Source organism: Leucoraja erinacea, chromosome 1 (assembly GCF_028641065.1).
Source record: "Leucoraja erinacea ecotype New England chromosome 1, Leri_hhj_1, whole genome shotgun sequence".
NCBI classification, from domain to species: Eukaryota; Metazoa; Chordata; class Chondrichthyes; order Rajiformes; family Rajidae; genus Leucoraja; species Leucoraja erinaceus.
The window spans coordinates 145,412,257-145,484,345 of record NC_073377.1 but is presented as its reverse complement, the minus strand read 5'-3'; positions in this window follow the sequence as shown (position 1 = coordinate 145,484,345).

The following is a 72,089-nucleotide window of genomic DNA, read 5'->3' as shown; positions in this document are numbered from 1 at the left end:
CCAGGGCCCGCTTAAGCGCCCTGGAAGCTTTGGGATTTTAGATGCTCTCTGGTGTATTCAACCTGATTTTCGAGCATTTTTGCACCAAATTTATGACCAATATTTCAGAAATAATTTTGGTTGAGTCAAGAGTAATGAGTGGTTGGAATGGGACGATTGGAGTCATTGTTATATACATTTTTTTAAATCAAGAATTTAAGCTGTCCTTGTTTTAATAATCAAGTTGTACTGTAAAATGTTATGATCATGGTACTAACACCATCATCATGTATGCAGATGATACAATGGTGATTGGCCTCATCAGCAACAACGATGAGCTGGCCTACAGGGAGGAGGTCCAGCACTTAGCAGCATGGTGCGCTGACAACAACCTGGCCCTTAACTCCAAGAAGACCAAGGAGCTCATTGTAGACTTCAGGAAGTCCAGAGGCGGCACGCACACCCCCATCCACATTAACGGGACGGAGGTGGAACGTGTTTCTAGCTTCAGGTTCCTGGGAGTCAACATCTCCGATGACCTCTCTTGGACCCACAATACCTCTACTCTGATCAAGAAGGCTCATCAGCGTCTCTTCTTCCTGAGGAGACTGAAGAAGGTCCATCTGTCTCCTCAGATCCTGGTGAACTTCTACCGCTGCACCATTGAGAGCATCCTTACCAACTGCATCACAGTATGGTATGGCAACTGCTCTGTCTCCGACCGGAAAGGCACTGCAGAGGGTTGTGAAAATTGCCCAACGCATCACCGGTTCCTCGCTCCCCTCCATTGAGTCTGTCCAAAGTCTGTCTGCGGAGGGCGCTCAGCATCGCCAAGGACTGCTCTCACCCCAACCATGGACTGTTTACCCTCCTACCATCCGGGAGGCGCTACAGGTCTCTCCGTTGCCGAACCAGCAGGTCGAGGAACAGCTTCTTTCCGGCGGCTGTCACTCTACTCAACAACGTACCTCGGTGACTGCCCATCACCACCCCCCACCCCCCCCACCCCCCCCCCCCCCCCCCCCCCCCCCCCCCCCCCCCCCCCCCCCCTCCCCCCCCCGGACACTTATTATTTTATTATTTTTTTATTCAAATCGTTTGCTATGTCGCTCTTCAAGGGAGATGCTAAATGCATTTCGTTGTCTCTGTACTGTACACTGACAATGACAATTAAAATTGAATCTGAATCTGAATAAAGGAGCATGCAAACACTGCAAAAATAAAATACTGTAAGTTTTTACAGTAAATAAAACCTTTTTTTGAGAAAATGTTTTGTGTGTTGATTTGATTGCCTGCTACTGTTCGACTGTGTTAGTGTGTGCACGTTAAAAATATGATGCAAAATAAAAGTTGCAAACTATGGAATACATATTTTTCAGTGTTGTTATCAAGGAAAAGAAAGCAGTTCCAATTGTTTGATATTATTCATATGGAGGAGAAGAAAATATAATTGCTCTAAAACCTACCTTAATTTTGCAATCTCACTAAAGATAATCTCCCCTTTCTCTCCTCCTCTCTCCCTCCTCTCTCTCTCCCCCTCCCTCTCCCTCCACCTCTCTCCCCCTCCCCTCCCTCTCTCTCCCTCCTCTGTTTCAATCCCCCCTTCCCCCTCTCACATCCCCCTTTATCTCCCTCCCTCCCCCCTCTCTCCCTCCCACGCAGCGAGGCTCCGACTCCGCGCCACAGACACCGCAATCCCCCCCGCCCCGGAGCAACGGGAACGCCCTCAATGCAATATTCTACTACTTAGCTGGAGTAGACACCTAGGATCTATGGTAGACACGAGGCATCGAGGTGATTGTGTGGAGTGCAAATGGAGATCTGAACCCACCCTGGCCCACTACGCACGTGCGGAGAGACAGCATCACTTTGCGTCGCTACTGCATCACCGGCTTCTCCTAACTGCGCAGGCGCATGATGGTCCCAATTTTTCCCCCCAAAACCTCCAGCGGGCCGGAACCAGAATTTTGGGTAATTTCCATCAAAGTGGAAACGCTGATAGTGCTCCAATTTTCTTTTTCTCGGGATTTTTTTCACTCTGGGAAAAAAACAACTTGGCCAGAGGCCCCTACATTTTACAGCTTTAGAAAGACACAAAATGCTGGACTAGAGGGCCTGTCCCACCAGCATGCGACTCCATGCGGCAAGCGCGACCTAAGCGACTCCATGCGACAAGCGCGACCTAACCAGAAGCGGGGGCCGCGCGGAGGTCGAGTGAGTGACATGAAGTGCGAGCGAAGCCTGCGGAAAGTTCACGAGTGAAGTACGGCGTCGAGGCGGCTGCGGGCCGGCAGGCCGTTGCCGCGTGGAATTTTTGAACGCGGTCAGTTTTTTGGAGCCCAGCACGATGTCGCTACCAGCTCCGCACAACTCCATATGGCTCCGGCGATCGAAGTGGTACTGGCCCCGCGAGGCTGTACAGCTCAAGCGACCATGTTAAGTAGCACTTGCCGCATGGAGTCGCTTAGGTCGCGCTTGCCGCATGGAGTCGCATGCTCGTGGACAGGCCCTTAACGCAGCATCTCTGGTGAACACGGATACTGTAGGTGATGTTTCTGGTCAGGACCCTTCTTCAAACCGATTACTGGGGGTGGAGCGGAAATGAAAGCTAGGAGAGAGAAGGGGTCAGAAAAATGGTTGCTGGCACCGGATGACCTCAGGTGTGGGGGTTCCCTCACAGGTAGTTAGCTGAGAAAAGGCTAGAGATAGAAACAGGTGTGAGCCCAAACACGATACATACAGTATTTACAAAGTGTGAACTTAGATGCAGGACTTTTGGTGGAAGGGGCGGGGATGGAGGGAAACTGATACTGGGTCAGCAAGGTTGCAGGGAAACAGAGTTGGGGGGGGTGAGGGTAGAAGTAAGGGTGGAATTTTTAGGGTGTAGAATGGGCAGAGGGAAGGGACATGTTTGCAGAAGTTACCTAATGTTCATACCGTTGCGTTGTAAGCTAGCCTAGTGACATATGAGGAAATATCAGGTTGCATGTGGTGTTGCTCTGGCAATGGAGGAGGCCTAGGATAGAAAGGTCAGTATGGGAATGGGAAGGCGAGTTAAACTGGTTAACAACTGGAAGATCTCGAAGGCCTTGGTGGAATGAGTTTGAGTGCAAGTGGTTGCCGAACTTACACTACGTTCAGTCTCGCCAATGTACAAGAGGCCACAACTGGAACGAAGGATGCAGTAGATGAGGTTGGAGGAGGTGGACGTGAAACGTTGTCTCAGCTAGAAGGACTGCTGGAGTCCTTGAATGGTGGCGAGTTGTTACGAATCCTTGTTACTGCAACTTTGGAACATTATCTTGTAAGAAATGTTTTATCTTTTATTGAATCCTGAATGATTTTGAACTTACCTTTCAATCTTATGCACTCAAGTGAGTGCAACCACATTTATGCCAGTTATTCTCATATCTGAGATATTATTCTCATATCTAAACTGTTTGATCCTTGCCATCATTTGGCAAAATGGCCACTCATGTTCCGTTGTGTTTTATGTAATTTAAAAAATTGTATACATTTGGACTTCCGGTGGTGCCATGCTGGACTAGCAGTCGCATCTTTTAGCACCGCTGCTGTAAAATCGCCATTTTTCGCGTTTAAAATTGGGTCTGGAGGTCGGGACCAATTAAAAAAAACTCACCGGAGCCCCGGGACATCGCTCTGATTACGTCATCAGTAAGTGCTGTGATTTAAACGGAGGATAAAGGATTTTAAATGAAAAAAAACGTCTTCAGCTCAGAGCCCTCAGAGAACACTCAAAACTGCTGAAAACCCAGAAAACTGAAGAACAGACCTCTGAAGTGGATTCTGGAATGGCTACAAGGGCCAAGACTGAGATGGCTACTAAGGAGAAAAATGAAATGGAGGAGATAAAGAACTCGGTAAGAGAACTGAGAAAGGATATTGAGGCTGGAAACTCAAAAATTATGGAAAATATGAATGTTAAATTGATGGAAAATATGTCGAACATCAATGCTGGTAATCAAAAGGTTATTGACTGCATTGGCATTATACAAAAACGAATTGAGGATGTGCATGAAGAGCTAATGGGGAGAATTAATAAAGGAGAAGACGAATCTAAGAAGAAGTTTGAGGCTGTGCATGAAATTGTTTCTTCACATGTAACTGAAATGAAAGACATGGAAACAATTGTTGATCAAATGGCTGAAGATATGTAGGGAATGAAGCTAGAACTAGACAGCCTCAAGAGTCAACTGGCAAAAGTCTCAGATAAATGCCTTGATCTAGAAACTTGCTCACGACGCCAAAATTTGCGAATACTGGGAGTAACAGAAGGGGCAGAGGGGAACAACACACATGAGTTCACTGCCAACTTAATCAAACATGTACTCAATTTACCTGTGGAACCGGAAATTGAAGTGGCACATCGAATACCTAGATGTAAGCCAAGATCACAAGCAGATCCAGCCCACCCACGACAGATCATAGTCAAACTTCGGGACATTTCAGCACTTGAAGAGTTGATGAAAAAAAATCAAATACGGAGTGAAGATGACGTTTGGAAACGACTCTATCAAACTCCTCCGGGATTATCCCTATGAGATCGTGCAAAAGAGAAGAAAGTTCTCACAGACAAGACAGATTCTCCATGGAGTTAAAGATGTCAGATATGGCGTTTTTTATCCGGCCAGGATGCGCATTACTTTCAAGGGAAAAGAGAAAACTTTCACTAATTCGGACGCATCTTATAAATATGCCTAAGAGATTGTGGCAGAAACAGAAGATTAATCAAGGCAGCGGGATGATATGGACAATTTCTTTCCTTTTATTACTTCACAGACAACACCTGAAGATAAGGGAAGAAACACCATTTTCTAAAAGTTTACAATGGAAGAGAATTTCCAGGTGCGCTGGTCTAGACACCTTATCTCCTTTGGACGCTTTGGAATTCAACTCAAGGACATTCTTTGTTCAAAATGAAGGAAAGACTGATAAGCAACGCAGAAACGAACAGCAGAGCCGAATGTGGAAAACATCACAAGGACAAAGGGCGGTTTAAGATCTTAAAACAGCTTTACAAAATATGGAGAATTAACAATAATTAACAATACTAATATAGAAAGATTAATGGAAACTAACCTGAACTATATAATGGGCAAAATGTAATAATGTGCTAAAAAGACTGACTAACTCGTATATAGAGATAACACATTTTAGAATTAAAGTAGATAATACTGAAAGCTTAAGTGTTATGTAGTTCGTGTGGGGAAGGGAGGAGACTCAGGCACCTGGCATGATTCCAGGAGCCTGTTTCTGGTTAACCCTTACAGCTAACAGCTTACTATTATCAAAGGTATAACTAATTATAAATAATTTTACTTCGGAGTCACGTGAGTGACTACGTGAAGAACCCACCCAGCGCGCAGGCACGGCATTACGTCAGCAGTGCAACAGCGGCAGCAGCTGGAGCCAGGCTCTCCAGCTGCAGCATAAAGACAAGACCTCAGGTAAGTGCCTTTTTTGTGTTACAGAGTCGCTCAAGGGAGAATTATGGCCTCTCGAAAGCGACCAGCCAGAAGGACTGCCTGCCCAACTCCACCCGAGGAGGGGTCCATAGCTGGGCGGCAGCCACTCGTAGCGGAGGAGCCATTTCAACGCTCCCGCTCACCCGACACCGAGCCGCCCCCTGTGCTGCCGATATCGACGCCCCGCACAGGGAGGAAGGCTACTCACAAAACCGACCGGCCGGTGTCCTCCGATTCGTCGGAGGAACGGGAACGCTCTCCACCACCGAAACGGGGAGACGCCCGCATCAGCTGCATGAGGCAGCTCCTAGAACAAATGATCGATGAGGAGATGCAGGCTAGGCATCTCCCAGGAGGACGGGCTTTGGCCTCCTCCTCACCACACCCTTCTGTACCCTCTCTGTTCGAGGGCAGTAAGGGAGGCCAGGACTGGGCTGGCCTATCTCAAGGGCAGGCGGAGGACAACATCAGTATGCCGGGCGTGCTAGAAGAAGAGCTACTGGGTGTAGTGGGCCGGTACGCAGCGCCCCCAACGACTGGGATGGTACTACCACCCAGAATGGCGGCCAGCATTAATAGGCTGTCCAACAAGCCGCTGCAGGACAAGGTCGTCCAGCAGGCCCTTGATACGTACACAGCGCCAGAGAATTGCGAGGCGCTGCGGGTAAAAACGGTCAACGAGCAGATATGGAACCAGCTGGGGCAGCAGATCAGGGCTCAGGAAGTAAAGATGCAGCGGGTCCTGAAACTCCACTCAGCAGCCATCACCGCCTTTGCTCGGTCCGTCGGGAATGAAGAGCTAACCATACCTCAGCAGGATGCACTCGCATTGATGTGCAACACCACTTATGAGCTCAACAGCCTACGGCGGGACAACATCAGGCCTGCCCTCAATCCGAAATACGCAGGCCTCTGCAAAGCTCCAGCGCCGGAACGAGAGGCGCTGCTATTTGGTGCAGATTTGGCCAAAAAACTGAAGGAGTTGGAAGAGGCGGCCAAACCAGTAGGCCTCATGAGGGCAGGGCCAGGACCGAGCAGGGTGAAGACACCCAGTTGGCAGCACGCCTCGGCATCCACCAGCAGGTACCGAGCTGGTGAAAGCCTGGTGACCGCCTCCCACTACCCCCAGAGCTCTTTTTTAGAGCGGGGCCCAGGGCGGAGCCGTGGGAAGATGCGCCGCCCCACCGCAGCACCAACACGGACAACCTTGGGCCAAACCTACCGAAAACGGCCCCACAAATAAACATGGAGGTAGGTGGGTCTGGTTCCTGCCAACATACACAGACAACGGGTGCTGTATTAACAGGAGGACGTTTGAGGTTCTTCAAGCATGTTTGGTGCTCCTTAACTAACAATAAGTTTATACTCAACAGTATCAGTGGATACAAAATTGAATTCAAACCAGGCTTAGAACCTCCAGTTCAGCACATGCCCCAAAGGGTATTCCTTCCCTCAGCATTTGAGAAGGTAGAAGGACAAGCTGAACTAGATAGGCTCGTGTCTAAAGGCATCATAGAAATGACCACACACGAGCCGCACGAATTTGTATCAAATATTTTTCTTAAATCCAAGAAAGATGGTGGGTGTCGCATTATTATTGATTTGACGTCACTTAATCAGTCTGTTGAGTATCAACATTTCAAAATGGAGACATTTGTCACTGCCAGACAACTGATCTCCAAGGGATACTACATGGCAAGCATAGATATCAAGGATGCTTACTATTTAGTACCCATTCATAAGGATTATTACAAATATCTGAAATTTATCTGGATGGGCCAGCTATGGCAGTACCGAGCCTTGCCCAATGGGTTAACGACAGCTCCCAGATTATTTACAAAAATTCTCAAAGTGGCCATGAAAAAATTGAGAGAACAAAAACATTTAGTCGTGGCCTATCTGGACGATGTTCTCATATTAGGGAGAACAAGGGAACTAGCTGTCGCAGGAGTTTTAGCCACTAAACAACTCCTTGAAACTTTGGGATTCATCCTACACCCAGATAAATCAATATTGGAGCCTACTACTAACATGGATTACCTAGGCTTCACTATTGACACTATCCATATGACTGTCACTCTGCCCAGAGACAAAAAAGTTTCACTCATCGAAGCTTGTAACAATTTAATTGCTACACCGCAACCAAGGATACGGCACGTAGCCAGAGTTATTGGCTCTATAGTAGCAGCATTCCCGGCTGCCCAACATGGGCCCTTGCATTATCAAAATTTGCAAAGAGCAAGGACTCATGCATTACGTCTTAATAGAGGGCATTATGACCGCAAAATGGAGTTACCCACTGAAGCCACATCAGAACTTCAGTGGTGGGTCGATAATATTTGGCACAGTCACAGTCCTATTGCCGTCACCAATCCTAACATAACCATTACAACGGATGCCAGTGCTTTAGGCTGGGGAGCTACTAACTCCATAGACAGCACAGGTGGCAGATGGACTAACTCAGAGGCATCGCTACTACAATCACTGGGCATTAACTTCTTGGAAATGCTCGCCGCCTTTTATGGGCTAAAAGCATATACATCTGATATGCGGCATGTGCATGTTAGGATTATGATTGACAACACTACGGCGGTATCTTATATCCAGCACATGGGTGGCATAAAATCAGTATCATGCGACAAATTAACTACTATAATCTGGCAATGGTGTGTCGAGAGACATATTTGGCTATCAGCTGCCTATTTACCAGGCAAGCTAAATTTAGTGGCGGACACCAGGTCACGAAAATTCAATGACAACATCGAATGGATGTTGGACCCAAAACTATTTGCTAGAATTGTCAAGCAATATGGTACGCCAGATATAGATTTGTTTGCGTCTAGACTAAATCACCAACTACCCATGTATGTGGCTTGGGAACCAGACCCAGAGGCAGCAGCGGTAGATGCCTTCACGCTGGATTGGGGAAATTTCTTTTTCTATGCTTTCCCTCCCTTCTGCCTCATCAGTCGGGTACTCCAGAAAATTCAGGCAGACTCAGCCTCCGGCATTCTGGTCGTGCCCGACTGGCCTACCCAACCATGGTTCCCAATGTTCCACGACATGGTGGTAGAGACACCTATGGTCCTTCACAACCACCCCCAATTATTGACTCACCCGGTAACTGGCATTAGTCATCCATGCCACCAAAAATTGAACCTCCTGGTTTCCAGATTCTGAACAGACCTTACCGGGGATTGGGGTTATCAGAGAGAACAATCACCACCATGTCGGCATCCCTGCGAGTTTCCACCAAGAAACAGTACCTGACCTACATCAGGAAATGGGAACAGTACTGTCTGGAAGCAGGGACATCCTACAAGACGGCTTCGATCTCGGATGTGCTGGAGTTCCTGGCCCACCTGCACCATGAACTAAAGATGAGCTACAGTGCCATCAATACAGCTCGGAGCGCCCTGTCCGCATACCTCATGCCCATAGGACAGCATAGTGTTGGATCCCACCCTCTGGTTATCAAACTCCTTAAAGGGATTTATAACACCAAACCCCCTACACCTAGATACACCCAAGTGTGGGATGTTAGTGTAGTATTGACACACCTTCGAGGTTGGCCTCCGGTGGGATCCCTGAGCCTGGAACAGTCCACTCACAAAACACTTATGCTCATGGCGCTTGTCTCTGCTCAGAGGGTTCAGTCGCTGCATCAGTTAAGTCTGGACCACATGCTGACCACCCCAGATACCATTACTTTCACCATGCCGGGGTTGGTAAAACAGAGCAGACCAGGCACATCCAACTCCCCGTTGATCTTCCGGGCATACCCTCCAGAACCTAGGCTGTGTGTGGTGACCCACCTTCATCATTATTTAGACACAACCCAAACTCTTAGAGGGAGAGAAAAAGCCTTATGGGTCAGCCATAAAAAGCCTTTTGGACGGGTTACCAGCCAGACAATATCCAGATGGTTGAAACAGGTCCTTAACATGGCAGGGATTAACACAGATGTTTTTAAATCCCATTCAACCAGGGCAGCGTCCACCTCAGCGGCAGATCGGATGCAGGTTCCCCTAGACCACATCCTCAGAGCAGCGGGATGGTCAAGGGAATCGACATTCCAAAAATTCTACAGGAAACCGCTGATGGAAAAGGACGTCTTTGCGGAAAGAATTTTAGAAACCGCAAATTTATAATTTAAAGCCCAGGGGAGCTATTTTTTGTTGTAGTTAATAAACATTTGTTTTTAAAACTAACAAACTTGTTGGTCTTTAGATAGCACTTCCTCCCTCAATGATCTTTCGGCAGTGAGTGATATAACTGTTACACGGTTTGAAATCACAGACCTTTGAAGTCTTCACGTAGTCACTCACGTGACTCCGAAGTAAAATAGTAAGATTAAACGAGTACTTACCAGTGCGAAGTTTGATCTGTATTTTATGAGGAGTTACGATGAGGGATTACGTGCCCTCCGCTCCCACCCTCATTGTATAGATCAAACTCGGACTGATGTCTCATTGGTCTTTACTATCTTTACTTCAATTTGTGTCTATCTGTGATTCCACACCGCTGCTTGGAAGTATGCCGCGCCTGCGCGCTGGGTGGGTTCTTCACGTAATCCCTCATCGTAACTCCTCATAAAATACAGATCAAACTTCGCACTGGTAAGTACTCGTTTAATCTTACTATTATAAATAATTAGTAGATGAAAGTGTTAGGTAAATACATTTCACAGTAGCTGAACACAGATCTGATAAGTCTGAATAAAATATATATATAGTGTAATTGGGTGAAATATAATTGATTTTGAAATGGTACGGCCCTCCTAGGTTTAGAGTAATAAAAGGAGCGGAGCTAATTGTACAACATCAACTTCGGAAGTCGAATAGATGTCGAATCCCACAGACGCGTCGGACACGCACTACAGTGTCGAATACGTCAGACACTGTAATTTTACTTGTTCCATTTTTTTTTTATCACAATATGTCACTACTATGTGTTTTTTTTTCAAGGAAAATCGCAAAAGGGATCTACCAAGGAAGTTAGTAATATGAACGCCCCCCAAATATCCAGAGTCCTGAGGTATGGATGCACCGTAATGAATAAGGGTATTAAAATCAGAGAAAATGCAAGATGATAAACAAAAGAAAATGGGAGGAATCACACTGTGTAGCTGGAATATAAGGGATATTAATGAACCAATTAAAAGGGGCAAAATACTAGCTCAGTTGAAATCATATAACACGGACATTACTTTTCTACAAGAAACGCACCTTAAACATCAAGATCAGATGGCGAATTGGATAGGCCAAACATTTCACTCCTCATATACTTCGAAATCCAGAGGCACCGCAATTATTATTCGCAAAGGAATACCATTCAAATCAAAGAACATTATATCAGATAAGGAAGGGAGATATCTTATAGTTACAGGAGAGATCCATGCTACGCCAATCACTTTGGTAAACATATATGCGCCCAATTTTGATAATCCTCAATTTTTTAATAAAATCCTGAATACAATCGCAGAATTTAACTACCAAAATGTTATAATTGGAGGAGACTTCAACTGTGTTTTAGATCCGTACTTAGATAAATCAATGCAAAAACAAAGAGGTAATATGAAATCTAAAATTAGTGAACTCTTAAATACATATATAAAAAATACAAATATAGCAGACGTCTGGAGGATCGCGAATCCGACTGGAAGGGAATACTCGTTTTATTCAATGGTACACAAAACATACTCATGTATAGACTACTTCCTAGTGGATACAAAACTAATCCCTTATACTATGAAACTAAAATATCACACCAATACGATTTCAGATTACTCCCCCACTTACTTTAGAAGGAATGTCTGCGAACAAATCGTTCTGGAGGTTTAACTCGCAAATTCTGAAAGACCCACAAGGGAGTATATATCTAAAAAAACAGATGGACCTATTTTTTGAGACAAACGATACACCAGATATATCGCCCACTTTATTATGGGAATCCTTCAAAGCATTTATTAAAGGAGTCATTATCTCGTATCAAGCTTTTCAAAACAAAAAGAATAAGAATGAACAAAAACAATTAGAAGAACAAATCAGACATCTAGATATAGATAATGCTAAAGATCCAACTATGGATAAACATAATAAAATTTTAATACTGAAATTTAAGCTAAATAAATTATTATCAGAGAAGGTTATAAGATTATTCCAAATTACAAAACAAGAACATTTAGAATTTGGGGATAAACCCCACAAACTTCTGGCACGCCAACTGAAAAAATGGGAAAATGATTATGCAATTTTAAAGATTAAATCAGATAGAGGGGAATTATTAACACTACCTAATGATATCAATAAAAGATTTGCTCAATTTTACAAGAATTTATACACATCGAAACGCTAATAGACAATAATAAAGTTTCAGAATTTTTGGACAATTGTAACCTCCCAAAACCAGAACTGAAGGAACAAGAGGAACTGGGAGCACAAATTACATCTAAGGAAATAGAAGACACAATAAACACACTTAAGAATGGAAAAACACCAGGACCAGACGGATTCAGTGATGTATTTTATAAATGTTTTTACGACATAGTTACACCATGTCTACAGAAAATGTACACATACGCTTTTAAAGAACAAATCTTACCTGAAACACTAGCAGAATCAATGGTCACATTAATACTTTAAAAAGATAAAGATATAGAAGAACCAGGCTCATATAGAGCTATAGCTTTGTTAAATATGGATTAAAAAATATTAGCGAAAACACTAGCTAGAAGACTGTCAATATGTTAGTAAATTAATAAATGAGGATCAAACGGGATTTATATCTAATAGACATTCATTTAATAACCTGAGACGTCTGCTTAACATAATGCACTCTCACAAACCTAGAACAAGAGTTATCTATCATTTCATTGGACGCAGAAAAAGTGTTTGATCAAGTAGAATGGGATTATATGATTAAAGTATTGCAAAAATTTCAAATGGGAGTGAACTTCATCACATGGATAAAATTATTATATAACAAACCCATGGCTAGAATATTAACTAATAATATACTATCTACGAAATTCCAATTAACAAGGGGCAATAGACAAGGATGTTAATTATCACCACTGTTATTTGCTCTGGTAATTGAACCTTCAGCTGAAAAAATTAGAACAAACTCGGATATTTACGGTTATAATACAAAATATTCAAATAACAAAATATCCTTATACGCAGACGACGTATTACTGTATATCACAAAACCCCAAATCAGTATACCAAACATATTAAATCTAATTGAGGACTTTGGATCTTTCTCAGGATACAGAATAAACTGGAACAAAAGTGAAATTATGTCGATAAAACCGAAAGACTCAACACATCTCTTGAAATTCCCCTTTAAAATAGCCACAGAAAATTTTAAATATTTAGGAATTGAAATCACTAGAAACTATCACGCTATGTTTAATGCCAATTAGAGTCCCTTACTTAAGAAACTAAATAATCTAATCAAATTCTGGAAAACGCTCCCGATGTCTTTAATAGGTCGAATAAATGCTATAAAAATAATCTTTTTACCACAAATCCTATATTTATTTCAATCAATTCCAATATATCTTCCAAAAAAGTTTTTCAAAAAACTAGACTCAGACAAATTTTATATGGGATTATAAATCCCACAGAATACAAAGAGCACACCTTAGTAAACTAAAAGAGATGGGTGGTCTAGCGCTCCCTAACTTTATGTACTATAATTGGGCAGTAAATATTTAAAAATATGATTCACCTGCTGGACAACTCTGCCCAGCAGGTGGACTGGATTGTAATGGAGAGAGAGGACTGCTCTCCGTGTAATACAGGAGCGACTCTCCTCTCACCAATGAATCTGAATAAGAAAAATTATAATAAAAATCCAATGATTCATAGCACAATTAGAACATGGAAACAAATAAAACAGAATCTAAAATTAAGAAATCTATCTCTTTTAATGCCAATAGTCAATAACCCGTCGTTAACCTTCAATTATAGATAAATCATTTACACAATGGGAAAGAATGGGAATCAAAACACTCGGAGACTTGTATGAATTAGGAAAATTATTATCATTTCAACAATTACAACTGAAATATAATTTTAAATATAATCAATATTTTAAATATCTTCAAATCCGTGACTATCTGAAAAAATACACAAAAGACTATCATAACAAGACTTATTGGATGAAGCCATGAAGACAAAGGCTGAATCAACAAATCTAATATCATACTTATACAACATTATTTTAAATATAGAAATACCTACAACCGATGGTATTAGAAGAGACTGGGAACAAGAACTAGCTATAAAAATTTCAAAAGAGAGCTGGGATAAACACTTACTATATGTGCATAAATGCCCGATCAACGTACGACATACTCTAATTCAATATAAAACATTACATAGACTATATTATTCAAAAACTAAAATAAATAAACTTTTCTCCAATGTCTCACCCATTTGTGATAAATGTCAGTCACAAGAAGCTACCATAGCGCACACTTTTGTTTTTTGTATAAAAATCTAAAAATTCTGGAACAAAATATTTGAAATCTTCACAAAATTATTTAAAATAAAACTTCTACCAAAAGCAGAATGGATCATTTTTGGAATATCGGAAGGTAACCCCGAATTAAATGTGTTTCAAAAGAACTTACTTAATTACGAGCTAATAATGGGAAAAAAGCTTATACTCAAATTTTGGAAAAATGCTTCAATACCAACAATTAAAATGTGGATTTCAAACATGTTTGAAACACTACACTTGGAAGAGATAAGACTCCTCCCAGCAGGCAAAGCAGACCACTTCCAAAAGATGTGGTCTGCATTTATGGCACTATTACAAGCATAAGGTGCAATAGTAATTTAAAATATAAATGGTACCAGGATCTGGTAACGGGGGGTATAAAATAAATTAAAAAAAAACACGGTTGTTATATCCTTTTTTGCGGAGTATTGTGTTACAATAGAGCGATTGTTTTTCCTTTTTTTTCTTCTTTTCTTTCTAGGGTCTTATTTCCTTTCTTTACTTCCTTCTCTAACTTCTTCCCTAAGGGGCTTTCTTTTCCCAACACTTTCCTGCGTCTTCACGATTCTTGCTCACTTTCCTTACTTCTTTTATTTGTACCTTTTTTAAAGCTCGAAAAACGAAATGGTACAACAAATGTAATAAGATATATGTGATGTGTATTACTGTAATTTACTGTACTTCTAATAAAAACAAATTAAAAAAAAAAAAAAAAAATTGTATACATTTAGTGGCGACATGGTGGCACAGCAGTAGAGTTGCTGCCTTACAGCACCAGATCCGGGTTCGATCCTGACCATGGGTTCTGTCTGTATGGAGTTTGTACTTTCTCCCTGTGGCCTGCATGGGTTTTCTCCGGGAGCTCAAATTTTCACTCACACTCCAAAGACATACAGGTTTGTAGGTTAATTGGCCTGATAAAATTGTAAATTGTCCCTAGTACGTGTAGGATAGTGTTAGTGTGCGGGGAACGTTGGTCGGCGCAGACCCAGTGGGCTGAAGGGCCTGTTTCTGTGTTGTATCTCTAAACTAAACTAAACTAGCCTAATTTGTATCATTTTTGACACATTTCAGAGTCCAATAGGGGAAAGTAATAATTGACTTGTCACCCCAATAAACTTTGTTAAACCATTTAAAATATACAATTGTAATCATTTCAAGCCTATGGAGTATTGGTTTAAATTATTTTTGGAGAACCCATTTATTGTCCTTGATTGATACATGGACATCCATTCTTTGAATATTGATGTCGAACTCTCATCCAGTCACCTTCCTCAGCTGAATTAACAGTAGCAATTAAATAGTTAATTTTGCATGATCTCCTTCTTGTGTATGGTGACAAAGGAGGAGGACTGGCTGAACTTTGTTGCCTTCCACCACAGTGAAGAATGCTGTGATGGATGTTTGTGTTAAATCTTATTGTGTATTATGTATTCTTTTTAAGTGTATTGCTGCTGGCAAATTCATTTCACTGCACCTTCGGGTGCATGTGACGAATAAAAATGATTTTGACTTTGGCTTTGACTTTGGCATGCACAGCCTAAAGTTGTGGATCAAGGGTAGAAATCCAGGCCAGGACTGCATCAGTTATTGGGTGCATGACTTTGATGCCACCAGGGAAAAGCCTCAGTGAGTAGTCATTCACGATATGTGGGATGGTCTGGACTGGATGTCCGCAGTCACAAGCAGGGCTGTCTGTCATCCCCCACTTATGCAGGTGATGGGCTGTACTTGCATGGAGGGTGCAGATTCTGGGAGATTGAAACCTTCACGTGGTCCACTCTGTTTCGACTAATGCAATCAGCCCGACGTGCACAGACAAAAAAAATTTGCATGCTTAAATCCTTAACATTTGCCAAAAAGTTTGTCCAAAAAAATCTGCTTTTGGTCTCTGCAGCTTCTGCCTGATATACTGAATATTTTCAGAAATCCTTTTTTCTTCATATCCACGGATTAAATTGTTCAGTAAATTAAGTTTTCTCTTCTTTTTTTTTCACTTACATTTTTATTGATTTTTAAGAGATATATACAAAACAGTGCAACACCGTCACCATAAATAAAGCAAAGTAAGAAAAAAAGCAAACTAAAAAAAATAAGTAGATAGGGGAGAAAAAAAGAAGTAAATAAAACAAAAAAATTGGAATAAGACCGTGTGGCTCACTTACCAAAAGAAAAAACATTACATTGATTAGTTATTTGGAAATAATTCAATATTCATACAAACATACCATCTAGTTCTATATAACACAATCTTAGCATATCTGGCTCGGCATTTATCTAATTGGTGTCATGGCTCAAATAAACGGTCCATTCTTCCCAGATCTTCTCACATGAATTCTCCTTGACTCGCAAGAAATATGTCAATTTCTCCATATTAAAGATGTCTCGCACAATTTCTAACCACTGTTCCTGTTTTGGACTTTTTTTCATTAAGCCACTGCCTGGTAATGGCCTTCTTACTTGCTGCAAGCAAAACTTTCATCAAATATGTATCTTCTATTTTTACAATATCTTTAATATGCCCCAGATACATCACAGGGCAGGTATTTGGGATTTTATAACCCAAGATATTTTTTACAGCTGCATTAACATTTTACCAGTATGGCCTTATCTTTACACATCTTCAGGAGATTGCAACCTTCATGTGGTCCACTCTGTTTCGACTACTGCAATCAGCCCAACGTGCACACACAAAAAAAAATTGGATGATTAAATCCTTAACATTTGCCAAAAAGTTTGTCCAAAAAAATCTGCTTTTGGTCTCTGCAGCTTCTGCCTGATATACTGAATATTTTCAGAAATACTTTTTTCTTCATATCCACAGATTAAATTGTTCAGTAAATTAAGTTTTCTCTTCTAAACAAATACTGGAAAAGGTCCGAAGGTAGACACAAAAAGTTGGAGTAACTCGACCCGAAACACCACTTATTCCTTTATTTCCAGTGACGCTGCCTGACCCGTTGAATTATTTCGGATTTTTGTGTCTATCGGGTTTAAACACAGACTGGACAAACACTTCATATTCTGTTGGTGTTGCTTACAACTCAACAGCATTGACCTTGAATTCTCCAATTTTAGGTAACTACATATTCCTCCCCATCTCCATAAAACACCCCTGTCCCATCTTTTTCCCCCTTCCCCCTCTTCCCTGTACCCCACCTGGACTCTCACCTATTTCTCCCCCCCCCCCCCCCCCCCCCCCCCCCCCCCCCCCTCAGCTTCCACGCCATTCCTTCCTCTAGCTTAACGATTCGCAACTTCTCAATTCTTTTTGTCTCACATCTTCTGTCTTTTCATCTCTGGACGTTGTTCAACCATCTGCCTGTCAAACAACCCCCCCCCCCCCCCCCCCCCCCCCCCCTGTGTCGGCCTATTAGTTCCCAGGATTTGTCCTGTTCCAGCTCATCCAGCTTTCTTTCCTCCCCTAAAATCGGTGTGAAGAAGGGTCCCGACCCACAGGACTACCCTAGCGCTCTGTGTCTTCTTTAGTAAACTTGCGTTCCTTCCGTGAGCTCCACAATTCGCAACTCTTCAATTCTTTTGTCTCACACCTCCTGTCTTTTCATCTCTGGCCATTGTCTAACCATCTGCATTTCAAAAATCCTTAATTACCTTCTTCTTCTTGCGTATGACGTGCACAGCCTAAAGTTGTAGGACAACTTGTTCTATTTGATCTTATTTGATTGTCTACGCCGGGTTGATTGCATTCGTCGAAATAGGGCGGACCACGTGAAGGTTGCAATCTTCCACACCCTTAATTACCTGTAACAACCCATTACTGCTAGGCCTTGTCCTGCCCTTCCCCTCTTCCATGGACCTCTCCCTCCCTCCAATGCCCAATCTGAAGAAGGGTCCCGACCCAAAACATTACTTATCCATGTTCTCCAAAGATGCTGCCTGACCTGCTGAGTTACTCCAAAACTTTGTATCTTCTTTTGCAAACCAGCATCTGCAGTTCCTTGTTTCGACTGAAACGACACAGCTGATTAAACACCGTCAACAGGAAGATCAAACAATTAAACATGTTGATACGCAAATCTCTTACCAGACGTTTGTTTGAAAACCTACTTGCTTTCTCTGCAGATATTTCCTCACTTACTGAATATTTTCTGCATTTCCTATTACTACCTTCCTGATGGGTTTGGCTCAATGGCAAATGCTTTTTGGATGGAATGAGTTCCTTTAAAAACATGAAGACAGACACATAATGCTGGAGTAACTCATAGCATCTCTGGAGAGAAGGAATAAGAGAGGTTTTGGGTCGAGACCCTTCTTCAGACCACCCCTGGACCATGACCCCACAGATGAGTTTTGTCTACTCCTTTAAAAACATATTTGATTCTGGCAGAAGTCCCTTCCACCTTCACTTGGCATTGCTTCTGATGAAATGATAACACCAGCTAATCACACAGTAAAGCATGATAACTAGTTCACTTATTAGTATAAGGTCACTGAGCTTGCACACATGCCTGGATACAGGCTGAGTAATGGAAGGCGTGATTTTCACTGGATGTGACATACACAATTGTTTCCTCAAGGCATCCCTCTGTGGCCGGTATTTATCTGGGTATGTCTGCACTACGTTACACAAAACCACAAAAAAAAAGGAAGCAAGCCAAAATGACTGAAAGCTATTATCTATTTTGTATTTTGCAGAATTAAACACAAATAATTAAATGGGCAATCCTATCTCAGTAAATATTTGGAAGAGAAATGCAATTTGCAGGATAATGGGAGCAGTTGGCTTCTTCCAACGTTTATTATTAAGCAGGAAGCGACAATCCCAGACACTATGATTCTTTGCTTATTGATTCATATGTCCATGCAAAGCCCTTATAAGATGTCAATATGATAACAGCTTGAATTGTAAGTCAGGCTTTATGTGTGATTCTGATGCTGTGAAGGCGGACAATAATAAATATTAAACAGAGCCGCAAGATGTAACTTTTTCACACAAAGGCTGGTGGTTGTACGGAACAAGCTGCTAGTGGAGGCAGTTGAGGCAGGGACTATCCCAACGTTTAAGAAAATGTTTGACAGGAACATGGATAGGACAGGTATGGAGGGATATGGACCAAACGCGGGCAGGTGGGACTAGTGTAGCTGGGACATGTTGGTCGATGTAGCGAAGTTGGACCAAAAGGCGCCTTCTCCCGTCACGCAGCGACCCTCTGTGGCTCTGGTTTCAACACACTAGTAGCATGGAGAACCAGCTGGGAACAGACTTTGCAAACTCCACAATTCACTTTTGCACCGAACGCCACAGGCCCACCCAGCTCGGACCTGCCCTGCAAAGAGTGGGTCGCCCGGAACCGGCTCCATACAGGTGTCGGCTGGTTCAACGCCAACACGCATCGCTGGGGGCTGCGTTCATTAGCAGCCTGCTTGTGTGGAGCAGACCAACAAACAGCGCAGCATGTCATTTTTGACTGTGCTGTCCTCCTCTCCCCTAGTGGAGGGGTAGACCTCATGGCCCTCGACAACAGCACATTGAACTGGCTACAGCGCCTGGAGGGCGTTACATAGCTGCTGCTGCCTGAATCGCAAGAAGATGACATAATACCCAGTCTAGGATGCCTGCCCTCTCGTTGGTTCCTCTACATATTGGTTTAAATATTGGGACGAGGGTAGCTAGGACATGTCGGCTGGTGTGGGCAAGTTGTGCTGAAGATCCCATTTCCACATTGTACTATGACTCACTCTATGGCTTTATGACATCTTGCTATAGCCAATGGGTAAAGATCCTCCTGGCTTTTTCTTTCAAATGGAACACGTTTGTCATGTTAAGTGAAGTGGTGGTCTTGCTAGAAACATTTATTATGTCCGCATTCCCAATGAGCTGGGAAGAATTGACAGAAATAAATCAGTCTATAATAGGCCTTTTTCACGGGGCGACTTGACGCAAGATGGAGCCAGAGTGAATTGGTCGTGGTCTAGCACGACATCACACGATATAACGGGGGGGTAGACAAAGAGTTCCCATGGTACTCGGCATTTCTGTTATTTGTGCGAGTGACTTGTCCATCTCCCGAGCTTTCCCATTAAATCTTGAATGACATTGTAAACTGTCAAGTGTAATTAAATCATCACGTGGCACAAATGATGTCACTTTTTTTTCACACACTATAAATATCCTCCCTTGGTTGAATTGGTATATACACACACAAAGCAGAGTTTTACTGTGTATGTGGGAGACACAGATGGAGTGAACACAATTACTGAGGCAGAGTCTCTCAGCCTGTGTGAGAGGGAGGGAGGAAGAGAGAGAGAGGCACATACAAGGTGGATGTGAAACCTCACCTGCCTGTTTCAGTGACAGACACCCGCCGCCAGTAAATGAAGCCACCCCCATCTGTCTCCCCCTCCTCTCCCTCGACTCCCCCACCTTTCCCTCCCAACTCCAGTCCCGTCCCGACCCCCTGGGAAACTGAAGGGAGCAACAATTAACTGCTGCCTGCCCGCTGAGTTAAAGAGTTCCCACGGTAGTAAGACAATGTTAATTGCACCCAAGTTTAAATTTCCAACGTGTGTTTCAGAGTAAATCAAAAACTGTCTGAATCAGCAAGTTAAACACAAAACGCTGGAGTAACTCAGCGGGCCAAGCAGCATCTCTGGAGAAAAGGAATAGATTCCATTTTTGGTCAGGACACTTCTTCGGGATGATTGTAGGGGGGAACTGGAATCAAGAAAAGACCGGGACAAATCAGGGCCAACAACAGATGACCTCAGCAGGGTATTTTGAAGAAGGGTCCCGACCCGAAAAGTCGCCTAACCCTTTCCTCCAGAGATGCTGCCTGACCCACTGAATCACTCCAGCACTTTATGTCTATATTTGGTTCCCTGATAGGCCAATTGTTGGCTAGGGATAGTGTGAACCCAAGAGGGAACCAGCGTTGCAAACCTTGGCCTGGTTAACCGACATTTACTGCAGGGGGGGGGGGGGGGACAGGAGGGGGTGGGGGGGGGGGAGAGAGAGAGAGTGTAAGTTATCTAAAATTAAATAATTCAATGTTCATAGTGAACAAGGACACAAAATGTTGGTGTAACTCAGCAGGTAAGTCAGATCTGGGAAGAAAAACATAAAAAGCTGGAGTAAGTCAGCGTGTCAGGCAGCATCTCTGGAGAAAAAGAATAGGTGGCGATTCGAATCGGAACCCTTCTTCAGACATCCTAATCGGAATTGAGTCTGAAGATGTGTCTCGTCCCGAAACATCACCTATTTTTCTCCAGAGATGCTGCTTGACTCGCTGAGTTACTCCAGCTTTTTGTGTCTGTCTTCGTTTTAAACCAGCATGTGCAGTTCACTCCTTTACACGGGTCTCTGGAGAACATTGATTGGTAGCGTTCCGGACCCTGCTTCGGAAAGGCATCGATCGCTGGTCGGCGAGGACTCCGAGCTGTATCTCTCAAAGAAGTACATGTGAAAAATTTCTCACGGACCATAAAAATGCGGGACCTTTCAGTAAAGTCCCTTTTAAAGATTATAGTTATTTTCTTGAATCTCATTAACATAACTCATGAATAAGTTGATGTCCATATGCGGATGCAAATCTTTATTTTTTAAATTAAATCCCACAGAAGACAATTTTTACTCACCTTCTGTCCCCTCTGTCCAGCTTCCGGGTTCACCGTTCGCAGGAGTTCCCACGGTACACGCAAGAGTCAGTACTGATATCGCACTGGCCACTACGTGCATATAATGTTGCAATGTTCAACCACAAGTGTACAAGTCACTCTTGGAGAAATTCAAGCTTGGTTGAATTTTCTCCCGAGTTACCAAGTTACACGAATACCTGCCGCTAGCGCCACGGTGGTCCACGAATGCCGTACGGTTATCGCAAGAGGTTCCCACTGGTTAACTCTGGTTAACTCTTGCGTCAAATCGCCCCGTGAAAAAGGGGTTTAAGAAATATGCAAAGAATTTTTGCATATTTCGAATTTTTTACCAAAGGGCTTGAGACAAGAGCATTGAAGAGTTGCGAATTGTGAAGCTAGAGGAAGGAAGGTCGGTGGAAGGGGAAGGGGAGAGGAGAACTGAGGTCTACCCTCACCCTTCTAAATTCCAGCAAGTTCAGACACAGTGTTCATATGTTAACCCAATCATTCCTAGGATTATGCTCGTAAACCTCCTCTGGACCCTCTCCAATGCCAGCACATCCCGCCTCAGATATGGGACCCAAAACTGCTCACAATACTCCAAATGTGGTCTGGCCAGTGCCTTACGAAGCTTCAGCATTATATCCTTGTTTTAATATTCCATTCCTCGCAAAATAAATGCTATTTCTAATTCTGCGGAGTGCTTTGGCAGTATTCTGACAACTGGGGAAAATGTCTCAGTTTGTGCCATGAGAAGGATCCATTCCGCCCTTTTTCATGTCTGCAGAAATTCCCACAGGAGAGGAAACATGGGATGCTTATCAACAATTTATTCATATTTCAGTAATTCAGAATATCTGGGTCAGAGCACCAAGCACGGTAGCTTCACGTGTGATGTCTCTCTAGTGCTCCACAGTGACTAGGATTCTGGTTCGTGCAATCAGGTGGCATGACTTACAATGAACAATTACTCAGGATTATTCGATATCCTTACAGGGTCAAGAGCAGTGAGTCTGAATCTGAAGACTACATGCTCCAACCCCCTGGGGAAGATGAATTCAAGTGTTGTTGAACTGTTTATAATTCAAACTTCGGTCTCTCCTCACTTACTTTGTGCAAATGTGCTACCAGATCATCATAAGATCATAAGGTCATAAGTGATAGGAGTAGTAGTATGCCATTCGGCCCATCAAGCATACTCCGCCATTCAATCATGGCTGATCTATCTCTCCCTCCTAACCCAATTCTCCTGCCTTCTCCCCATAACCTCTGACACGTGTACTAATCAAGAATCTATCTATCTCTGCCATAAAAATATCCACTGACTTTGTCTCCATAACCTTCTGCGGCAAAGAATCCACAGCTCCACCACCCTCTGACTCAATAAATTCCTCCTCTTTCCTAAAAGAACGTCCTTTAATTCGGAGGCTACTAGTGGGAGGTACTAGACTCTCCCACTAGTGGAAACATCCTCTCCACATCCACTCTATCCAAGTCTTTCACTATTTGGTAAGTTTCAATGAGGTCCTCCCTCATTCTTCTAAACTCCAGCAAGTACAGGCCCAGTGCCGTCAAACACTCATCATAGGTTAACCTGCTCATTCCTGGGATCATTCGCATAAACCTCCTCTGGACCCTCTCCAGAGCCAGCACATCCTTCCTCAGATATGGTGCCCACAATTGCTCAAATATTCCAAATGCGGCCTGACCAGCGCCTTATAGAACATTGTTTGGAGCTGGGTGATGACATTTGAGGGGATGGGTGTCAGAAATGCAGATTTGGGAATGTTGCTGGGAATGTTCTCAGACCATTCCCGAAATGTTGACAGATAATCAATAATAGCTTGTCAAAGCTAATGCAGACAGTGCTTCAAACAGCAATTTATCACAGAAGGATTTTTTACTTTTAGAAACGTTGCTTTAGAAAACATTAGGCTTGTTTTGGCTGAAGAAGCAGATCAATTTCTCAAAACATGGTCTCCTTTCACTGCATTTCTGCAACAACAGAATGGTTGAACACAATTTTAAAACCAATGCTTGGTATGGGTGGAGTGGGGGGGGGTGGAAGGGGGGGGGGAGGTATATCTCCATCTTCCTTTTTCTTATTCCTTTTCTTTCCCATTGCACTTCTTTGGTCGTTCAGGGGTCATTTCTTTCCTTTATTTTATTTTATTTTATTTATTTTCATTCTCTCCTTGTTTCTCTTTTTTTTTAATTCAGGTTTCAGTGTTAAAAATGAAACTGCACAAAAATTGTATAAGTGTCATGTCAATTGCCTTATTCTTGCACAATTGCTTCTAATAAAATAAATTTTAAAAAAAGATAAAAAAGAGTTGTTACACATCACACTTGAAGGGTGAAGCATATGATTTAGCCGATCTTTTGATCCTGGTGATTGTTTTCTCGATTTCAGAGCAAGAGTCAAGAAGAGCCAAGAGTGTTTTATTGTCATATGCCCAAATGGACAATGAAATCCTTAAGAATTTCAATCAAATTCTGAAGAAGGGTCTCGAACCAAAATATCACCCATTCCTTCTTTCCAGAGATGCTGCCTGTCCTGCTTAGTTGTGTCTTGTGTCTATCTTTGGTGTAAAACAGCATCTACAGTTCCTTCCTACAGAATTCTTACATCTATGTGCGCGTAGAAACATAGAAACATAGAAACATAGAAATTAGGTGCAGGAGTAGGCCATTCGGCCCTTCGAGCCTGCACCGCCATTCAATATGATCATGGCTGATCATCCAACTCAGTATCCCTTACCTGCTTTCTCTCCATACCCTCTGATCCCCTTGGCCACAAGGGCCACATCTAACTCCCTCTTAAATATAGCCAATGAACTGGCCTCAACTACCCTCTGTGGCAGAGAGATCCAGAGATTCACCACTCTCTGTGTGAAAAAAGTTCTTCTCATCTCGGTTTTAAAGGATTTCCCCCTTATCCTTAAGTTGTGACCTCTTGTCCTGGACTTCCCCAACATCGGGAACAATCTTCCTGCATCTAGCCTGTCCAACCCCTTAAGAATTGTGTAAGTTTCTATAAGATCCCCTCTCAATCTTCTAAATTCTAGAGAGTATACTGCAATAGTGAGCCTCTGAAAGAATATGGACACATGTCTTTGCCCACGTACAAATATGGATCAACCACATGAGTTATCCAAATGGCTCTAAATCTGTAACCCAGAATTAAGCCAAATTGGCTCCAGAAATCCTGTTGCGTTGCACTTGTGACCTCTGTTAGATCACTTTGGGATATTGAAATCCACAAAATATTAAAATATCTCTTGCCCATAAACTTTAGTGGGGACCGATTTTACAATCTGTTTCCTGCTGGACTGGAAATTAATTGGTGTGGGAAGCATGGGTGGGCATCCCGGGGTGGACAGGCGTGCCGAGTCCCCTCCATGCTTTGAGAGGTGGGGGCCAATCTCCCCCATGTTTTGCCACCAGATTTTGAAATTGGGTGAAAGAAATCTATTAAAAATCACTGCTTTCCGTGAGACAGTGGCGGGTGGGACTGATGATTGAGGGCACCGATTGGACGAGAGAGACGTTGGTCAGTAGGCAGTGGGGAGGGGGGGGTACATGATGATTCAGCGCGATGGTTGGAGGAGGGAGGTGTCGGTCACAGGAGGAAGTAGGGGGATGGGACTGAGGATAGAGCGCGGTGATTGGAGGAGGGAGACGTCCTGGTGGAGCAAAGATCATAGAGCAGAGCATGAATCGGCCTGTTTGCAGGGCCTTTCATTGCCCGGCGCGGCTTAAAATTGGCCACGGGATCTTCCATCGCTCCGTGGTCAAATTGCTGCATCAAGGCGATTGAGGTTCCCGATGTTGAAGCCCTGACGGGCGTTGGAAGTTCCCGCAGCCGATTTTAAGCCGCGCCGGGCGATGAAAGGCCCCGTGAACGGGCCGATTGAAGCCCCACAATTCGGGGCAGACGAAGCTGCTATTGCTGGAGTTCAGATTCGGTCACCAACCAGGTCATCTCCCGATGTTATCGTCCACAAGGCCCACGGCCGAAGCCTCACGTGTGTGTGTGCGCGTGCAGCCACCAAGAAATTGTGTCCCCTCCATGTTTTGATAGTGATTTCCACCCCGGTAGGAAGAGTGCCTCTCCCACCTTCAATGTACTGAGACTTTGCGCATTACTCAAGTAATGACCCGGACATTTCATGTCAAGACTCTTCTTCAGACTTCTTGTTCTGAGGTACTCAGAGTAACCTGTTGAATTACTCCAGTGGATCAAAATAGGGTCCCAATCAGAAACCTCACCTATTTATGCCACCTGACCTACTGAGTTACTCCGGCACCAAATGTCTCTTTTGTAGACTGGCATCTGCAGTTCTTTGAATCCTTTTGATGACACTGGTTTAGTTCTCAGATGATTAAGGTGAGTAGAAAATCAAGGTAAGCAGACATTTAAACAGACCTAACTGGACAACTGGGATGGGTGTTTTCCTTCAAAATCTATTGAGAATAAAATGGGGAAAATCTTAAAACAATGTTTGTTTTATCAATTACCAATTGTAAATAAGATGTAGGAAGGAACTGCAGGTGCTGGTTTTCCACCGCAGATAGACACGAAATGCTGGAGTAATTCAACGGGACAGGCAGAATCGATGGAGAGAAGGAATGGGTGACTTTTTGGGTCGAGACCCTTCTTCAAACTCTAAGAGTTATCAATTACACAATCACCTCCCAGTTGGATGTAACTGTCAGGGAAATTCTTCTGCTTCACTGTGCATTGACATACACACCAGTATTGTTCCATCTCCTCCTCCAAATGAAAACAAATATTCAAATGAAGACATTTAGAACAATGACAAAATGTATGTTAAACTCAAGTTGCATTTCCCTTTGTCCCTCTCAAAAAGACCTTTGATATAAATCGTGTTGGAAGGAACTGCAGATGCTGGTTGAAACCAAAGATAGGCACAAAATGCTGGAGTAATTCAGCGGGACAGGCAGCATCTCTGGCGAGAGGGAATGGGTGACGTTTCAGGTCGAGACGTCTGAAGAAGGGTCTCGACCTGAAACGTTACCCATTCATTCTCTCCAGAGATGCTGTCTGTCCCGCTGAGTAAATCCAGCTTTTTGTGTCTATCATTGTTATAAATCAGTGAGTGCCAGACCTTCAATTCTTTGAAAAGCTGTCTGATGCTCAGTTTGCCTCAGCACTGAAATGGGGAAATAGAATATTTCATATCTTCTCCTGAGTAAGCTGAGATTGAGTGGAGCATTCAAACTCTTCATGGTGAGCTAAGCCTCTGAGAAGCAGTTGGAACAAAGGTTTCTGTAACTCTGATGGAAAAAATAAGTTTAAATATTTTTGTTTCATTTCAGAAATCATCTCTGTCAGGAGTTTCACAATTCTGCATTGAACATCTGATCTTGACAGCTTCTGTGCCTCAGGCAAATATATTCAATTTATGTCATGAGCACTAGCAAGGGAAATCCAGGGCAAATTCACATCTACAACACCATTCACTTCATGGCCCCATAGCAGAAGCGCCCACATCGCGGGGCTGGAAATTAGAAGTATCCTGAGCTAATTCTGCTACCACCATCATCTATTACGACAAGTGATGCCTTCCACTGATTGTCGCCGGAAGCTTGCGTCCTTTTCAGGACAGACGATGACAGCGTGGCCAACATTCGTAACAAGATGGACACGAAAAGAAGAAGATTCACTTCATAGCGGATACATGTTATAGAGTCATAGAGTGATACAACATGGAAACAGTCCCTTTGGCCCAACTTGCTCACACTGGCCAACATGTCCCAGCTACACCCGTCCCACCTGCCTGTGTTTGGTCCATATCCCTCCAAATTTGTCCTATCCATGTACCTGTCTGACTGTTACTTAAAAGTTGGGATAGTCCCAGCCTCAACTACCTCCCCTGGCAGCTTGTTCCATACACACACCACCCTTTGTGTGAAAAAGCTATCCCTCAGGTTCTTGTAAATGTAAATGAGATCAATGGTGACCTAATAAGTGCAATTCAACATGTCCCGTGAAGAGAGAGGGAAGAGAGGTGGAAGATATATGAATGGGCGCAAGGAGTTGAAAATAGTTCCCGGTTAATTTTTCTTTGCTGGAGGAATTGTTGATATTGTTTGATTGAAAAAGTATCCGAAAGTGCCACCATGTTCAGATAATACATGGTGGTTATTTTGTTTTGAATAAGGTAAACTGGAGATAAGATTAAATTTACATGATTAGAACAGAGAGCAAAAATGATTTTTTTTAAATAACAGAGCATGTTAGGAGGCCCTGGAGTACTAGTATTAATGACTAAATATGCCATGCTATCATTTAAGAAATGTTTGATATGTGTTTGATAGATAAGAGAATAGATGAATAGTGGCAACAGAGCAAGCACAAGGGATTAGGACCACAGTTTGTGAACATGAATAGTGTGGCCAGGCTTGCAGCAAGTGCACATTTATCATTATTAAAGGGGCCCAGTAATAGTGAAGATAGACACAAAATGCTGGAGAAACTCAGTGGGACAGGGAGCATCTCTGGACAGATGGAATGGGTGACGTTATGAGTCAAGACGCTTCTTCAGACTTCCTAAACCCAGGTCCCTCACAATAATGTGTCTGCCAAGTCTCAATCTCTATTCAGCCAGCAACATATCACACCAATTGTCATTCTGCTGAATCTTTAGCTGCTCAGGTGCTAAACCAGCATCTTCCTAGTAATAGTGTATTAGTTTAGTAGTATAAAAGGCATAGTGGTTTAGTGTAATAGTAGTTTAGTGGCTGACATGCGCAGAAATTGATCAGATATAATATCCCAACATACTATGAGGAAGCAAGGGTCTCTGTGGTACATTCACTAAGAAAATCATACAAGCTGCAGATGATGTGTGTGCAGCTGTTTGGTACTAGCTGAAGGTTAATTATCCTTTTTTTTTTTGCCTGAATCCCTGTGGTGAAATCCATGGAAAAGTATTCATCTTGATTCCATCTGGTCAAAATTCACAATGGTAGAGTGGTAGAGTTGCTGCCTTACAGCGCTTGCAGCGCCGGAGACTTGGGTTCGATCCCGACTACGGGTGCTTGTCTGTACGGAGTTTGTACTTTCTCCCCGTGACCACGTGGTCTTTCTGTGAGATCTTCCGTTTCCTCCCACACTCCAAAGACAGGTTTGGAGGTTAATTGGCTTGGTATGAGTGTGTGTAGGATAGCGTTAATGTGCCGGAATCGCTGGTCGGTGTGGATTCGATGAACCGAATGGTTTGTTTCCGCACGGTATCGCCAAACTAAATTAAACACTTGGAGCCTGTGCAAATGTATGAACATTTCCATCAAAACCCCTTTGTATTGATCTTTCAACAAGATCACGTTTCCTTAAAGATTGGTGAAGTCAGGGATTCACATCACAGTGATCAACAGAATGATGTTGGTTCAAACAAAGGTGGCACAGTGGTGCAGCTGGTCAAGCTGCAACCTCACTAAATCAGAGATCCAGGTTTGATCCTGGCCTCGGGTGCTGTCTGCGTGGAGTTTGCACGTTCTCCCCATGACTGTGTGGGTTTCCTCCAGGTCCTCCAGTTCGCTCCCACATCTCAAAGATGTATGGGTTTGTAGGTTAATTGGCCTTTGTGGATTGGTCTGAGTTTGTAGGGAGTGTATGAGAAAGTGGGGTCACATTGAACTAGTGAGAACAGGTGATCGATTGTCGACATGGTCCCATTGGGCTATAGGCGCTGTTTCTACACTGTAGCTTTCAATCAGTCAATTCAATTAAAAGGATGAAGTAGGGTAGGAGCAAAGGGAGCTTTGTATTGGCAAATTCATCATATCTATTCTCCCATGGCGGTAAGGTTGAGGTGGAGGTCCCTGACAAAGAGCAATCTAACCAAGACCTCAACAGTGGAACAGGCGGAGGACGATGGTTGACTTTAGTGGAGCGTCACAACGGCTGGGAAGGCGGATGAAGGCTGCAGCAGAAAAGGGTCCCCAGTCATCTTGGACTCCATGCCACTGGATCCTGACCCAGATCTGTCAAGGACCGTGGGGGGGCTGTCTGTGCACCAGTCATCCCACGTTAAATAAAGTCACGTACAGGCGTCCTCCATATAGAGGACAGTCATACTCGTTTCGAGTGACCGCCAACGATGATTCACCCATGGAGTGTAACTTAATTGTGATCTATTGAAATTGTATTAAGCAAACATAAGGCTGTCAGAAGATGCAAGATAGACAAAGACAAGATAGTTCAAGCTGAATTCCTGCATGTTATAGGCTAAGGGAGTAGTGTGAACATAAGCTGGAGAGAAAAGGAGACAGCTGATAATGGCCCACAGAGTTTGTCCTCAGACAAATGGCCTCTCAGCCATATCTTCAATGCAGTCAGAGGGAGGTTGATAATTGAGATAGAATCAAAAGTTAACAAGGGGTGACATGGTGAGTATTGTTATATTCCGGACGGTAGAAAGAATAACAACTTACACGCCGGTTGCCTGGATCACGAGAGAGAGATTTATTACCCAACATTCCCTGCTTATATTGAACACCAACTCATCACCATTTACATGAATATGTATGAATACATAACACTGCTCTCCTTTTTTAAAGTATTAAATCTAAGTACTCAGTTACAATTTTGTTGTTTTGATACTCAATTTAAACCAGTTTTCATAAAATTCTAAATGATAACATACTATATTTATTTTACATATCTACACATTTTTGTTTTACTTGTGCAGTGATTTATTTAACTTACAAACCTAACCTGACTACTGGTTTACGGAGGTACACAAAAAAGCTGGAGAAACTCAGCAGGTGCAGCAGCATCTATGGAGCGAAGGAAATAGGCAACGTTTCGGGCCGAAACCACTGGTTTACGGACCCTGCCTGATCGTCCATCAGTAACAGGTGTAACAAATTTACGTGTTCTTCTTGCGTATGGCGTGCACAGCCTAAAGTTGTAGGACAACTTGTTCTATTTGATCTTATTTGACTGTGCACGCCGGGTTGATTGCATTAGTCAAAACAGGGCGGACCACGTGAAGGTTGCAATCTTCCACCCCATTTACGTGTTAACTCAACTGTAGGCTTGTTTGGCTCTGTTTTAGTACCCTGACTTTGACCAGAGGAATCTGTTCCTTTGTCTGTACTAACTGAACTTTGTGTTTCAATCACAGTGATCTCTTCTAACTCACTTTCAGATACAAACTCAGGTATTAGGACTTAATGCTCAGTTTTTGGTTCATCTTTGGCTGGAATCATTTGATCAACATGAACACTTTTGATCCTATCTCCAACTTCAACTAAGTATCTTTTTGTTCCACACACTTCCACTATTTCCCCAACATCCCATTTGTCTTGACTGGACTTGTTGGGAGGACTGAGAACACGAACCTGCTCATCTGACTTAAAGTACTTCTCCTTGTTGTTGGAGTCAAAATGGCGTTTTTGACAACTGTTTTTGCTCAACTCTCAAGGACAAATTAGGTTGAACTAGTCTTAGGCGTATTCTTAGCCTTCTCTTCATCAACAGTTCTGCAGGTGAGTAACCTGTTGTTGTGTGTTGTGAGGTTGTGTACTTCAGCAAGAAACTAGCCAAACGATGTTTCATGCTGAGCTTTGAACTAACCTGCAAAACCTGTTTCTTGAGAGCATCTTTGACAACCCTAACAGACCTTTCCGCCACCCCATTGGAGGCTGGATGGTATGGGGGAACAAGTGTGTGTTTTACACCATTCCGCTGCATGAACTCTTTGAACCAGTCTAAACTAAACTGAGGCCCGTTATCAGAAACAAGTTCTTCTGGTAAACCATGGCATGCAAAAATTGATCTCAACTCATCTATGGTACACTCAGTAGTAGTGCTTGACCCCATATGCTTAACCTCAATCCATTTGGAATGACTATCTACTCGTACCAGAAAGTGATCATTACCCTTTTCACAAAAATCTACATGGACTCTCTGAAAAGGTCTAATTGGCCATGACCAAGGTTGCAGTGGTGTTTTTGGTGGTCAACTCTGTCAATTTTGGCAGATGCTACATTTGCTCACCAGTGACTCAATGTCACTGTCAATACCAGCCCAATACACAAAACTTCTGGCAATTGACCATGCTTACTATGTCAGGAGGTTTGGCATGAAGTTCATTCCTAATTTTGTTTCTCAAAGACTCTGGTACAACCACTCTGTAACCCCACTTAAAGCTTCTCTGCTCACATGATAATTCATGGAGTCGATTATGGAAAGGCTTCAGCTCTGATTTCAGAACCGATTTCAGTCCACCATCGATTTCAGTCCAACCATTCAATGTCTGTTCATAGACCTACTTCAGCACAGTGTCTTTCTCTGTTTCTGCTGCAATTTCTGTTGCAGTCACTGGAATGTCTTCATCTACAACTTGCAATGTGTAGATTAAGTTCTTGCTTCCTACATCAGAGTTCTCATGGGGCAACCGGGACAACACATCTGCAACTGTGTTGCACTTGGAGCTTCTGTACTCAACCTTGTGGTCAAACTGGGACAGCAAAATTGCTCAGCGCTGCATCCTTGATGCCGTCATGGAAGGTATAGCTGACTTGAGACCAAGTATCACTAGTAGTGACGTGATCAGTCACTAGGGTGAATGGTCTGCCGAGAAGAAACTGATGGAATTTCTTGATTCCGAACACGATGCTGAGTGTTTCCTTTTCTATCTGTGCATAATTGCGTTCACTTGGTGATAGGGTGCGGGATGCAAAAGCAATAGGCTTTTCCTTTCCATCATTCATTATGTGTGAGATCACTGTACCTACACCATAACTTGAAGCATCACAAGGAAGTTTCAACTCGCTCGTTGTATCGTAGTGAACTAGGAGTTTGTTACTTGTCAAGTTTTCCTTGCAGATGTCATATGCACGTTGCTGTTCCTTTCCCCACGTCCATTTCACATCTTTTTGTAGCAGATGATGAGGTCTCATATCTTGCTTAAGTCGAATGTGTGCAGAAATCGGCAAAAATCTCTGCATGCTTGCTTATGAATTTTTCAAGACGTAATTTGGACAAATTTGGACGTAATTTGGACAAACACTGAAAATGTTCTTCCAGTCTAATTCTATTCTATTCAGCCAATCCTTTCCAAGGTTGGTTTATTTCTGTAGCTGGCCACTATGATGGGCAGTGCTACTGACTGACTATTATGCTAAACTTTACAGTTCATTTGTCCACATGTCTCCAAAACTTCGCCCGAGTAGGTTCTCAGCTTGACCTTACTCTCAAACAATGGTATCTGTGGGAACTTTTTTTCGTACAGGTCTTTGCTCATGACCGAACAATCTGCTGCCGTGTCAATACACATATTGATTAATTGTTCATTTATCAATAGTTTAGTTCGAAAGTCCTTGTCTTGGCTGGTTGTAGGCGTATTGATGTTAGTTGCATAAATGGTGTACAACCCAAGGTCATTCCCATCTGGGTTCACCTCCAAGTTGTGAACTCCTTTCTAGTGTTGTTGCTTGTTTCCAGCAGATTGTTGGTTTCCTGTTTTAAGCTTGGCCCGACATGCTGAGGCGATATGGCCTTTCTTCTGGCAGTTATAGAATTTGTCAATTTTGAACTAACAAAATTGGGATGAGTGATTAACGTTGCAACGATAATAACTAGCTGAACTCGGCTCACAACCATACATTGGTTTTGGTTTAGCGCCTCTTGGTTTGACCATAGGCACTGCCTTGTGACTGTAACCAACCACTGCAGTCCATGGTGGACGAAACTCGCGAGCATTCTTTGATGCCATCTCCATTGTGGTAGCAATCTTACAAGCTTTCTCGAATGTAAGATCTGGAGTGTTCGTGAGTTTGGACTGAATTTGTTCATCCACTAGACCACAACGGAATCTGTTGAGTAGTGCCCGTCTGAGAAAGGTTCCAAAGTTACAGTGCAAACTAAAGTTTTTCAAGACAACAATTTACTCATTGATTGTCTCATTCTGCTTCTAGTTTCTAGTGCTAAATTTATAGCTTTCTGCAATTTCCAGAGGCTTTGGGTTGAAGTGCTCCTCCAACTTCTTAATAATGTAATTGAATGGCACGCCTTTTGCCTTTATGGGTGCAAGGAGATGCACGAGTGTGCCATACACTTCAGGACCGACCTCCGTGAGCAGAATGACTTTCATGCTTTCGCAAACAGCCTTATTTGTTTCAGTCACTCTCTCCTTCACCACTGATCTCCATTATGTTGTTTGCCGTGAAAAACATGTTCACTCTCTCCATATAGGAGCTGAACGGCTCTCTACTCTTGTCAAAAGTGCCAAGGTTTCCGATGTAGCCCGTGGGTGCTGCCATCGTGTCGTTCTCTTTTTTTTTTTAAAGTCCGTTCAAAAATCCCGATTTCCTGTTTGTTCTGGTGTAACAATTCACCTAAAACTTATAAAATCTTATACAATCCCAAGGACGTCATCTTGCCACGTAGACACAACATAGAGATAGCCTGACAAAGTCTTGACGATTTGTACAGCTGCTGTTTTAAACTACAGTCCCCGGCATAGAAGGATCTGCGGCTTATCGTGTCCATCTCGCAAACAACTGCGACACAACTCCGTGTTTACTGTTTAAAATGTTAAACAATACTGCATGTTGCAAAACAGTCCTGTATTGTATTTAAAGGATGAGTTCACAAAGTCTATCCCATCCTTGTCGCCAATTTTACTTCGGAGTCACGTGAGTGACTACGTGAAGACCACGCCAGCTCTTCTACGGCAATGTTTAAAAACGGGACCTGCAGGTAAGTTAATCTTATTCTGAGGTCGTTTATTTGGAACCCTTGCTGTGTTTTGCGTTACAGCAACCATGGACAAGGGAAAGAAAATAAAGAAAGTCGCGTCCCGTATGACTGTGGTGGACCAGGAAGGTTCCGGCAGTGGGGGGCGACCGATGGCACTGGGACCGCATTCCCTGCGGTCCACAGTCACCGACTCAAACCCTGCTGAACCGAGCCCAGCGGCACGAGCTGCTCAGCTCAAACCCGCGGAGCGAATAGGAGGCAAGGCGAAGCAAAAGTCGGTCCGGTCGATAGACTCGGTTGAGTCCGGCCAGGAGGACGCGCTGCCCGAGAGCAGCAAAGGTGACCGTCTATCCCGCATGGAGCGGTTGATGGGGCAGCTGCTCCAGCGAGACTTGCTCTGGGAGATGGAGCAAGCTCGCCATGGGAGTGCTCGCACACCCACAACAGCACCGTATTCAGCGCTGTCCAGCGCATCTCCCTCGACAGAGGGGAGCGTTGGGGGCCAGGGCTGGGCTGGCCTGGAAGAGGGGTTCGTGGCTGAAGATACCAGCAGTGTGCTGGGGGTGCAGGACCAGGAAGAGCTGCTGGGAATGGTCAACAGGTTTGCGGTACCACTGCAAGCGGGACAACCATTGCAGGCCAAACTGCCGGCCAGCATAGACTACCTGTACTTCCAACCTCTGCAGGAACAGGTAGTCAATGATACAATGGACAAATATATACCTCGAGAGAACTGCATCTCGTTAAATGTACCCACCGTCAACAGTCAAATCTGGGGGTACATCGGAATGGGCATAAGGGCCCAGGAGGTGAAACTTCAGAAAGTACTAAAACCTGACTTCAGCTATAACATCCTACGCTCATTCCGTTGATGGGGTTGAAAAGACGGACAAGCAGCAGGACACACTGGCCCTACTGTGTAATACAAAGTATGAAATAAACTGCCTGTGAAGGAACGCCATCTGCCTGCCCTCAACCCCAAATTCACAGGGTTGTGCAAAACAGCAATGGCACAACCACAGATACAGCTGTTTGGGAAAGACTTGCCTAAGCAAGTAAAATAACTGGACAAAGAGTCTAATGCCATTGGGCTTATGAGGGCAGCTGCAGGAACGAGCAAAACCACACACCCCAGACGGCAGCACCCCAATGCATCCACCAGCAGGCATCAACACCAGGGTGCTGGTGAAAGCATGAGGGCCGCACAACAATCACAAAGGTCTTTTTTAGGCCAAGGCCTAGAGCAGCCCTCTTGGAAGATGTGCCAACCCCACACTCCAGCACCTCGACCACTGAAGAGGCAGAAGCCGAAGAAATGAACATACCACCGGTAACCATGGAGGTAGGTGGGTCTGGTTCCTTCCAGAACATAAAAGGTGTGGGGCCTGTACTAGCAGGGGGAAGGTTACACTTGTTTTGGGAAGCATGGAGGGCTATTACAAATAATAAATATATACTACAAAGTTTTCAGTGATACAAAATTGATTTCATCCAAAAAAGTATGTCACAAGTTCAACATGTACCTGACAGCGAGTTTGTACTCTCACAACTGGAAATGTTGGAAGGACATGCAGAACTGGTGAGATTACATGCCAAAAGAGTTATAGAGAGGACAGTGCATGACTCTCTGAAATTTGTATCAAACATTTTTACAAAAACCAAGAAAGATGGTGGATGTCGCATCATCATTGACTTAACTAGACTGAATACTTTTGTTAAGTACAGGTGCACAACCTTTTATCCGAAAGCCTTGGGACCAGAGACCTTTCGTAATTCAGAATTTGTCGGTCTTCGGAATGGAAATTTTTTTGCGTAGATTTTAATGGCTGGCTCAGTGGTAGAGTGCTCGGCTCATATCCGCAAGGTCGCGAGTTTGCGCCTTGATCCCGGCAGAAGAAGTTGGAGCGGGGCTGGGCTGGGCTGCTGCTGGCTGTGGGTCTCTGGGATCTCTGTGCTTGCGGTGGGCCTGGTGGTCGACGTCCAATTGGTCCTGACGTCTCCGGTGACTGCACTGACCTGCAGCCATCGCCGTCGTGAAGACATTACAAAGCCCCCACGCCGGTGCAATGAGCGGGGAGCTGGAGAGGGGAGGGAAGGGGTCACACACATGGCCGGGAAGCAGAGGGGTGTAGGTGGGGTGAAATTGAAGGGAGCGACAATCTGCTGCTGCCTGCACGCTGAGTTTAAAAGTTCCCACGCAAGACTCACGATACACTGTGTATCGTGTCTACCGTGGGAACTTTTTAACCCAGCGGGCAGGTAGCAGCAGATTGTCAATTATTAACCCTCCCGCGCAATATACTCTCACCTTCTCTTTTATGAATGGGGATTTAGTTCCCCTTTCTTCGAGGACCGACCGGAGGTTCCGCTGTCACCTCTGCGGGCCGCCCTCGGTGAACGTCCTGTCTCCCAGTCCCTGGGATAGTAGGGGGCGATCAAACAGCACAATACCCCCCTCCCCATCCAACTCCAGAGGAATCCGCTCCCCGATGGGCCGCTACGGCGACAAGTGGCAGTTCGCCCACAGCCCGAGCTGCGCTACCCCAAGAACAAGAAGTACCTTCCACACTATCCGCTTCTGCCCATACACTGTGTGTTCCTCTGGAGTTGGAACGGGGCTGGGCTGGAGTTGCTGATCTGGGATCTCCGTGCTTGCAGTGGGCCTGGGGGTCGGTGTCCCGATGAGAGGGCGCAGCTCGGGCTGTGGGCGAACTGCCACTTGTCGCCGTAGTGGCCCATCGGGGAGCGGCTTCTGGTGGTCCTGACGTCTCCGGCCAGTTTGCAGTTTTCCTCTGGAGTTGGAACGGGGCTGGGCTGCTGCTGGCTGTGGGTCTCTGGGATCTCCGTGCTTGCGGTGGGCCTGGGGGTCGGTGTCCCGTTGGTCCTGACGTCTCCGGTGACTGCACTGCGCTGCTAGAATCGCCGACGTTAAGACAGTGCAAAGCCCCCGCGCCGGTGCAATGAGCGGGGAGCTGGAGAGGGGAGGGAAGGGGTCACACACATGGCCGGGGAGCAGAGGGGTGTAGGTGGGGTGAAACTGAAGGGAGCGACAATTTGCTGCTGCCTGCACGCTGAGTTTAAAAGTTCCCACGCAAGACTCACGATACACTGTGTATCGTGTCTACCGTGGGAACTTTTTAACCCAGCGGGCAGGCAGCAGCATATTGTCAATTATTAACCCTCCCGCGCAATATACCCTCACCTCTTTTATGAATGGGGATTTAGTTCCCCTTTCTTCGAGGACCGACCGGAGGTTCCGCTGTCACCTCTGCGGGCCGCCCTCGGTGAACGTTTTCAAGGACCTTTCTTCAAGAACCGAAAAAATGTCGCTATTCAGAGGTTTTCGTTATTTGGATCGTCGGTTAAAAGGTTGTGCACCTGTATATACATTTCAAAATGGAAACATTTGTTACTGCCAAACAATTACTTTCCGAAGGATACTTCATGGCATGCATCGATTGAAAAGATGCATAGTATTCGGTACCCATTCATAAGGGTCATTGTCCATACCTAAAATTTAACTGGATGGGGCAACAATGGGAGTATAAAGCGTTGCCTAATGGGTTAACCAGCCCCCTAGACTATTTACCAAGATATTGAAACCAGCCTTGACAATATTAAGGAAACAAAAACATATTGACATGGCATATCTTGATGATATTTTGATTGTGGAGAAAACCCTGGAATTAGCTCAATCAGCGGTTTCAGCTACCAAACAGTTGTTTGAAAAACTGGGATTTATCATCCATCCAGATAAATCTAAGTTGACACCATCCACAACTATGGACCATCTGGGATTCACAATTAACTATGTCCATATGTCTGTAACATTGCCAAAAAACAAAGCAGCAGATTTGGTGGAAGCCTGCAACAAATTGATTGTTACTAATCAACCATCTATTCGACAGGTGGCAAGAGTGATTAGGAAATTAGTAGCAGCATTTCCAGCTACTCAGTTTGGACCTTTGCATTAACAAAATCTACAAAGGGCAAAGGTGCAAGCCCTAAAACAACAAGCAGGTCATTTTGATCGACCTATGCATTTACCAGCCAAAGCAATTTTAGAGTTACAATGGTGGAAGGAAAGGAAAGGAAGGAAAATATTTGGCATAGTTTCAGCCAAGTAACCAAGTACCAGTAACTCATCAGTCACATTACAAACAGATGCCAGTGCTCATGGCTGGGGAGCAACTAACACTATATCTAGTACTGGTGTTAGATGGAACATACAAGAATCATCACTACTACAAACACTGGGTATAAATTGCATAAAAATGTTGGGTGCATTTTATGGGCTCAAAGCTTACTGTTCAACTATGCACCATCTGCATGTCCGCCTGCAAATTGACAATACCACGGTGGTGGCTTATATTAATCATAAGGGTGGAATAAAATTGATATCGTGTGACAATCTGGTCAACACAATCTGGGTATGGTTTGTCGACAGACATATTTGGCTATCAGCAACTTACCTACCAGGTAAGCTCAATACAGTGGCAGACACCAGGTCACGGAAATTTAATGACAACACCGAATGGATGTTGAACCACAAAGTATTTGCTGATATTACTATGCGGTATGGTACACCTGATATCGATCTCTTTGCATCCAGACTGAATCACCAGTTACCAACATATGTCGCCTGGGAATCAGACCCTGAGGCAGCAGCGATGGACGCTTCTTCGCTGAATTGGGGAAATTGTTTTTCTATGTCTTTCCCCCCTTCTGCCTCATCAGTCGGGTCCTACACAAAATACAAATGGACTCAGCTTCAGGTATTTTGGTAGTACCCGATTGGCCTACACAGCCATGGTTCCATGTGGTAATCGACATGGTATCTGAACCGCAGATGACCATTATTAAAAGACCATATCTTTTGGTCCATCCTGTTACGGGCGAGAGTCATCCATGCCATGACAGGATAAATCTGTTGGCTTGCAGAATTTGAAAAGACCTTTGCTGGATCTGGGATTAACAGACAGGACCATGAACATGATCACGGTGGCCTACCGGGAATCAACTAAAAAGCAGTACCTCTCCAGCATTAGGAAATGGGAATCGTACTGCTCAAGGAATGGTGTAGCATACAAAACACCTACAGTTACTAACGTCCTGGAGTTCCTATCCAGCCTTCACTTTGATGAAGGACTGAGTTACAGCACTATTAACAGTGCTAGGAGTGCTCTGTCAGCATATTTATGGCAGGCACAGGGACAGCAGTCCATGGGATCCCACCCTTTAGTTGCCAAACTAATGAGGGGTATCTATAACACCAATCCTCCCAGACCAAGGTACACCCAGATCTGGGACGTCAGTGTTGTACTGACGTCCCAGGGGTTGGTCACCAGCAATGCCCCTGTCCCTGGAACAGTCATGTGAACGCATTGGTCTCAGCTCAAAGGGTCCAGTCCCAATACAAATTAAGATTGGACAATATGAAAACGTCAACTGACAAGATAACCTTCCGGATCTTGGAGTTGGTCAAACAAAGTAGACCAGGAACATCGGGACTGAATCTGGAATTCCAGGCATACCCAACTGACCCCCTGTTTTGCCTCATGAGACACCTACTGCTTTATCTAAAAACAACAAAAACCTTAAGAGGAAGCAAACTGGTGCTATAGGTCAGCTTCAAACAGCCTCATGGCTGGGTGTCAGTACAGACCATCTCTAGATCGCTGAGACTGGTTCTGGGGGCTGCAGGGGTGTATACTGACATTTTAAAATCTCATTCCACCAGGGCAGCAGCAACATCGGCAGCTAGAAACATGGAGGTGCCAATGGACCATATCCTGGTGACAGCAGGATGGTCTAATGAAAAGACTTTACAAATATTTGTATTTGTTATACTGATTGTATTGGGAAGGGTAATTATAGGGTGATGGGTTGTATATATGACAAAGATACTGTATAGTATATGAAGGTTTTTTCTTTTCTTTTCTTTTTTCTTTTTTCTTTCTTTTTTGTATGGCTTTGTAAATATTTGATTAGTGTATAAATGTAAATAATTTGGTGTACATATAGCTGCTGGTGTACATATGGTGTACATATAGCTGCTAAATTTATATAAGATCATTATAAGCAGTTGAATAAGGGATGGGAATTAATAAGCTTCGGCTTCTTCCTGCTCCTTTTCGGACACATACGATTTCATTTATTTATACCTATTGTTTATGACACTTTATTAATATTCTTGTTTTGTTTTTTGTATGCTGTTTCGCACTTGCTTTTCATTATTTTATACTGTTCGAAATAAAGAATTAATTAAATAAATACAAAATAAAAATAAAAACATATTTTAAAATAAGCCGATCGCCAGACCTGCAGTGTTTGCAGAAAGTATTTTAAGTTCTGCAATATAATTTAGCCCGAGGGAGCATTATTTTCTTAGTTAAAATAAATCGTTATTGTTTTTAAAAAACTGATTCATGTTTAATTACGATAACATACTTCCTCCCTTGGATGACTTTGGCAGTGAGTAAGCATGGATTTGTTCCATGGCATGAAATCACAGATCTTTAAAATCTTCACGTAGTCACTCACGTGACTCTGAAGTAAACTAGTAAGATTAAACGAGCTTATCAGTTTGAAGTTTGATCTTTATTTTATGAGGAGTTACGTCGAGGGATTACGTGCCCTCCATGCCCACCCTCTTATAAAGGTCAACTGGTATCCTAGTTCTTCTTATCTTACTATGTTTATTTCACTTACTATTACTGTGATTCCACACCGCTGTTTTGAAGAATGTCGCGCATGCGTGCTGGCGGGGTCTTCACGTAATCCCTCGACGTAACTTCGCATAAAATAAAGATCAAACTTCAAACTGGTAAGTTCTCGTTTAATCTTACTATTTTGTTATATTCCGGACGGCAGAATGAATAACAACTTACATCTTGGTTGCCTGGATCACGAGAGAGAGATTTATTACCCAACATTCCCTGCTTATATTGAACACCAACTCATTAACATATACATGAATATGTATGAATACATTACAAGTACCATTACAAATTGACCACTGTGTGACCGTCTGTGACTATGTATGGTTAAATTCATACCTTTGTGCGAGGGCATCGAGTTCATAGTTGTTAATTCAAGTCATTGTAAACTCTCAGATCAAGAAAAGCTAGATGATCTCAAAATATGAAATTGCAGTCCACTCTGATCTATTAAATCCCAAGGTTAGACCCTTGTATAACTGCTGATAAGCGAAGGTAGACATGAGTCCTTCAATAGCAGACAGATTAGACTGAGTGCAATATTTCTAGGCAATGGTTAATTCAGTGGGATGGGGAGGTTGAGTATGACGTTGTTTTTTTATTTGTATTTTCATCTGATCATATGTAAAGATGACTTTCATTATCTTCTCATTCCGTGCTTAATGAGAGGTGACAACATTTAATTGACATGTATAGTCGAGCATCACTAAATGTAATCTTGAACAGCAAACGGTTTACGTACCATTTGTCAATGCTGAGTGGATATATCGTGGGTTTGTAGAATAGTCATTCACTTGAAGACTAATTTGCCAAGTTAAGTATTATTTGAACTCAATATTTGGGATTATTTCACCCTCAAAGATATTAATTCTCCGTTAATAAATTAATGCACATATATATACCAGTGCTATATGAAAAAGCTAAAAAATTGTGAATCTGCAAAGAATATCATGTAAATGAGAATACACTGTAAGTGGCCCGATGGCAATCAGGTATTGGCTTTCTACTGACTGGATAACATGCAATAAAAGCTTTTCACTATACCTCGGTACACATGACAATAATAAACTAAACTAAATCATTTAAAATATACCATTTGCAATCCATTAATCTTGCAAGACCTTGTAGAGGTTTACCAGATACATTTGTGCATTAGAAGGGACAGCAAACGGTGTGAATGCAAGCTTTCGTAAAAAATACGAATAAACTAATATGGTCAAAGAAACGGTTTCAATTGTGTGTTTAATACTTCTTGTTATAAAATGAAAATGCTTATGGCTACTGGCAATTTTGAGATCGCTCGTCTCCATTAAGGTGGTGTCAGTGGCGCGTCGAACAAGCTAAGCCTCAAGCATATATTCTCCCTCTGGTGTACTTTGTGTAGGATTTCTTTCTTTTTTTTTTTATAATATTTTTATTAGAAGCTATGTACAGTAGTATAAACCGGGGCATATGACAAAATACATTTATTGTACATCTTCCATTTTAATTTGGACAGAAATGAAATAGAAAGAGAGAAAAAGAGCAAGAAATAGAGAGAGTGAAAGAGATAGTGAATGTGTAAACCCCTAAACTACCAAAGTGCGTAGTCGCAGAGTGAATAAGTAAAAACTTGAAAAAAAAAGTAAAAAGTAAAAAGACAAAAACGAAAAGTAATAAAAAGAAAGGAGAGAAAAAAGAGACCAAAACGTGTTGATATACCTACTTCGTTTCTCACCACACCCATCACCCTGTCCATAAATCGGTTTAATGCCGAGGTTGTGTTGCACCATATTATGCTTATAATGAGTCAATGAAAGGAGACCATATCTTTAAAAATTGCTCTGATTTTCCTGCTAAGACGAGTCTCATATCTTCAAGATGTAAACTCTCAGATGCTTGTGATCCACATTTTAAGAGTTGGGGTGGATGCATTTTTCCAAAATTTAAGTATGAGTTTTTTTGCCATAATCAGGCTATAATTGAGGAAACGTCTTTGAAATATTGATAGCTCAGAGCAGGCTCCTGGTGTTCCAAAAATAATAAATTCTGTATGGGTGTCCAGTTTTGTCTTTAACAATTTTGAGATTTCAAAAATACCTTTCCAAAATTTATGAAGTTTTATGCAAGAGGCAAAGGAGTGTGTTATAGTTGCTTCTTGGGATAGACATTTTTCACAGATAGGAGTACATTTGGAAACATTTTGTTCAATTTAGTTTTTGAGTAATATAGTCTGTGTATTATTTTAAATAGGATTAGGATATCTTACATTAATCAAACAATTTTATATATATAGGAAATATTTTACCCATCTGTGTTTGGGGGGTTCTGTTCCCACTCTCTTCTAATTACATCTGACGATGGATATTCTATATTTAGAAGGATATTGTACAAGTAAGATATTAAATTATTTGACTCTGCGTTTTTATTCATACCCGTCAAATATATCTGGCAACAGTGTTTGGTATTCGTGGGTATATGTTTTCAAATAATCTCAAATTTGAAGATATCTAAAATATTGACTACCTTTCAGACTGTAGGTCAATTGTAATTTCTGGAATGATAAGAGGTTTCCCATTTCTATTGACAGAACTGATTTACCAAAAAGCGGATACCGAATATTAGATTTTCTTATTCTCGTGAGTGTCTGAAGGATTTAGAAATCAAGCTGCTAGATATCCTACACTTTTAACATCACCAGCATTTTATAATCATTGTTGGTATATTTTGAAAACAAAACATGTACTTTCTCCTTACTTTAAAGAAGGTTTATTATTGTGACAAAGGATCACAGCACAACGGCAAGGTTGCCTTTCATTAACAAAGTTGAAACAGTGAGAACCTTTCAGGCTCTACTGAACAATGAAATTACAATATTAAACTTATCTTTTGTTTTAAGTGCAAGCATCCTTGTGCACCGTTGTAGTTTATGACTATTTAAAATATGAAGTGTTTCAGATATTTTCATGGAATTAGTTTCACTATTTCTTTAGCACCAGAACTATTCTTATGACTTACTAAATAATGCATTTTAATTGGGTTTTAGTTTAGAGATTCTGTGTGGTAACAGGCCCGTCGACCCACTGAGTCTGTGCTGACCAGTGATCACCCATCTATCCTACCCACTAGGGACAATTTACAGAAGCCAATTCACCTACATACCTGCACGTCTTTGAAATCTGGGACGAAATCAGAGCAACCCTTCTCTCTCTCTCTCTCTCTTTCTCTCCCCCTTCCTCTCTCTCTCTCTCTCTCTCTCTCTCTCTCTCTCCTCTCTCTCTCTCTCTCTCCTCTCTCTCTCTCTCCCTCTCTCCCTCTCTCTCCCTCTCTCCTCTCTCTCTCTCTCCTCTCTCTCTCTCTCCCCTTCTCTCTCTCATCCCTCTCTGCCCTCTGCTCTCTCTCTCCCCTCTCTCTCACCCCTCTCTCTTCCCCCTCTCTCTCTCCTCTCTTTCTCTCCCCCTTCTCTCTTTCTCTCCCCCGTCTCCACAGGCGGGAGAGCGTCCACCCACCCAGTCACTGACCCTGATGCACCGCCATCTGACTCCAACCCCCATACCTGGATGATCCCCCCCCTCCCCCCCCACCCCACTGAGATGTGAAATGTGGCATTGATAGAATGGTCATAAGGTGATAAGTGATAGGAGCAGATGTGAAGCATCTGTTTTCATTCCCTAATGTAGTTAATTGAAAATGGCAAATTGCCAGGATTATTCAGCACATTCATCGCTGCAGTTTCCATTTATAGATGCATCTCGTGTCCCGAAGGCTTGTACAATGCAATCTCACATCTGCAATAAAGGGGCCTAGAATTTCTAGTCATGTTCATAAATTCTTGGAGTAAATTTAGGCCCTTCATGTCTACGCCGCCATTCAATCATGGCTGATCTATCTCTCCCTCCTAACCCCTTACTCCTGCCTTCTCCCCTTAACCTGGAGACCGACCCGGCGCTCCAAGCTGCAGGAGTCTGCAGGAGTTTAACATTGAGGAGCTTGTGATCCCTTTGCCGGGATCAATGCTCCAACCGCGGGGCCTGTGGACTTTAACATCGTGAAGCCCGCGGTCTCTGGTAAGGAGAGGCCGACTCGGGAGCTCCATGCTGCGGAGAGAGTTTCAAGCACCCCGATACGGGAGTTTCGATCACCCCAAAGGGGGCTTCGATCCTTGGCTGCGGGGGCTTTGATGGCCCCGACTGCGGGTGATTTGACTGCCCTGACTGCGGGAGAACAAAGAGGAAGAAGATTGAATTTAATTGCCTTCCATCACAGTGAGGAATGTGGAATCCACGGTGGTGGATGTTTATGTTAACTTTTACGTGGTTGTGTGTCCTTTTTACTTAGTATGGCTGTATGGTAATTGATGTTGATCTTGAAACTTTAACCCCTAACACCCGTACTGATCAAGCATCTATCTATCTCTGCCTTAAAAATATCCACTGACTTGGACTCCACAGCCTTCTGCGGCAAAGAATTCCACATTCACCACCCTCTGAGAAGAAGAATTTGACAAGACATGATGAAAGAATGAGAGGAGGCTCAAGTATGAAGACGAGAATAAATTATAAATGGTTTGTTTTCATGAAGTAAATTCAATTCTATTCCTTTTTTTGGTAAAGAGCCTGCCAATGTACGAGAAGCAAGATACTTGGATTAATAGGATACACAGTGATCTGAAACTAGAGGGGGGTCATAAACAATGGAGATGCTGCCAGATATTTTTCACTGCTGTTTTTATCTTACACAGGATACATGAGAAATGATTTGACCTCAGCTCAGAATGTGGTAGCAGATTGTTTTCCAAGATGTTAGCCTTGATAGCTGTGGAGGAGACCTGCACATCCACAAGAGAATAAATTGAATTTGTTTCCTAAGGGGTTTACACCATATTTCTGAGAGTAGATGTATCTACCTGTGAGTAGTAGACAGTGTCCTTAAAAGCCTTGAATGCTGCCATCTGGCAGCTGACACAAATCAATCCATGATGAATTATAGAAACTTGCAATAAGTCGGAAAGTTTTTCAAGTCATTGTGCCAAACCGGCCATTTCTCAGATATCAGACGGTAGAAATGCAGTTTCAGACACATCAAATGTTCATCCAAGTTATTTTTAAATACAATCAGGCTCTCTGCCTCTCCTACACGTCCAGGCAATAAATGTCAGCTTCCTACCTACACCAGCACCGATAAATGGGATTATGAGTTCATTTCTTTGCTGATTAATTTTTAATGACACTTGCTTCATTTCTGCAAGAGTTTAGGGGTTACAAAGGTTTGTTCATGGTGCTAAGGTTTGCAAGGATGAGCTGGAGGACTTTGTACTAATAAAGGTGAATGCTTAAACCTATTTGGCAGCACGATGGCGTAATGGTAGAGTTGCTGCCTTACAGCGCCGGAGACCCGGGTTCGTTCCTGATTACGGGTGCTGTGTGTATGGAGTTTGTACATTCTCCCCGGGAATTGCGTGGGTTTTCTCCAGCTGCTCCGGTTTCCTCCCACACTCCAAGGATGTACCGGTTTGTAGGTTAATTGGCTTCAGTAAAATTGTAAATTGTCCCTAGTGTCTTGGATAGTGTTCATGTGCGGGGATCACTGGTTAGTGCAGACGCGGTGGGGTGAAGGGCCTGTTTCCGCATTGTATCTATAAACTAAAGTAAACTGAACTATTGTTCCTTCACTTACGCATTAACAGACATATTTATCTCAGTAAAGTATAAGTGAGAGAGAAAAAAAACAGAGGAAATATTAAGCAGGACAAGCATCGAGAAGTGGGAAATTGAGAAGCGGGGGGATGATCCTCACCAGGAAGTCATAATTCCCCTGTCTGAATCTACTGCCTGGATCCCAGGAAGGAACGGTGTGGACTTCAATAAGGATGACTGTGCTGAATACCTCCAACGTTTTAGTCACAGTCACTGCATGGAAACCATGTTGCTGAAGGCTGGTAAGGTAATTGTAGCCATCATAATCAAAGATCATAGAGGGAGAGAGCAAGAAAGAACAAGAGAGAGAGAGAGAGAGAGATAGAGTGATTCCAGTCTACTAACCCCAAGCACTGTGATAAATCAATGCTTACAAAAATAATCATCCAGATCTTGAAATTTAAAATATTAATAGATTTAATCTGCTATAATTTTTAGAGGTACAGTATGACTTTTTATGTCCTTGCATTTTTTAAGCAGCAAGGTCTTCAGTCAATTTCACCAGGTTATTACTTTTCCATTGACGAGTGGTATGTTAATGAAACCGGATGTCGGGTTGAGCATTCCAAGATGGTGGACGTGACGCTCCATTACGTACTACACCTCAGTACATTGGATTATGCAGGAATGGAGTATCCTGCTCCGCTCTATGATCTTTGATCATAATTACAGGGATACTTTATTCCAAAGGCAGGCCATCCCATAAAATTTGTGAATCAGGCTTCCATCCAGTTTGAAATATTTGCTATTGACTGTTGCAGAAGAGAGGTCACTGAAGCTCCTCCCTCCAGAGGGCAAACTGCAGACAGAGTCAACAGGCAGCTTCAGGAGCAGCTCAGACAACATAGACATCCATTTGGGGTCTCGACCTGAAAAATCACCTATTCCTTCTCTCCAGAGATGCTGCCTGTCCCGTTGAGTTACTCCAGCATTTTGTGTCTATCTTCCATTTCCTGACATGGCTGTTCATGTCATCGGACCAACACTCTCCAAACAAAAAGAGCCTAATCACTCACTCCTGAGATGCAGCAGCATAACCATTATCATCAACCCCAACGTCAACCTCCAGGGGACCACTTGAATGAACACACAGAAATTCTTTGCATGCATACCCAAGGTGTACAAATAGTCGTCCATAAAGGGCGCTTACAGAGTTAGAGAGTATTCCCGCGCCAGTTTCCCCTTTCTTCACCCTCCCACATGGTGCCCCCCCCCACGCTGTATCCTCCATTATTCCTTCCCTCGGCAGCGGCGTCCTCACTTCCACGTGGCCCGTCCTCGTCCGTCGGTCTGCGCCATCATTAACTGCAACAACGAACTCTTCACTAACGCTACCGGATCCTCTCTGGACACCTCCGTGCAGCTGACGCAGGCCCCAGCCTCGTGCCCCGCTGACCCAGGGGCTGTTGGTAGCGGGCTTCGTCGGCCCGTGAGGCTCCGACCTCGGCTTCTCAACAGCCCTCCGGAAGGCACCTGCCTCCTCTGGAAGCCGTCTGGAAGGCGTCTTATACACCATCAATTTAAATGGACCAAGTGTTTAATACTGTGGAAGGGACTCATGTATTAACATCGACAAAGCACAACCCATGAATATGAAGGGGAATTACATCTACTTCTATATGGATGATTGCAGCTCCTACAACCATTATTACTATCCTGGACAATGCAATTCACTTGGTTAGCACCCTATCCACTACACTAAACATTGAATCACCCACTGCCAGTGCACCATATCTGCAGTGTGCACAATTACAAAAAGCACCATGTTTGCTCGCCTAGCCTTCTTGGACAGCACCTGTCACACCTGTAACCTCTGCCAACATAAGGTCAATGTAGCAGATGCAGGGAACCACCTCCAAGTTGCACTCGATCGAGACTTGATAAAATACTGCCATTCCAAAACTGCTGGGAAAATATCCTGAGACTCCATGGTCCAATTGTGAGCAACTTTGGGCACCATATCTGAGGAAGGATGTGTTGGCTCAGGAGAGAATCCAGAGGAGGTTTACAAAAATGATTCCAGGAATGAGTAGGTTAACCTTTGATGAGAGTTCGCGGCACTGGGTCTGTACTCGCTGAAGTTTAGAAGAATGAGCGGGGACCTCATTGAAACATGCAGAACAGTGAAAGGATTGGATAGTGTGGATGTGGAGAGGATGTTTCCACTGGTGGGAGAGTCTACGACTAGAGGTAATCGCTTTAGATTTAAAGGACGTTCTTTTAGGAAGGAGATGAGGAGAAATTCCTTTAGTCAAGGTGGTGAATCTGTGGAATTCCTTGCCACAAAAGGCTGCGGAGGCCGTCAGTGGATATTTTAAAGGCAGAGATAGATAGATTTTTGATTAGTATGGGTGTCATAGGTTATGGGGGGGAAGGAAGGAGAATGGGTTTAGGAGGGAGAGATAGATCAGCCATGATTGAATGGCGGAGTAGACTTGATGGGCCAAATGGCCTAATTCTACTCCTATCACTTATGACCTTATGACCAAACAAAGGTATAAGAGTACCTTCACTGGAAGAACAGCCATGGTTCAAGCAGACAACTCACTGCCAAGGTCTCATGACAATTCAGCTTGTGGGGGAAAGAAGAGATTACGTGGGTACTGTAATCATCCATTACATTCCCAGCCCATCCCTTAGATGGATTTTAAGAGAGCTAGGCAGTCAAGAGGATGTATTTATACATATTTCTAAAGAGGTGTAGTGAACAGGCAGTTCACAATTATTTCAGATAAAATCATTTTCCTGTCCTGGTTGTTCAGATTCAGATTCAATTTAACATTGTTCATGTCATCTGACTGACTGGAATCCACAGGTGTGGACTCCCTCCAAAAAAAGGAGATCCTGAACATTTGTTGGAGAGATTCAATGGCATCATCACAGCTCTGACCCCCTTTATCAACGTCTTGGGGAATCACTAAGGGCCAGAAAACCAACTGGCGACACAGTGGTAGAGCCACTGCCACAGCACTGTAGACCCCCTGGGTTTGATCCCAACCTCGGGTGCTATCTGTGTGGCGTTTGCATGTTCTCCCTGTGAGCAGGGGAGTGACTTTGCCTACCATCACAGTGAGGAGGAGACTCACTGTGATGGATGTCTGTGTAAATTGAGTTGGTTGTGTGTCTTGTATAATAGTAAGATTAAACGAGAACTTACCAGTGTGACGTTTGATCTGTATTTTATGAGGAGTTACGATGAGGGATTATGTGAAGAGCCCGTCCAGCACGCATGCGCGACATACTTCAAAGCAGCGGTGTGGAATCACAGACAGACACAGTAATTGAAATAAATATAGTAAAGAAAAGGAGAGCTCAGTTACCAGTTTGATCTCTATTATTGAGGGTGGGAGGGGAAGGGCACGTAATCCCTCATCATAACTCCTCATAAAATACAGATCAAACTTCAAACTGGTAAGTTCTCGTTTAATCTTACTATTTTACTTCGGAGTCACGTGAGTGACTACGTGAAGATTTTAAAGCTCTGTGATTTCAAACCGTGTAACAGTTCATACTTCACTCGCTGCCGAAGTCATTCGAGGGAGGAAGCATGTTATCGTAATCAACCATGAATCTGTTTGTAAAACAAAAATGGTGCTATCAACAATAACAAGACAAAAATGCCTCCCCGGGCTTAAATTATATATTTGCAGATTCTAATGTTATTTCTGCAACCGATACAGGTTCTGCCAGCGGCTTGTTACAAAGTTTGGAACGTCTACTCCCTAGACCACCCCGCTGTAGCCAGGATGTGGTCCATAGGCACGTCCATCCTCTTAGTCACTGACGTGGAAGCTGCCCTGGTGGAATAAGATTTATACACGTTAGTATTTACTCCAGCAACTCCCAGTACCTGCTTGAGCCACTAGAAGTAGTTTAGCTCGTCACCCGACCATGAGGTTTCTTGTTACTGACCCATAAGGCTTTTTCCTCTCCCTCGGGTATTTCTTACTGTGTCAATGTAGTTCATTAAGTGGGTCATGACACATAACCGTGGTACAGGTGGGTATGCCTGGAATTCCATGACTGGACCTCAGGTCTGCTCTGTTTGGCCAGCCCCTGAATGGAAAATGTGACACTGTCTGGTGTTATCACCATGTTGTCCAATCACAGTAGATGGAAGAACTGGGTCTTTGTGCTGAGGTATGGCCTTCAGCATATCCATCTTCAGGGTAGGCTGTTCCAGGGTGAGGGACCTGGCTGGTGATCATCCCATAAGGTACATCAGGACCTCACTGACATCCCAATTTGGGTGTACCTAGTTCTGGGGAATGGGAATTGAATATACCTCTCCTGAATTTGATCACCAGTGGGTGGTACCCTTGCCCTGTTGTCGTGGTGCCTGAGTTGAGTAGGCTGACAGAGTACTTCTGGCTATATTGATGGTGCAGTAGCTGAGTCCTTCATTGTGGTGAAGGCCTGCCAAGAACTCCAGTACAGGTTTTGTTGTAGTTGAATGTGTAGTTCCTGAGTTTGAGCAGTTTCTTCCAGGTATGTTCCCTAGTGGATATGCGACGGAATGCTGTCATCATGTTGATAGTGCTGTCTGATCCAGGCCCAGCAGTGGTCTTCCCAATTCTGTAATCCAGGCCCTTTCTTCCTGCAACCTAGTAGTTTATCGTGGCATGGATGGTTTATGCCTGAACTGGGTGGGTTGATAAGCCTAGGCTATTGGGAATCATAGGGTTTTGATGACCATGTCGAGGACCATTGGGAACCATGACTGTGGGTTTAGTCCACTGTATTTTGCGTAGTACCCGACTGATGAGACCGTAGTACCTATTGATGAGGTAGAAAAAAGGGGAGAACATAGAGATTAGTTTTCCCCCTCCCCACCTCAATACGCGGAAATGTATCCATGCCGCTGCCTTGAGTTGGTTTCATGCGACATACATTGGTACGTGGCGATTCAATTGGAATATAAGGTAATCGATATCTGGTGTCCATATTGCTTTGTAATCTCAGCAAATACTTTTGGTTTAAATGTTCGTTTACAGTATTTAGCTCACCTGATAGGTAAGTTATTGATGGTCAAACATGTTTGACGACATACCGATTGTTAAATAAATTGTCACATAATATCGATTTTATTCCGCCCAAGTGGTTTGGTATATGCCACCACTGTGATGTTGTTAATTTATAAACAAACATGCAAAATGGTGCACTACTGAGCAATATGCTTGCCCAATAGTAAATAACTTTTATTTATATAGCACGTTTTAAGTCAACTCGCACCAAAGTGCTTTACAAAAATAGATAATACGTTTGCATACCATAGAAAAAGGTTAACAAATAAAGAAAAATGGACTCAACACATATAGAGTTTTACACAAACGTTCCCCCCCCCCCCCACAGCAGAATCAAATTTCCACTGTGGGGAAAGGCACCAGAATGTTATGTCCTCTTCCTCTGAAAAACCCCGAGGTCGGCCCATTTGTGGCCTTGCAGCCAGTCCGATGAATATACTCAATAGAACATACTCAATATTTCTAACTAGGTTTAATGCACAGTATCTATAGTGACAACAACTCCAGATTAGTCCATTTGCCACCATATTCTAGGTATGGGATATAGTTTGAACACTAGTATAGATATAGATATGCCATTTATTGTCATTATACATGTACAATGAGATTAAAAGCAGCTCGTACTCAGTGCATACATATAATTTAGTACAAAAAACAAGAAACAGAAAACAAAAACAAAAGGGGAGGTGGGGGGGATAGGTGCACAATTCTGCGGCGCTATATACATATCTATAAAGGCAAAATGGTGAAGGATGAATAGGTAGTGTTCTTAGGCAGATGTTTAAAGATTATATTAAATATTAAAAATGTTTTAAAAAAATATTAAAAATTACAGTTACAATACACATTACAGTTCCAAATTTCAGTACGTGGATAGAATAGATGGAAGTCCGGGTGTTGGGCTGTGAAGTCAGTGCATGTGTGAATTAAGAGTAATTATGACTATCGGAAAACAACTGTTCCTAAGCCTATTTGTCCTGAATTTGATGCACCTATAGCGCCTTCCAGAGGGCAGCAGGTTGAACAGTCCAAACGCAGGATGGGAGCTGTCCTTGATGATATTCTTTGCCCTGCTAAGGCAGCGGGAGGTGTAAATATCCATCAGGGAGGGGAGAGGGGAACCAATGATCTTCTGTGCTGTCCTAGTTACCCTCTGAAGCCTCTCCCTGTCTGCCAACCCTCAGGAAGTGCAGCCGCTGCTGAGCCTTCTTGATGACCGCTGTCGTGTTGTCTGTCCAGGAGATATCAGCAGAGATAAGGACGCCGAGAAACCGGAAGGTGTTGACCCTCTCCACACACTCGCCGTTGATATGTAGGGGGACTAAGTTGGTGCTGTGCTGTGCCCCCTGAAGTCGACAATGAGCTCATTGGAAAGGTACAATGTTCAGTAGCTGGTAATGCTGCTACTATCCCAAATAACTTTTGCCACGTAGTTGATAGGTGGTTAAATATTACCATAACTGTTAGCATTAATGAATACCAGATAGACAATGTTGTGGACAGTGCCGGATTTATGTATAAGCTAAACAAGCTATAGCTTAGGGCTCCCACTTTCTAGGGGGCCCCCCAAAAAAATTGATGGGCCTCAAGGTCTAGGGAGGCCTCCGGCCAAGGCAGAACACCTACCGTTCAACTTTGGGCGGCCCCCCTCTCTATCTCTCTCTCTCCATCTCCCCCTGCTATCCGTGTCTGGGCCGCCGGACTCCGCTCGCTCCTCATCCACCAGCACGGCAGGCCGCCTTGCACATGCGCACAACCACGGCCAGCACATCATCGGCCGCCCTGCGCATGCGCACTGCAACGGCAACTGGTCGGCGCTGGGCACTTTCTCCCTCGCTTTGAATTGTGGGAGATTTAGCCACCATGGCTGTCCGGTCGTTGGGGGCCTCACAAGTGGAACAGCTTAGGGCCTCTCTTCATCTAAATCCGGCACTGGTTGTGGATGGGGTCGTAGATATCTGGATAATATGACAGAGCCCAGGCTAAAATAAGTTAGTAGCTAATGCAGCTGATATAGCTATATCCAAGGATAGTCTGTCGTTAATATATAGACATGCCATGACGAAATGTTCCTTAAGTGTCAGGGCTGGTTTGAAATTCTGGAATAGCTTCGGCTCATATAAGCCAATTCAATAATAAGTCAACTCAAATCAAGTCAAGTCAAGTTTATTTGTCACATACACATGCGAGATGTGCAGCGAATGAAAAGTGGCAATGCTCGCCATGGTTGCCCCATCCAGGTAAATTGTGGTATATCAGAAATCTTATATAAAAGGGTACTGAATAGTATGCATCTTTAAAGTCGATGTCTACCATAAAGTATCCTTGGAATTCATGGTAGTAGTTACAAATTCCATAAGTGGGTATACCTGGTGAAATACTCAAGTGGTTAATCAATGATGGTGCGACATTCACCATCTTGGGGTTTTTTGGTACCAAAGGCTCATATGAGATTTCTTATGACCCCTGGTATATCTTTCCCAGTAGCTAGACCCTCATGTTTCTTAGTGGGAGGGTAGACCCCTTGGGGTGCAAGCTGAACTGGTGGCAAGATATTAATTCTATTTCCCTTGAATATTGTTTGGTATATAACTACCAAGAGTGATAGCTTCCCAACCAGGTGTGAGTCGTCCCCCTCTGTTAGTACAAACCCTTCACCTTTAGGTGATGGTAGGAACCATACTTATCTGTCTTCACTGTTGTTTGGTGGTGTGTTCATTTCTTTGGTTTCTGGTTCCTTGTCTGTAGGGATGGTGTGTTAGGGGGGTGGCGCATTTTCCATGGGGCCCGCTCTGGGCCCTGGCCTAAAAGGCTTACGGGTGCTTTGTCATACTACCCTGCCCTTCTGGAATGAGCATGCGAACATGATAGCTGACTTCAGGGTATCAAATGCAATTTTAAGATATTTCGGTTTTAAAATGCCCTGTTCAATGTATCCCCCAATAATGGTGGGCACTTTGAGTAAATGCAATTTAGGGGAGGCGTGATGAATCCAATGCCTCATGGCTACCTGTCTTGGTGAGGTTTTTTGGAAAAACAGGTAGTAGGCTGGCCGTCAGTGAGACTGAAAGGCCATCTCGCTCGTGGTGAAGCCACGTAGCGGCCACACCCAGCAGCTCTTCCTGATCCTGTACCTCAAGCATAGTCCCGATGTTGTTCAGCCAGTGACCCCTCTTCTTGACCAACCCAGCTCTGGTCGCCGTCAATCCCTCGACAAGGGAGATGACCAGTGCTGTAGCACTGGAGCGGGAGTGTTATGCTCCCTTGGCGAGCTTGCCCCTGCTCCTGGGGCAATTCTCGCTGGAGTTTTATACTCCATGACCTTACTCAAGGTTTGGAGAGCAGACACTTGCTGGTTCCATCTTCTGTGTCTGTCTCCAGCCCGAGGTTTGCTTGCTGACTTGCTCTGGAGGCTGCCTGCCGTTTTCGGCCGGTATCTGCGGTTCTCGGGCAGCGAGTCTCTTTGTCGGGAGTATGCAGAGATTCCGGCCGGTTTTGAATTTCCCTCCAGTCCGCTGCTGTTGGTCAGACAGCTGTTAGCGGACTGGGCATCGTCGCAGTACCCTGCTGTGGACCGCAGCGTGTGCGGTCCCGTTGCCGCCTCTCCCCCCTCCACTGATGGAATGCTCCTTCCCTGGAGTCGAATGGGGGCTGCTTCCCTCTGCTACTTTGCTCCCCCTGGAGCAACAAACGAGAGCAAAGTCGTGATTTGAAACTGAAGGTAAGTACTTACCTAACGGCCTTCAGGCTTGTAGCGGGAGCACCTGTACTCCCACTCGTCGCTGTTGCACTGTGTAAACGCAATGATGCGCATGCGTGCTGGACGGGTTCTTCACGTAGTCACTCACGTGACTCCGAAGTAAATTTTTTTATTTTTGTTGTATGGCTGCATAAACCAAAGTTCCTAACGGAAAAATAAAAATTCATCGTATTGTATTGTATTGTATTGTATTGTATTGTATTGTATTGTATTGTATTGACCGTGTGGGTTTCCCCCTGGGTTCTCCGGTTTCCTCCCACGTCCCAAAGACTCGCGGGTTTGTATGTCAATTGGCCCTCTGTTAATTGTCCCTAATGTGCAGGAAGGGAATGAGAACATAAAACACAGAACAATAGAGCACAGGTACGGGCCCTTTGGACCACTGTGTTTGTAGGGCAGCGTGGTGGAACAGCGCTAGAGTTGCTGCCTTAGAGCGCTTGCGGCAACGGACACCCAGGTTCAATCCCGACTACCGGTGCTGTCTGTACGGAGCTTGTATGTTCTCTCCGTGACTGCATTGGTTTTTTCCGAGATCTGTTTCCTCCCACACTCCAAAGACATACAGGTTTGTAGGTTAATTGACTTGTTATAAGTGTAAAATCGTTCCTAGTGTGTCTAGGTAAGATAGTGTTAACGTGCGGGTATCTCTGGTCGGTGCAGATTCAGTGAGCCGAAGGGCTTGTTTCCGCGCTGTATCTCTAAACTAAACTAAACAAATCTAAACCAGCCACATAAGTACTGTACCACAAAAGCAAACCAAAGGCTCAGCATCCCCTGGCAAGTGAGTTACATCCAGACACCCACAAGGCACAAAGCAGCAGTCTCAGCCCTCAAACTAGTACAATAGGTTTGGTGTTCTTGCAAGACATGAGCAGAGATTGCAGGGTAGATGCACAAACCCACCACAGTACCTGGCTACAGGGAGCAAGTCAAGCTAAGGGAACGTTGTGGGAGAAGATAAACTATAGAGGCCTTTCTGCTGGCGTAGACCTTGGTGGAAGGACTATGGCCAGAGCAGAAAGCTGACAGCGAATGGAATGAAAGGTCATGGCTGATCTTCAACAGAGATTTTTGCCATTGGGCTAACTTTCAATTGTAAGTTAGATTATTTTTCAATTTGTGAAGTTTTAAACCTACTCAAGCTGTTAATTAAAAGAGAGAGTGGCATAGCATGGGAAAACTGGGACTTATCAAGAGTCTGTTGATTTGCAACTGCATGTTAAAGGAAAATCCAGATTTGCCATTTAAGATGCACATCTATCGGTGCAAATGAGTGCTTGATTGGTTGCAATGGCCAAAGGGTTTATTTCGTTTAGTTTAGCGTAGAGATACAGCGCAGAAAAAGGCCCTTTGGCCCACCGGGTGCGCACTGACCAACAATCCCCGCACATTAACACTGTACTACACACACTAGGGACATTGTACATTTTATAGCAAGCCAATTAACCTACCAACCTGTAAGTCTTTGGAATGTGGGAGGAAACCGAACATCCTGGAGACAAACCCATGCGGCCACAGGGAGAACGTACAAACTCCGTACAGAGAGCACCTGTAGTCGGGATCGAACTCGGTTGTCTAGCACTGTAAGGCAACAGCCATACCGCTGCACCACCATGCCACCCAATCCTGCTCTATGATTCCATGAATCTATGAATGTAGTGATAAGCGTGGACAGTTAGGGACAAAGTTAAGGGAAATAGTGAATGTTCTTAGCAGCTGTGAGTGGGAGTCCCCAAAGGTGGTGTTTCCTGCCTGTTGCCAGAGCTGGGGAAGGTACAGTTGTTTTGTGGCTCATGGGAAGATTCATGTCGCGACCAATGGCATAGGTGGAACAAAGAAGACCGTTTTTTCAGAAAGGATGGAAACAGCTAGGTTTCATGTTAAAGAGCAGAGCTTCATGGCTAATCTTTGATTATTATCTGAGCCTCATGTAAATAAGCATTAATCAGATCAAAGAACTGAATGACTGGCTCACACTTTTAATGGTGAAACGAGGCGCTGGGCCCAGTCTTGGGGAAAGATGGAGCAGTTAATTTGGGATGGGATTTACTTGAATCAGGCTGGAATCCTGGTGCATGGACTAACAGATGATGTAGCTATTGCTTTAGTAGGAAGTGGGATCAGAAGAGTTACAGTGAGGGGAAATTTAGAAAATTGAAGAGACATTAAATGATAGCTAATGGGTAGAAAAATGTGTAATAATAATCAGGAAATGTTGAAACCCCCATTAGTTAGTTAACATCTCTGGACAGAGAAACAAGTGATGTTTCAGGTCTGAGAAGGAGCTGAAAAAGTAATTGTTTCTCTTTCCTCTGATGCTGCCTGACCTGCTGAGTGTTTACAACATTTACTGCTTTTTTTATTTTGGATTTCTACCATCATCGGCTTTTGTTCAATTTTCAATCATTTACAGAATGCAAGAAAACACAGAAATTCACAGAAATTCCAGAGAGTCAAGGGTCTAGAGAATGACGAACCAGTAAGAAATAAGAAATACGCACATGCAAAAACAATGCTGTAGAGAAATAGTGAGACTAAAAGCCAATAAGCCACAACATCCTGATGATATACATCCAAGAGGATTGAAGCGGCCAGCTGTAGAGACCTCGTTTAATCTACAATTTTGTTTCAAGGCTCAAGAGGCAGGGTGCAGAGAAAATATTTCTCTTGTCTGGGGAGCCCATGTTCAGGAATCACAGTGCCAGAATGAAGCCATTTTAGATTGAGGTGGGGATAAAGAACAGGGTTCAATAATCAAGATTCATTTTTGGTGAAGCTAAGAAACATCAAAGGCAGGTTTAAGGTTTAAGTGCTGGAGTAACTCAGTGAGACAAGCAGCATCTCTGGAGAGAAGGAATGGGTGACATTTCGGGTCGAGATCCTTCTTCAGGCTGAGTCAGGGGAATGGGAAACAAGAGTTATAGACAATGATGGAGAGAGATAAAGAACAGTGAATGAAAGATATGCAAAAAAAGTAACAATGAGAAAGGAAACAGGCCATTGATAGCTGTTGGGTGAAAACGAGCAGCTGGTGCGACTTTTGTCGGGGAGGGATGGAGAGAGAGGGAATGCTGAGGTTACTTGAAGTTACTTGAGAAATCAATATTCACACTGCTGGGTTGTAAGCTGCCCAAGCAAAATATGAGATGCTGTTTCTCCAATTTGCGTTTAGCTTCACTTGGACAATGGAGGAAACCCAGGACAGAAAGGTCAGTATGGGAATGGGAAGGAATATTAAAAACAAAGGTTTAATGTGAGGAGAGAAAGATTTCATAGAAACCCAAGGGGCAACTTTTTAATAGGAACCTGAGGGACAACTTTTTTACTCAAAGGGTGGTCGGTATATGGAACAAGCTGCAAGAAGAGATAGTAGAGGCACTATCACAATGTTTAAAAAACATTTGGACAGGTACATGAATAGGATAGGTTTAGAAGGATATGGTGCAAACGCAGGCAGGTGGGACTAGTGTAGATGGGGCATATTGGCCGCATGGGTGGGTTGAGCTGAAAGACCTGTTTTTAAAGACTCTATCACAGAAAACATTATTTGGACCTGTGCATGTACACCTAAATAACTGTAATTATACAGGACATGTTCACATGTATGTTGCGCTGCGGCAAGTGAAAAAATCATTGTTGCAATTTTGGGGCACGTGACAATAAAACACTCTTGGCTCTTGAAAACATGAAAAGTTCTTCAGTTTTGGCTAACAAGAGAAGTTAAAAATAGTATGTAATATTGCCAAAGAAAGAATAAACCCAAGGATTGTGGAATAATTCTGAACTTCACCAAAGGAAGATCAAAATATTGATGGGGAAAGTGAAAGTGGAAAATGAGAACTGCATACAGTAACACAGCATCAGTGTTTCTATGTGTACATAAAAAGGCAAGGATTAGCTAAAGTTAAGAAGCAAAGTGCTGGAGGAATTCTGCAGCAACAGTGAAGGGAATGTACATCAGCCAAAGTCAATGTGGGCCCCTTACAGACAAAGACAGGAAAAATATATTGTGAAAAGAAGAGGCAGGAAAAATTAAACAAATATTTGTGCCTGTCTTCATGGTAGAGAACAGAATCCTCCAGGAAATAGTGGAAATATGCAGATTGAAATTCATTGAGAAACTTAAAGATATTAACATTATTTAAACAGAAGTATTGTATAAGTGATGTAGGAAGGAAGTGGAGATGCTGGTTTACACCAAAGATAGACACAGAATGCTGGAGCAATTCGATGGGACAGGTAGCATCTCTGGAAATACCCTTCTACAGACTGAGAGTCAGGGGAGAGAAGGAAGATAAGGAAGTGTAAGAGATCAAAAGAGATGCAGATCAAGGAAAATGTAAAATAGACCATTGTTAGCTAGAAGAAGGTGACAATGAAGCAGACAGAGATACAATGGCATCAGATGGATAGTCAGACTCGTTGAAGAACTGGGATGGGGGGGGGGGGGGGATGATGGAATGAGAGTGAAACCAAGGGCTACTTGAAGTTAGAGAAGTCAATATTCAGACCGCTGGGGTGTAAGCTGCCCAAGCGAAATATGAGGTGCTGTTCCTCCATTTTATGCTGGGCCTCACTGTCATTGGAGGAGGCCCAGGACAGAAAGATCAGCATGGGAATGGGAGGGGTAGTTAAAATGTTTCGCAACTGGGCGATCAGGTAGGTTTTGGCGGACTGAGCAGAGGTAGAAATGAATGGGACCTGATCACTGGTGCAGCAGACATTTAAAAGAGACTGCAATGAAAATAGTGTTTGCCGTGCACTCTATCTTGTCATCTTCCAAACATCTACAGATTCCAGAATAGTCTCCACAATTTAGGCAGCAAATATAACACCACTATTTAAGAAAAAGAACAAAAGAGAAAGTGGGCCACATAGATCTGTTCGCTTGACATCAATTTGGAAGAAAATACTAGAATCTATTATTAAGGAAACAGTGAGTGGGGATTTGATTCAAGGTCAAAGCAGGCAGAATGATGGATAATTATTATTTGGAAACATAAATTGTGGGCGGGGCACTGGGATTAATATGCTCAGCCACCAAGTCTTATTAACAATTTGGATGGAAGTACTATATATAATATATATTAAAGTTTGTTGATGGTGGAAAGTATTGTAGTGGCGTGCCTGTGAATGAGAGGCAGAGGCTACAGTGGAATACAGAGAGCAAAGGGAATGTGTAAGGACATAGCATGTGGAATATGATGTAGAGCAATATGAAGTCATTCACTTTGTCAGAGAAATAGAAAGGAGTAATATTTATTTAATGGCATGGGATTGAAAGATGTTGTGGTTTAGGTGGACCTGTGTATCCTAGTGCACAATACACTGCAGAAAATAAATAGGAAGGCACATGGTACAGAGTGTAGGACTTTCAATGTAGGAGTGGAAGAATATCAGCTCCATTTATGCAGGCCATTAGTGAGTGCATCTATAAAAGAGCAGAACTATAAAACCCCGGATGCCTGGATGTGAGTCAGTCAATTTGGAAGATCGCGAGGGAGAGTCCACGACTGTCATTCTAAGCTGTGAATCAACTGAACTGTGAGTCTGCAATGTACTTGCAATAAATGATTTGTTCTCCCTTAATGACAATGCAATGAGTTGTTTGGCAATTCGGTGGCTCTCACTCTGCTTGAAATGCTATGAAATTGAATGTGATGGCCTGCACACTGCCTGAAATGCTGTGAAATTGAATTTGGTGGTCTGCACTCCGCCTGATATGCCATGAAATTGAATATGGTGGCCTGCACTCTGCCTGAAATGCTATGAAATTGAATGTGGTGGCCTGCACTCTGCTTGAAATGCTGTGAAATTGAACGTGGTGGCCTGCACTCTGCTTGAAATGAAAATTCAAGGAATATCCCTGCGTGACTGAGCTGCCAGCCCACTAGCCCTGAGTGACTGAGCTGCCAGCCCACCAGACCTCAGTGACTGAGCTGCCTGCCCAAGAATCCATTCGGCCTACAATGTCCATACTAGCCCTCTGGAAACCAGTCCCTTCATCCCACAACACCCATACTAGCACTCCAGAAAGACCCCCCCGGCACTAGTCACCAATATTGGATTGGTGGAGAGGTGGAATATTGCGCTGGGGGACCAGCTCTCCCGTGTGAACATGGGACCTAACGGGTCCCACTTAGTCTAGTGTGTAATAAAGGAAGTGTAATATAGGTTAACCAGAATGATTCCCCAAAATGGGCCACTTGCCTTATGAGGAGAAATAAAACATACTGGACCTGTCTTCTCTTGAATTTATAATGATGTGCAAGAATCAAATTAATGACATAAAATTCCTACAGGACTTGGAAGGGCAGAAGTGGCAGAGGCATCTAGAACTATGAGAAGACTAAAGGATAAGAAAAAAAGTATTCACCTAGAGAGTACTGAAACGTTGTGATTTTCTACTGTAGAAGGCTATGGAAATTCAGCCACGGAGTATGTTCAAAACCAAAATTAACATATGTTTGTGTTTTAAGGGAATCAAGGGATATGGGGACGTACACAGAAGTGGCACGTACCTCTTGTCTGATGTCTTAGAAATCTTGTTTTGGTTATTGAGAATGTTGAATCAACAGCCATGATGATCAAAAGTGACAGATTCCTCAGCATCCTGGCTGGCTTCTGTTGTTGCCCCAGTGTACTGGCTATTATTAGCTCTCAGCGACATAGTGCATCTGCAATTGTATTATTGGTGTTACACACCGCACAATGCTGCTTTCTGCCTTTTGTACAGTCCTATGAAAAGTGAATGCTTGAATTTTGCAGCCAGGATTTCTGGCAATCCTGTGAATGCACCAAGGCTTTCATTGTAAACTATTAGCTTTCACTCATAGTCTATTTAGAGTTTCTATCTGGCTCCTCTGCTGCGGAACCTGTACTTGTTCTCAGTCTCTGGGAACCTGACATTGAAGTTTCCATTTCTAACTATCCTGCTGGAGCCCACTAGTTCTATTGCCTCAACATGTGCAAGCTTCCACTTCTATATTGTTAAGTTATTAAACAAATGATATTATTGTTAGATTGAGTAAGAAACTATATTGGAGCATCAAACGTGTTACTTTATAATTGTACTGCATCATTTGTTGGTGCATTATATTCTATGTAATGACTACATATTGTTTCACTCAGCAATAGATCTTGGGCTGGAAATCTAATTAACAAGCAGTGATCTGGAAAACCAGAAGTAACGTGATGGCAGCGGTTAAATAAGTTGAAAGAAAAGAAATCTATATTTCACTGAGGTGTGAGTGCTGAATTTACAAAATTACTTTGTCTTTGTGAGGAAGTTGGTTGCTGTGTCCACACAATTGGATGTGCTGGATGTGGAGCGGGTCCAGAGGAGGTTTACAAGAATTATCCCAGGAATGAGCAGGGTAATGTATGCTGAGCGTTTGTCGGCACTGGGCCTGTACTCGTTGGACTTCAGAAAAATGAGGGGGGGACCTCATTGAAACATACTGAATAGTGAAATGGTTGGATAGAATGGTTGCAGAGAGGATGTTTCCACTAGCAGAACTAGAAGTCACAGTCTCAGAATTAAAGGACGTCCTTTTAGGAAGGAGACAAGGAGGAATTCCTTTAGTTAGAGGGTGGTGAATCTGTGGAATTCGTTGGCACACAAGGCTGTGGAGGCCAAGTCAATGGATATTTATAAGGCAGAGACAGATGGATTATTGATTAGTACGGTTGTTAGAGGTTATGGGGAGAAGGCTGGAGAATAGGGTTAGGAGGGAGAGATAGATCAGCCAGGATTGAATGGTGATATAGACTTGATGGGCCGAATGGCCTAATTCTACTCCTATCACTTATGACTTTATAACCTTATGACAGATTCAGCCAACAATGAACTAGGAAACCGAGAATGTTCTAAAAGTGGATTTCTAAGTGGCACACTGTCCAGTTGTGGAGTGAAATCTTAAGCCTCTGCTCAAGGCAAAGAAAATAAAACAACTGCAGATGCTGTTCATCTGAAATAGAAGCAGAACATGTTTGAAATGTTCAGCAGGTCAGGCAGCATCTGTGGAAAGAGAAACATGGTTAATACCTCAGATCAAGGGCATAGTTTGTCAACCTGAAACGTTAACCTTGCACTTCTTTCCACAGATGCTGAGCATTTCCAGCATTTTCTGTTTGATATCAGGTGTCTACAATGGTTGGAAAGTAGATGAGACCAATGTTAAAATTCTGAACTGATCACATATGAGAATCAATTAAACTTCCTTTTTTTCTTTTGACCAGAAGGGTCTTGACCCGAAACATCACACATTCCTTCTCTGCAGAGATGCTGCCTCACCCGCTGAGTTACTCCAGCATTTTGCGTCTACCATTTAGTTATCCCAGCCTTGCTGCAGAATTCTCTGTTTATCTATTTTCAACAAAGACATGAGATTAGCATCCAGATCCTCAGGATTCAACTCTGGGCATTGATCTTCAGGGCTTTCCACTAACATTGCCCTATGTCCAAATGGCCGGAAGCCCCCCTGGCCCCCTTTGTTTGGATACATATCTTGATTTCTCCACCAAGTGGTCCAGTGAAAAATCAGAATCGGTAAGATCTTGTGTAGTATCAGTGCTCAAAGATTCACTGCCCTGCCTGGCTTCTTGTTGACATATTGCTCCTCCCCTTTAAGAGATTGAGACCAACTTTGTGTAGGCCAGGCCAGTTTTATTTGACAACAGCTACAGATTTTATTGAACCTCCCATTGAGCCTTGCAGAAAATGAGCAATACTGCTGGCAATGATCATAACGAGAGTAGGTAGCATTATTCTTTTGGTGGTTGCACAATGTTTTAAGAATCCAATGAAGGTCAGGACTGCAGACAATGGGACAGACATGATTCCTGGCCCTAGCTCTGCACTGCCTAAGAGCAATGGCTGGATGTAATTCAAGTCGTCCCTTTTATGTGGACCTGACATTTATTTATCCCAACCTTGTTTCATTCTCTGTTTATCTATTTTCACCGAAGATATGACAGGAGTGTTGCAGAGCGATTGTGTACTTGTAGGTCCTTGGAACATGAATAGGTGTGTTAATAATACAACATGCACTTACATTGCTGATAAGGATGGCTTTTCCACTGGAATATTCTGTGGGTTGTTTTTTTTTTTTATCAGCATGTGGAGGCTGTGTCTTTAGTAAATGGAAGAATAAATGCAGGAGAGATACCAGTATCTCTGTATCCAAGAGAGACACTGTAGTTGCAGTGTTGGATACAGATTATGGAAGCTGTATTCTTTTTCAGCATGTTTACAAATCCACAATTTAAAGCCATATCTCCTCTTTTAGTTTAGCATTCTGAAGAGACCCCTCTCCCGTGACATCCTGGTCCACTCTTTCATCCCCACGAACCCCCCATTTCCTTTATCTCGGTAACTTCCCCATGAAATCGCAAGTTTAACTCTTCCTGTCCCATGTGCAGGGAACCAAATATTCCTTCCGGAGGAGGCAACGATTCACCGGACCGCTTCCAACTTGAAGCTCATAAAGTAGCCTCCTCACATCATGGAAACCAAAACACAAATTGTGTGACAATATGGGTGACTGCAAGCTTCCAAGTTCTTGTCACCTTTTCTGAAGAAGTGTCTCGACCTGAAACGTCACCCATGCTTTCTCTCCAGAGATGCTGCCTGTCCTGCTGAGTTACTCCAGCATTTTGTGTCTATCTTCGATTTAAACCAGCATCTGCAGTTCTTTCCTCCACATTTTGTCACCTTAATTTGTATCCAATTCCCACTCTGACCTCTCTGTTTTTGGTTGGTTACACTTGCACAAGAGCCCAGCGTAAGTTCAAGGAACCAAACCTCGTCTCCCATCAAGCCTCAGACTTAACACTGAATACAAAAATTTCAAGTAACCAACCATGCCTGTCTGCATCAGAACAGGCCTGTGCTATAGAAGGTCATCTATCTGCTGAGTTATTCTGCTTTTTCTATCTTAGCATCTTCATGACCTGCTGACGATTTTCAGTATTCTCTATTTAAAAAAAAATAAATCTTAAAACAACACTGAACCGGGTCGTTCAGGCCACCAGGAAAACATTCATAAGACAGAGGAGCAGAATTAGACCATGCGGCCCATCAAGTCTACTCTGCCATTCAATCATGGGCGATCCATTTGCCCCTCTAAACACAATTCTCCTGCCCTTATCCCGTAACCTTTGACATCCTTACTAATCAAGAATCTATCAAACTGCTTTTAAAAATACCCAATGACTTGGCCTCCACAGCCATCAGAGACAATAAATTCCACACTTTAACTACCCGCTGGTTAAAGGAATTCCTCCTTAACGGGAGAGGAGACGGGGGGAGAGAGAGAGGGGGGGGAGAGAGGAGGGAGGGAGAGGAGAGGGGGGAGAGAGGAGGGGAAGGAGAGGGGGGAGAGAGAGGGGGGGAGAGGGAGGGAGAGGGGAGGAGGGGGGGAGAGAGGAGAGGAGAGAAGAGGGAGGGAGGAGAGAGAGAGGGGGGGGGAGAGAGAGGAGGGGCAGAGGGGGAGAGGGGGGAGGGAGGGGAGGAGAGGGGGAGGAGAGAGGAGAGGAGAGAGAGGGAGAGGGAGAGGAGAGAGAGAGGAGAGAGAGGAGAGAGGGGAGAGAGGAGAGGAGAGGAGGAGGAGGGAGAGAGGAGAGGAGGGAGGAGAGGAGAGGGGGAGGGGGAGGAGGGGAGAGAGGGGGAGGAGAGAGGAGAGAGGGGGAGAGGAGAGGGAGAGAGGAGAGAGAGGGAGAGAGGAGGGGGAGAGGGGAGAGAGGAGAGAGGAGAGGAGAGGAGAGGGGAGAGGGGGAGAGGAGGAGGAGGAGGAGAGGAGGGGGAGGGAGAGGGAGGAGGAGGGAGAGGAGAGGGGAGGAGAGGAGGGGGGGGAGAGGAGGGAGGAGAGGAGGAGGAGAGGAGGGGGAGAGGGAGGGGAGAGGAGAGGGAGAGGAGAGAGAGGAGAGGAGAGAGGGGGGAGAGAGGGAGAGAGGGAGGAGGAGGGGGGGGAGGGAGAGAGGGAGGGGTGGAGAGAGAGGGAGAGAGGGGGAGGGAGAGGAGAGATAGGGAGGGAGAGAGAGGGGAGAGCGAGAGAGTAAGAGTGAGAGGGGAGGGGAGGGAGGGAGGGGGGAGAGGAGGGGGGGGGGGGGGAGGGAGAGAGAGGGGGAGAGGAGAGGAGAGAGAGAGAGGGGAGAGAGAGAGAGGGGGGGAGGGGAGAGAGAGAGAGAGGAGGGGAGAGTGGCAGAGAGAGAGGAGAGAGAGAGGAGGGAGGAGGAGGGAGGAGGAGAGAGAGAGAGAGAGAGAGGGGAGGAGAGAGGAGGGGAGGGAGGGAGGGAGAGGGGGAGGAGAGAGGGGGAGGGGGAGGGAGAGAGGGGAGAGGGAGAGGGGGGAGGGGGAGAGGAGAGGGAGGGGGAGGAGGGGAGAGAGAGGAGGGGGGGGGGGGGGGAGGAGGAGGGAGAGAGAGAGAGGAGAGGAGAGGGGAGGAGAGGAGAGGGGGGGAGAGGAGAGGGGAGGGAGGAGAGAGGAGGAGGAGAGGGGAGGAGGAGAGGAGGGGAGGGGAGAGGAGAGGGAGGGAGAGGAGAGAGAGAGAGAGGGGGAGGAGAGGGGGGGAGGGAGGGGAGGAGGAGAGGAGGGGAGAGAGGAGAGGGGGGGGGAGGAGGAGAGAGAGGGAGAGAGAGGAGAAGAGAGAGGGAGGGGGAGGGAAAGAGAGAGAGAGAGAGAAAAAGAGGAGGGAGGGAGAGAGGGAGAGAGGAGGGGAGAGAGAGAGAGATAGGGAGAGAGGCGGAGGAAGAGAGGAGGGAGAGAGAGAGTGGTGGAGAGATAAGAAGACAGAGGAGGAGGGAGAGAGAGAGAGGAGAGAGGAGAGAGGGAGAGAGAGGAGAGGGGAGAGGAGGGGGGAGGGAGGCTGCGAGGGGGGGGGAGGGGGGGAAGGGGGGAGAGGGAGGGGGGGAGGGGAGAGAGAGAGGGAGGGAGGAGAGAGGGAGAGGGGGAGGGGGAGGGGGGGAGAGAGAGGGGAGGAGAGAGAGAGAGAGGGAGAGGGGAGGGAGAGGAGAGGGGAGAGGGGAGAGAGAGGGGGAGAGAGGGAGAGAGAGAGAGAGGGGAGAGGGGAGGGGAGGGGGGGAGAGAGAGAGAGAATGAGGGAGGGGGAGGAGGGACAGCGAGAGAGAAGTAAGGGGAGGGAGGGGGGGGGGAGAGGGGGAGGGGGAGGGAGGGGGAGAGGGGGGGATGGGGAGAGAGAGAGAAGGAGAGAGAGAGAAGGAGAGAGAGGGAGAGAGAGATATATTGAGAGGGGCGTAGAGAGAGAATGGGGAGGGGGGGGGAGAGGAGAGGGAGGAGAGAGAGAGGAGAGGGGAGAGAGAGGGAGGAGAGAGGGGGGGGAGGGAGAGGAGAGAGGAGGGGAGGAGGGGGGAGGGGAGAGGAGGGAGAGGGAGGGAGAGGAGGAGGGAGGGAGGAGGAGAGAGAGGAGGAGGGGAGAGAGGGGAGGAGAGAGGAGAGGAGGGGGAGAGGGAGGAGAGAGGAGAGGAGAGGAGAGGAGGGGAGGGGAGAGGAGAGGAGGGAGAGGAGGGAAGAGGGGGAGGAGAGGGGAGAGAGGAGAGGGGAGAGGAGGGGAGGGGGAGGAGAGGAGGGGGGAGGAGAGGGGGGAGGAGGGAGAGAAGAGAGGGAGGGAAGAGGGGAGGAGAGGAGTGGGGAGAGAGGAGGGGGGAGAGGGGAGGAGAGGGAGGGGGAGGAGGGGAGAGGGAGGGAGGGGAGGGGAGGAGGAGAGGGAGAGGAGGGGGGAGAGGAGAGGGGGAGGGGAGAGGGGAGGGGGAGAGGAGGGGGGGGGGGGAAAGGAAGAGGGAAGGAGATGGGGAGAGGTAGGGAAGGGAGGGGAGAGGAGAGGAGGGGAGAAGGGGGGGGAGGGGAGGGGGGAGGAGAGAGACAATGGAGGAGGGAAGGAGGGGGAGTACAACAGAAAGGAGGGAGAGAGAGAAGGAACGAGAGAGAGGAGAGGAGGGGGAGAGAGAGTTCTATAAAGAGGGGAAGGGGAGAGGGAGGAGGGGGAGAAAGGAGGGGGGAGAGAGGGGAGAGGAGAGGGGAGGGGACAGTGGGAGAGAGAGAGAGGGGAGGGGGGAGAGGGGGGGAGAGAGGAGGGGGCGAGGAGGGGGAGAGTGGGAGAGGGAGGGAGAGGGGGGAGGGAGGGAGAGGGGAGGGAGGGAGGGAGGGGGAGGGGAGGGGAGGGGAGAGAGAGAGGGGGGGAGGGGAGAGGAGAGGGGGGGGAGAGAGGAGGAGAGGAGGAGGGGAGAGAGAGAGAGGAGGGGGAGTGGGGAGAGGGGGGGGGAGAGAGAGGGGGGGGAGAGAAGGAGAGAGAGAAGGGAGAGGGGGGAGGGGGGGAGAGAGGGGGGAGAGAGAGGAGAGGGAGAGGGGAGGGAAGGAGCGGAGGAGGAGGGGGAGGGGAGAGGGAGAGAGCAGGGGGAGAGGAGGGGGGAGAGAAGAGAGGGAGGAGAGGGGAGAGAGGGAGGAAGAGGAGAGAGAGGAGAGGGATGGGGAGGGAGGGAAGGGAGGGGAGAGAGAGAGAGAGGGGGGGGGGGGAGAGAAGAGGGGGGGGGGGAGAGGGAAGGGGGAGGGGAGGGGAAGAGAGAGGGGGGGAGAAGAGGGAGGGGAGGAGAGGGGAGAGGGAGGGGGGGGGAGGAGAGACGAGAAGGGGGGGGGGAGAGAAGAGGGGGGATGGAGGAGAGAGAAGGGGGGGAGAGAGGGGAGGGGGGGGAGAGGGGCGAGGGGGGGGGGGGGGGGGGGGGGAGGGAGGGGGGGGGAGGGGGAGGGGGGGGGGAGGGGGGGGGGGGGGAAGGGGGGAGGGGGGGGAGGGGGGGGGGGGGGGGGGGGGGGGGGGGGGGGAGGGGAGGAGAGAGGGGGGGGGAGAGAGAAGTGGGGGGGGGGGGAGGGGGGGCGAGAAGGGAAAGGGGGGGGGGGGAAGAAATCCTCAATTGTTCAATTTGCCCCCCACACACATACCCACACACATACACAAAAAATAAAAATAAAAACTACATTCAAACGAGACAAAAAATAATAAAAAGACAGACGGACTGCAGAGGCCGCTGCTGACGAGAGTCGCGCCGCCCACCGACTCCCGACTCAAACTGCAAATTAACCATTTGGCATTGCCACGCTCCTTATATCCCTCTACTTTTCAACTGTACTTAGGCCATTCACCTAAACTGAGGAGTCATTTTCTATAGCCAATTAGCCAAACTGCATATCTTTGGAACATGGGTAGAGGAGATTAGCTTAACCTGGTATCATGTTCGACACAGATATTGTGGACGTAAAGGCCTATTCCAGTGCTGTACAGTTCTTTCTTCCATTTATTCTGTGGGAAGAAACCCATATTTGCACAGAGAAAATGTGTTGAAAAGGTGTTTCTTCAGTACTAGGAACATAATACAAATTGCAAAGGATAACTTGTACTTGTCTAAGGAATGGTCGCAAACCTGTATCGCTTATCCATTTTCTCGAGCGATGCTGCCTGTCCTGTTAATTTACTCCAGCATTTTGTTTCCATCTATGGTATAAACCAGCATCCACAGTTAATTTTTATTACAACTTGTAAGTCACATATCTCCTAATTATGCCTGCCAAAGTTCACCAGGTAGTTGAGTCACACATGAATCATGCTGGTTTCGATCACACTCTGGATTAGTTTGTCATGGGTATAGAAATATTTGTGCATATTCATGCAGCCCTATCTTGCCAATAAACAGTCAGCACCATTGGCCCAATATTGCACACCTCATGATTCATCCCAGCACTTATTGTGTCAGAGCTCTCATCTTTAAATGGCACTCACTATAATGTCAAAGCAGTTGCACGGTTCAAGTAACTAATATATAGGAGACAAAGAGTCAAGAGTGTTTAATTGTCACATGTACTGAAATTGAACAATAAGCAGTTCTGTAAACACAGTACTTGATAGAAAACATAATAAAACCAAAGAAAGGGTCAATAAATAAAAATATCTATATATATCAGTGTAAAATAAAACAAAAGCCTGAAGTCCTTAATGCAAGGGAGGGAAAGTAATGTAATTTACAACTGCTGACTTGGTAGATGAGATAATGTGGGGTTTATATGTCCCCGCCCTTGGAAAGTCAGAAGGACTTGCAGAGCAGAAATGAGGAGCTTCAATTCAAGGACCCCTTATTCTAAATGGTAGGCCATTTAGAACGGAGATGAGGAAAAACTTTTTCACCCTGAGAATTGTGAATCTGTGATATTCTCTGCCTCAGAAGGCAGCGGAGGCCAATTCTCTCGATGCTTTCAAAAGAGAGTTAGAGAGAGCTTTTAAAGATAGCAGAGTCAAGGGATATGGGGAGAAGGCAGGAACGGGGTACTGATTGTGGATGATCAGTCATAATGACTGTGAATGGCGGTGCTGGCTCGGAGGGCCGAATGGCCTACTCCTACGCCATTTGTCTATTGTCTATTGACCAGCATAAAGGAAACAGGCCATTGTTAGCTGTTTGTTGGGTGAAAACAAGAAGCTGGTGTGACTTGGGTGGGGGAAGGGATGGAGAGAGAAGGAATGCCATGGTTACTTGAGGTTAGAAAAATCAATATTCATACCACTGGGTTGTACACGGCCCAAGTGAAATATGAGTTGCTGTTCCTCCAATTTGCATTTAACCTCACTCTGAGAATGGAGGAGACCTAGGACAGAAAGGTCTGTTTGGGAATGGGAAGGAGAATTAACGTTTTTAGCAACTGGGAGATCAGGTACGTCCAGGCGGAGGGAGCGAAGGTGTTCAGCGAGTCCAGAAGCCGTGCGTGAGTGAACTGTGATTCCAGAAGCCGTGAGTGAGTGAACTGTGAGCCCAGAAGCCATGAGTGAGTGAACTGTGAGTCCAGAAGCCGTGAGTGAGTGAACTGTGAGTCCAGAAGCCGTGAGTGAGTGAACTGTGATTCCAGAAGCCGTGAGTGAGTGAACTGTGAGTCCAGAAGCCGTGCGTGAGTGAACTGTGAGTCCAGAAGCCGTGAGTGAGTGAACTGTGATTCCAGAAGCCGTGAGTGAGTGAACTGTGAGTCCAGAAGCCGTGCGTGAGTGAACTGTGAGTCCAGAAGCCGTGAGTGAGTGAACTGTGAGTCCAGAAGCCGTGCGTGAGTGAACTGTGAGTCCAGAAGCCGTGAGTGAGTGAACTGTGAGTCCAGAAGCCGTGAGTGAGTGAACTGTGAGTCCAGAAGCCATGAGTGAGTGAACTGTGAGTCCAGGAGGCGGCCCGGAGCATGGAGTCTGCCCGATTGGTGCAAACTCGAGATCCTGGGGAAGTGAGGAGTGAGGGTGGGGGGATTGAGGGAGCCAGGCGCTAGCAGGGCCAGGAACTGCAGAGCTCACCACCCCCGCCCTCACCCCCCCATCCGCCTAGCTTCGCACACACCCCCCCCCAGAGAGGCAGACCACGGTAGCTGCAGGCCACGGCCAGCGCTCCTCCACCCCCAACGGCCCCTCGGCCCACAAAAACCCATACTAGCCCTCCAAAATGCCACCCCCCGAATGGCCACCATCTGAAGCCGCCCCCCCCCCCCGGCTGCAGGATTTCCCCCCCTCCCCCAACCGGCCAGCCCTCGCCTGAAGCCTCCCCCCACTGCAGAACACAAGAGACGCAA